This window comes from Paramormyrops kingsleyae, chromosome 14 (assembly GCF_048594095.1).
Source record: "Paramormyrops kingsleyae isolate MSU_618 chromosome 14, PKINGS_0.4, whole genome shotgun sequence".
NCBI lineage: Eukaryota > Metazoa > Chordata > Actinopteri > Osteoglossiformes > Mormyridae > Paramormyrops > Paramormyrops kingsleyae.
Window position 1 is genome coordinate 28,718,595 of NC_132810.1, and position 72,089 is coordinate 28,790,683.

The 72,089-nt window shown below is 40.9% G+C and overlaps 2 long non-coding RNA genes across 2 annotated transcripts; one reads left to right on the forward strand and one right to left on the reverse strand.

Moving 5' to 3' along the window:
- Window positions 1–14,061: 14,061 nt before the first annotated feature.
- LOC140578299 (uncharacterized) lies at window positions 14,062–17,420 on the reverse strand. Its single transcript, XR_011982380.1, has 3 exons — window positions 17,347–17,420; window positions 16,745–16,869; window positions 14,062–14,113 (listed from the first exon to the last, which is right to left on the reverse strand). It is a non-coding gene; the product is annotated as an uncharacterized lncRNA (long non-coding RNA).
- Window positions 17,421–25,674: 8,254 nt separating this feature from the next.
- LOC140578356 (uncharacterized) lies at window positions 25,675–30,516 on the forward strand. The gene is made up of 3 exons (XR_011982492.1): window positions 25,675–26,535; window positions 26,848–27,006; window positions 27,202–30,516. It is a non-coding gene; the product is annotated as an uncharacterized lncRNA (long non-coding RNA).
- The last annotated feature ends 41,573 nt before the right edge of the window (window positions 30,517–72,089 follow it).

Consider the following 72,089-nt stretch of genomic DNA (forward strand, 5'->3'; position numbering starts at 1 on the left):
AGAGATAGAGACAGGCGTGAATTGGTTAAAAGAGGACAAGCCAAAAACACACACTGATGGATCATAAGACAGAGGTGCAATGAGAGCTCTAATACTAGCAACCTGATCTACAAAGAAATGCAGAAATTTCTCACATACATCAGAGGAGGCATTTAAGCAATGAGATGGTGTGGCATTAAGGGCAGCGTTAATAGTGTTAAAGAGAGCACCAGGTTTGCGACAGTTCCTTGAAATAACATCAGAAAAGTATTTTTCCATTTTTACCATATCCTGATACCTAGCCCAGCTATCCTTTAAGATGTCGAGACAACTTTTTTCCACTTTCACTCAGCCCTTCTTGTCTGACTGAACGAGTAATATCATTCAACCAGGGTCTCGATGTGGATTTAGGACGCAGGGTTTTATAGGGAGCAACAGTGTCTAAGATATCATGACAATAAATGGCTTCAGCCAACCACTAACCATGAGTGAAAGAAAAGTTTTTGAGTTATCATTCACCGGCGCGTTCCCAGGTTTCAGTAATACAGAGTGTATCCAGTCGTTGTGAAGTGAAGAAGTCATTTAAGATGAAAGTTTTGTTTGACAGAGATCTAGCATTCACGAGGGCTACTCTGATCATAGCCGGGGTGGTTGCATCTCGGGAAGCCTGTCCGAGGTGCCGGAGGTTCCGCTGGTTCACCAAGCCTTGCCGGAGGTGAGGTGGCCTAGGGCGGAGATGCAGAAACTGCTCCTCCGGGCCGACAACAGGTACCAGCCAGGTGTATTGAGGCTCTGTAAAATGGTGAAGTCTTAGACGGCAGTGATCCGACCCATGACCAGCTAAAAAAAATCACAGGGAGGTCCCCCATGGGATAATGCCAAAGCCGATCTCAGTCAAATCAACAAACTGCTCCGTTTATCATGGCAGCGGCACAGAGGCTTCCTCCGGGAAGAACAAGAAAGTCTAACCAACCTTACATAAGCATTTATGTTAATCTTATAAACTGCAAAGTGTAACTCACTTGACGGTCATGACATTACATAGGCATTCATGCAAATGTTGCAAACTGCAATTAAAAATATAACTCACTTAGGAGAAAAGAAAATATATTAAATTACTGCTGTTAGGATCAAAGTATTCACCACGAGTCAGTGTTGTACCTTAGACATGGTTTGCATGTAAGGAGATATTGCAGTACATCCGTTTCATGCATGTATGTGCATCATATGGGTGACTGTCTGGGAAAAGTTCTGGGTTATTCCACAGAACACAGCAGCAAATACACTCAAACTTGAGTAATTTATCATCGCTAATTCATCATAATTTTGTCCATGGGAGGAAACAAGAGATTCTGGAGGAAGCCCTCCACAGACACAGGAAGAACATGTAAGCTCTGCACACAGAACCAGAGGCATAAGAAAGATAAGAACATAAGAAATTTACAAACGACCAGGAATGCACCCTTAAGTAAAGTGCTACCCAAATTTCCAACTGTTATGTTTTCACCAGATCAGTTAAAGGTAATGTTGGGTTGAAATTGTATATATTATCACTCACGTGTATTCTCAAGGATGCATAACTTGTTCCATGTAGCACCTGTGCAAATGCTCAACAGTAACTTTCTATCACGTGCAGCAGACGAGGCCACCTCTGACGCACGTTCTGTTGTTCCTGTTCCCACTCCCACATTCCCATTGGTTCCATCCCATTCTAAAATGTTGTTCACACCCACAATGTAACCTGATATCAGTATGTTTACCTTATAGTATAAATAAACTCTGTCGAGGGGCCACACCTTTGCAGCTCACACTGAGGTGGGGTTACCCTTGCAGCAAGTAAATCAGCGCGTGTCTCATACTCTGTGGGCCAGCAGCCGGGGGGGGCTGATCACTCTCCCCGACATAAATCTTGGTCCTTCGAGCCGGATTCACAAACCAGTGATCCGTGGGGATCGGGAATCCTGAGGACATCACCGGGGCGCCGAGAGGAGCGACACCTGTCGACAGCCGCTCGTCTAAGACGGGTCGAGAAAGTCCTGGAACGTGAGAATTCGTGACCAGGCCGGGGGTTAGGACTGCGCTCGAAGCCTGGTGATGCCTGACGGACCCCGATCGTTGTGACTGACCCCAGAGGTGAGACGTTTGGTTATATTTCGCCGAAAGGAAATAGTGTAAATTTGGTTATATTTAGCCGAAAGGAAATAATCTAAATTTGGTTATATTTCGCCGAAAGGAAATAATCTAAATTGGTTATATTTCGCCGAAAGAAAATAGTTGAATTAGAATTTAATTGACCTGTTAATTGACAAAGGCTAGAGTTGTCCGTAATCAACCGGGTATGAATGTTTGTGTGAATGTGGAGGACTAAGTGATTTATAGAATCCTAGGCTGATTCTACCAGTCCTGTTGTTTCTTTGCCTGAGAAGAAAGACGTACTGGTGATTGGGAGATCAAGGACGGGTTCCATCCCTGAAAACTGACACCGCTGCACAGATAGTGTGCAGTAGAAGGCCGTGTTAGTGTCCTCTCCCTAATCTCGTGCCAGAGAATTTCTGCTCAGGACCCTTGTAGTAATAACAATAGACAAGTAAAAGGATGGGAAAGGGGCAAAGTAAACAGCCATCCTTAGAGGGAGATGAAAAGTTTATGGAAGGATATAGAAGGAGCAGGGACTATAAGTAATCAAAGGTGGAGAAGAAAGCATGGGTTTGGAGGAAGCCTCCATACGTCAGACATTCTCAAGTTACAAAGTGATTTAAAACTAGAAATGTTGCGCACTAAAAATAGCGGAAACTTGGACAGACGGAAGAAGGAGTACAAGCTGTCAGAAAAATGGTTGGAACAAAGTAAATTAAGAGGAGCAACTAGACAGGAAAAAAAAAGGAAAAAGGAAAGAAAAACTTGCAGCCGTAGCACTAGTTACTCCTGACGAGGAAAGTGCAGCAAAGACCCCACATAGACAGAAAACACCTACCGCTCCTCCGCTGTCGCAGCAGACATCGGAAGCAGCACCAAAAGACAAGCTGATAGCAGCGCCTAGAACGCTGACACCACATTCTGCTCCATTAGCGTCATTGGCACCAGAATCTCCTTTCCATTCAATGGTGACCCGAAGCAGGGATCCTTCACTGTATCCAGTGAAAGACTTAGAGTCATGCAAAACTAAATTCCACCCCAGTAGTGAAGACGGGGCATCAACCCCAGAGTTCCAATGCCCCATGGTGGAAGTCGCGAATCCTGTAGGGGGCAGGACGGAACAGGTCCCGAAACAATGTTAGTGTACAGACCTTGGACAGCTGAGGATAGGTCAGCTGCTTTAAAAGGGATACCCCCTGTTGAGGAAGGTGTAGGAGAATTTTGGGAAGCGGTGTTAGAACTTCAAGGCAGTTTCCACCTAAATGGGAGAGAAATGTTCCAGTGCCTGAGGCAACTGTTTAATCACAAATGGGGCAGAGTTGCAGGAGATTTCACAGGGCATGCGCACGACGGAACACCCCTCCCGCATGATTCATCCGCCCTGAGACACAGCCTAAGGCAGCTAGAAGAAAGAGTCAGAGAAAGATTTTCAAGGAGAGCAGATTACGGTAAAATCTCACAATGCAGTCAGAAAGAAGGGGAAGAGCCAGAAGACTTCCTAGACAGATTGAGACCAGTTTTCAGAAGTAATTCAGGCATTCCCCCAGATAGTGATGAGGCCGGAGTATACCAACAACAATTAAAAAGGGCATTCCTTGCTGGTCTAAACCCTGAACTTAAACGGTATATAGATAAACATTGGGTCCATCAGAATACAGGCTCAGTGCAGCAAGCTATAGAGTATGCCCAGCACGCACAAAAAGCACAAAAACAAAAGGGAGAAGCGACCTTCGCAGCCTCTGGCGATACAATCGCAGTAGTCTATTCAGGCCCCCAGAGCAGGGGAAGTTACAGAGGCCGAGGAGGTAGAGGTCGAGGTCGAGGAAGAGGTGGTAGGCCAGAAAACTCGCCTCAGTATGATAACAAATGCTGGAATTGTGGAAAACCAGGTCATATAGCTAGGCATTGTAGAACTAAACGTGTAAATAACCCAAACTCGACAGAAAATGATCAGTGACACCAAGCTGAGAAACCGCAGGCACCACTTCCCCCACCCCCGCTAGGGCCCCCACTAGATAGGGAGGAGGAGGAGGTTGACCTTCAAGCGGTGTGCCAACTGATAGCGCTTAAACAGCCTGCAGAACTGCCTCGACGGCGGATTATTATAAATGGACAGACATATGATTGTTTATGTGACACGGGAGCCTGTAGAACAGTATTAACTACAACTCCGCCAAAAGCAACGTTCTCTACCTCAACAGTATATGTGAGAACGGCCGGAGGGCAATCTGAGACCCATCAATTAACTAATCCCATAACGGTAAGAGATGAAGAGACAGGGACAGAGTGTGAGGTCCAGGTTCTGGTGAGCCCGTCATGCCCAGTAAACTTACTAGGAAGAGACCTTATGGTCCAGATGGGCATAAGCATTGTTGCCACGACCACAGGCATGAAAGCAATAATAGACAGGCAAGCTCTAGTGGTCCATGGATCGTCAGTTCCGCAGTATTATTGGTCTCTGGACCTAGGCCAAACACCACAAGCTCGGGAGTTGCTAAGGAAAACTAGAGTAAAGCAGGGAGTAGATAAGGTCCAATTTATGCCCGACGATGGCCTTCATGTGACCATGTGGTACAAACCCACCCCTGGCCCCGACTACCGATATGATCGGCAGTTTCACGCTATGGGACCACCCCAGGTCACATTGCAGTATCTGTATGTTAATCCCACAACTGGCTACGCTGCAGCTTCAGTGTTATTGGATCCTAAACAACAAAATTTATTTAGGGAAAAGGTGCCCCATGTGTCATTATCAAAGTCACCCCAGGGTAGATGGCAAGATCTCAGGTATTTTGTGGAAGATGCCTCTCACAGATATGCGTCTTATCAGCCAGACCCAAATTCAGATTGGAAACATGATAGAAGCACAGGGGTTTGGAGGTTCCCCCTCGGATGGAGAATTAAAGTCACACCTGTGACACATTTAGACGAACCTGAATGACAAGATCTATTATCAGCTGAGGCAACGGAGGACACAGGATTGAGCCACATTCCTGAGGGACTGTGGTCCAACTCCCCTACGGATGTAGGATTGATTAAAGGGTTCCCTCCTTACAAAGTGACCCTGAGATCAGATCACCACCCAGTGGTACGTCAGTACCCATTAAAGCCTGAAGCTGAACAAGGCATAGCCCCAGTAGTGCAAGATATGCTGGCATCGGGGATACTGAGGGGGGCGCCAGAGTCCACGTGTAATACCCCTATTTTCCCAGTGCAAAAAGCGAATACGGGTAAATGGAGAATGGTACAGGATCTGAGACTAATCAATGACATCATGCAACATGCAGCACCAGATGTCCCAAACCCCCATCTCCTACTCAATTGACAAAATTGACACCAGACAAAAAATATTTTTCAGTAGTGGATCTGAGCAATGCGTTCTTCTCAGTACCCCTACATCCAGAGTCACAACATTTGTTTGGTTTTACCTATAGGGGACAAAAGTATACATACTGTATACCAGACTCCCACAAGGGTTCTCAGAAAGTCCACATGTGTACACCATGGCCCTCAGGTACTCAATGAGCACATGTCCCACGCCAGCCCATAGTCAAGTGTTACTATACGTGGACGACATACTGATAGCCTCAGACACAGAACAACACTGTAAAGAAGCTACACTAACAGTATTAAGGCATCTGTACGAAACCGGACATAAGGCATCAAAACAGAAATTACAATACTGCCAGACTGAAGTAGTGTATCTAGGACATAGACTCTCCCAGTATGGTCGTTCACTGCTAGAATCCAGAAAAAAGGCAATACAGGAAGCACCCAAACCACACACGAAGCAACAGATGATGTCCTTTTTAGGACTCTGCAACTACTGCAGGGCATGGCTCCCAGATTATGCAGCCTTGGTCCAACCTTTACAATCCCTAATATACGGGAAAGACATGGCCCTAAGGGACAAAATTGAGTGGACCAGAGAAGGGGAAGCAGCATTCACAAACCTTAAACTAATGCTGCAACTAACACCACATTGGCTCTGCCAGACTACAAACAGCCCTTCACCCTGTGTGTTGACGCGAGTCAAGGCTACATGAAAGCCGTATTGACACAGCCTTTCGGGTCTAAAGACAGACCATTGGCATTTTACTCCAAACGCTTAGATGCAGTTGCAGCAGGTTTCCCCCGATGCCTACAGGCCTGTGCAGCGGAAGCTGTAACAATGTCAGCAGAATTAGTGTTATGCCACCCACTCACTTTGAAAGTTCCACACTCAGTTTCATTGATACTGTTACAGACACCACTCCCTTTCCTGACACATGCTAGACACCTCACTCTAGTTTCACTTTTACTTTCACAACCAAATATCACATTGCAGAGATGCGGCCCTTTAAATCCAAGTACTCTTCTTCCATCAGCTATGGATGGTGAACCACACTCATGCAAAGCCACAGTAGAGGAACAAACAAAACCAAGACATGATATTTCTCAAACGCCACTATCCAACTCAGTAACTGTATTTGTTGATGGTTCAGCGTCTAAAGACAGTACCGGGAGAAATAAGGTCGGCTATGCTGTAGTTTTAACTGATAAAGTACTTGAAGCTAATGCACTTCCCCCGACATGTTCAGCCCAAGCAGCAGAATTGTATGCTGTCATCAGAGCTTGTGAATTGCACAAAGACAGATCATTGACAATATACACTGATAGCCAATATGTGTTCGGAGCGGTTCACCATCACTCCAAAGTATGGAAGAACAGGGGATTTAAAACATCGCAGGGCACCTCTCTAGCACATACAAACCTGTTATTACGATTATTAGACGCTGTACAGCTACCATCTGCTATTGCAATATGTAAATATAAAGCCCACCAAACTGACACCACCTTCACTACAGTAGGAAATAGTTTCGCAGATGTAACAGCAAAGGCAGCAGCACAGAAACAACCTACATTGAAAATGACGGATCTCCTACTGATTGATGCAGATATACTATGTGATTCTCAAAAACATGCGCCGCTCTCAGAAGTAAAAGCCTGGCTCAATAGAGGAGCAATCCAGATTAATGATATCTACCACATCAATGATAAGCCCGTACTTCCAAAAAATTTTTACAAAACAGCGGCATTGGTGAGCCACGGGAATACCCATGTCTCAACAGGAGGGATGGTACATATAATACATCAACATTTCTATACTATAAATTTTTCTGATTATGCAAAAAACTTTTGTAGATCATGCCTTATCTGTTGTAAGCATAATTCACAGGGCAACCTGAGACCAAAGAGAGGACAGTTTCCGGTAGCAGAACACCCGTTTCAAATCATTCACATGGACTTTATAGAGCTGTCATGGTCACAGGGAAAAAAGTACTGTTTGGTAATAATTGATACATTCTCAAAGTGGGTCGAAATATACCCAGTAAAACACTGTGATGCGATAACGGTGGCAAAATGTCTGGTAGGCAGTTATTTCCCTACATATGGCATTCCCCAAACCATCAGATCGGATAACGGTACCCATTTTGTAAATCAAACAATGGACCTGTGCTCTCAAGCGCTAGGGTTTAAACTAAAGAATCATTGCACATACTATCCTCAGAGTGCAGGATTAGTGGAAAGAACCAACGGTACCATAAAAACTAGGCTAAGAAAAACAGTGGAAGAGACAGGGAGGCCATGGCCAGAATGCTTATCTCTGGTAAAATTGTGGATGAGAATCACGCCAACCCCAGCAGGTCTTACGCCGTTCGAAATAGTGCATGGTAGGCCTTTTCCTCTAGCTACAGAGATGAGTGACATAACAAAGGCGCACAGGGAAACAACACTTGCGGATTGAATGAGCAAACTGCTGCGCACTCAAGAATTACAAAGACCCAGTAGTCTGCCAGTAAATTCTGCTTCTGTATTACAGGACAACCTAAAACCTGGAGATTGGGTTCTCGTCAAGGTCCTCCTTCGGAAGGACTGGAGCTCTCCCAGGTGGGATGGCCCGTATCAAGTGCTCCTCACGACCCCGACAGCCGTGAAGATAGCGGAGCGACCATCGTGGATACACAGAAGTCACTGCAAGCTCATTAAACCCCTACAGGAGCCAGTACAACCGACGGAGTAGCAGTGGAAGTCCGCTACAAAGGCGCGGTAACCAATAGGGTGCCGACGTCTCAACCCGGTGAAGAAACCAACTGATCTGCACTCACTTTTAGAATGGCTCACTGTAAGCGGTTCCTTGTAACATGGCTTCTGGTCCTCCTGACTGTAGTCAGCGGGTTGCTTTTGTGGACGAGGTCCACATCGGATAACACTCGCCGCGCCCCCAGGTGGACGCACGATGGCTCCCATTTGAGACCTCTTACAACTAACCACTCACATCCCTATATGCAGAATTACTGGTATCGCTACGTACACGACACAGTTACGAAGTCCAATATTTCCAACTGTTACATATGTTCACATATGCCCATACATGCGGAAGGTCCCACAATATATGCTAAGCCCATGAATAAATCCCAGGCTAAATGTGCATCTTCGTTTGGAGGGGTTGGATATCAGCATTCTGGTATCACCATTAATGACACGAATCCCTATGCCCCAGGACTTATTAATGGCACTTGTAATCTTCTGTTTTGGATCGACTTCAATGTCACTAAATCCAATTCTTTATTTCCATCGTTTGTGTTTTATTGAACAATACTTGTTGTACATACATTCCAGATAATGTCCATTCCCCTAATATGACTGAAGCCATGAACTGTCTCAGAGATCTTCGGAAAGCCATGGCCGAGGACTTTCACCCTAGCACATCTTGGTTTGATTGGCTATTTCAAGGGGGATGGCTCGGACTATTCAAATTTGTTGTAATAATGGTTATCACATGTTTGATTTTTCTTTGTATTCTTTCCATTTGCATTATACCATGTTGTAAAGCTGTGATTAGCAGAATGGTTGTTAATTCTTTTGTTGTAGCATACACTGCCCTGAGCCAACAAGAGTTCCTCGCTGATGAAGAACAGGATGACACCGTTGTTTAGTGATGCCGTCCACAGAAAATGTTTAGGCAAGATGTGGATGGCGGATGTCGAATACACGGTTCATGATAAACAGGAGGGACTGTTGGGTTGAAATTGTATATATTATCACTCATGTGTATTCTCAAGGATGCATAACTTGTTCCATGTAGCACCTGTGTAAATGCTCAACAGTAACTTTCTATCACGTGCAGCAGACGAGGCCACCTCTGACGCAAGTTCTGTTGTTCCTGTTCCCACTCCCACATTCCCATTGGTTCCATCCCATTCTAAAATGTTGTTCACACCCACAATGTAACCTGATATCAGTATGTTTACCTTATAGTATAAATAAACTCTGTCGAGGGGCCACACCTTTGCAGCTCACACTGAGGTGGGGTTACCCTTGCAGCAAGTAAATCAGCGCGTGTCTCATACTCTGTGGGCCAGCAGCCGGGGGGGGGGCTGATCACTCTCCCCGACAGGTAAACAGTTAAATATAGCTATAATTTTAGATATCATTACTAATTATAGAGCTCTCCAACATAAGGGACCATAGCAGTGTAAGGAATCCACTTGCAGAGTCTCCGCAGTTTCAGCAAAAAGGTGGTTTATTGAACAGTAAAAAATAAACAGTGTAGACATACACCGGATATTGAAAGGCAGCTCAAATACCAATTAAGGACAGTTCTTCACCCCCCTTTATACCCCAAAAGACCCTCCCAAACAAGATGCTGTGTGTAGGTGTTGTAAATGAATTTACATATAAAGAGCGACCTCCTGGAGTGAGAGGAGGATCCTGAGACAGGGACGGGACAGGACAGGATGGAGATTTCCTGTGAAAGCAAATGGTAGCTCAGCCACTTATCTGGCCACTGTCAGTTGAATTATCTTTCTTAGCACATTGGGGCATCTTTATTACTTTTCCTTACAGCAGGGTGTATAACTATACAGCACATATGCTCACACCGTAAGTGAAGCAGGATAGTATATAGTGTTTAAATGAGCAAATTTTTTTGAAGAAAAGGCTATTTTATTTTATTTGAATGAACATAAAAATAGTCACTATACAGTCACCAGAAAAAATAACACTATAAGTGTCATGCCCCGCTCCGTCCGCTCCTGATGTGTGCCACGCCCACCTCGTTACCTCGTTTTCAGCCCTGAGTGTGATCACCTGTGTCCTGTTAGGTCTAGCTTGTCTTTTGTATCCTTGTCTGAGTCAGTCTTCCCCAGATCTGTCATTGTATTGTCTGTAGATGTCCGTCGTTCGTGAAATAAACCCCATTTACCTGACTTCCTGGCTGCTCTCGCCTGCTTCCCTGCTCGCCTCCAAGCCGAACGTGACAATAAGGACTCCACTGAGTCCTGGCAACTTTTGAGATGTATTTAGACACCTTGGAATATTTGGAATATTGTTGTAAAATAATTAGGGTGCCTACAATCCTAACCAGTTTCTTTATATAAACACATTATGCTATATACGGGAGCATTTGTGCATCCAACCATATATTTTTATACCACTTATCTTGGTGATTATCATGGTGGCAACAAGCTGAGCAGGCCAGCTAATGGTTCCTTTTTCTGTTGTGAACTTGAACTCCTATTGGTCATGCCCAGATGACCATACTGAATGAGAAATTCTAGCATATCTTTGGTCCATTTCAGGGCTTTTTGCAGTGGGATGTGCCCAAAGCAATCCATTAGAAGCTATCCATGAGGCATTTCCATAAGATACTTTAGCCATCTTAATGGTCTGTCTTCATTTGAAAGAATTCTGTTCCAAGGTTCCCTCAGATCATTACATCCATGTGAACTGAACTTAACTGCTTGTACCCTCAACCTTATTATTTTACTCACCACACATATTGGTCATTATTACTTGCACAACTACTGCTGCTGTCCCAATTTGTTGAAATCATGGCCCCCTCCATCATCACTAGGGAGCAAGGTCCTGAAGTAGTTAAACCTTGCTACAATAAGCGCTAACCTGGATGGAGCAGCCTACATTTTTTTGGAAAGCACCATAGCTTCAGACTTTGAGGTACTGATTTTTACCCTAGTTGCTTAACACTCAGTTGCACTCAGTCAGAGGTCACATTCAGACCAAAGTAAACTTAGATAGTTTAACTAGATTTAAGCAGTCTTGAAAACAATGCAAAAATAGTAAAACCTAGCATTTTTATCTTTTTATTTTTGGTTGATCTTAAAAACTCTTGGTGAGAATGTCTTGATATGAGAATATACAGTATATCAACATTCTAAGAGTGTCAGGCTTATTCTAAGAGAACGTTTCAGTTTAAAATAAGTATTTAAAGTCTTAAAATAAGATGGAGGTCCTCTTTCAATCTAGACTATGGTGCTAAAAATAAGATTATAAATGTGAAAAAGAAACAAAAGCAATAAATCAGTTACAACAAATATGCTCTTAACATTGCTTTATTAACTCAAACTGCAAGTAACACAAATGACTGTCCAAAACTGCAATCCAATGCATCACATTACAGCAATTAGAATGCCTATGAAACAAAGCTTAGTAGATGTACAGTATAGGTACATCACTGAGACAGTACTTAATATAAAAAGAAAAGAAAAAAAAGAAAGAAAAAACTGCATTTTTGTTCTGGTTTTAAGTTAAGAGCCTGTAAGAGCTTGAAGAAAATAACTGCGGTGAACGATAACTTGTCAAGACCTAAGTCTGATTTAGAACTTTTTCACTACTCCCCAATGAACTTTTTCCAATCTGAAATGGCTTTCTTGTAGGACGAAGTTGCATCACAGGCATGGATTGCATCTGAAATCACTTCTGTCTGAAGCACAGACAGGACAGTTGCAACACACTTTGGGTACATAAGATGAAATGCATAATAGTATACCATAAGGTAGAGCACACCTTCATGGAGGTCTTCTTTTGGAAAAGTTGTAACAGGTGTAGTACCAATGGCCAGCATGCAGTTGTTCTCAGACACAATCAGAATGGGACAGGAGAGTGGTCTCCCCTTGAGGAAGGAATCTGGGTTTTTTGTTGACTAGAAACACAAACACAAAAATAAATGAGCAGTACATAAACACTCCACTATTCCTGTTGGTCTTGTAGAAGTATAAAAGTTAATGCATGTCTTACCTCAAGGATGTGCATCATTGCTTCACTTGCTTGTCCCATCTTTTTTGGCGGGGCTACAGGTGACGGAAACATCTCTGGAAGAGCCTTCATCATGGCTATGGAGCGTTTCACTATTAAAGAGAACAAACAGTCTTGATTAATTTGTATACAATTCTGCATTTAAAAAAAATGTTATTTTGATAAAAAGTTATAGAAACTGTTATAGATACTGGACTTGTTTTTAGTTGAAAGGAGATTCCTTTGAAGACATCTCATGCATTTTTAAAATAGAATAATTTGATTAAAAAGGAATGAAGAAAGCAAACCAACACTAAACACACCATGATAACAGCCATAACTCTAATAAAGTAGTTACAAATTTATGTATTAAACTCAGACTTTTCAAAATAATCTGTCTTTTACTGATTTCAAATCTGACACTGACAGCAAGCAAGTTAAAGTAAACTATTAGTTGATTTAGCATATTTCAAGTCTTCAACTAGCAAAGGCAGGTAGTTTACCTCCATCCAGTGTCATTGGTGGCTTCAAAACTTTTTTGTAAACACCATAGAATTGAGCTTTGCTGTAGAAGTTCTCCCAACGAGCTTTTAGTTTTGGGATGAATCTGGGGTTTCCTTTGTCAAGAATCCGGCCAAGTTCATCCATCACCTGAAATAATCCCACACACACATTTGTACATACAATTGAAGCAAATAAGACCTAAATATTTATTATGAAATACTTTACTTACATGATCTAGCTCTCTGAAGCATGGATATGCTTTCAGTAGTTTTGACGGTCTGTCCTGATCCTGTCCTGAAGTATCTGAGTTGATGAAGGCTCTCCGAGAATCAAACTCGAGGACAAGTAGCTGAGCAACTGCCTCCTTGTTGGGCTTTGGTCTTTTATAGATCTCTTGGAGAGTACGGTAATGTCTTGCCTGGCTTTGTTGACTATCAGTGTCAGAATGGTCTTCATCTTTTCTGTGGTCAGCCTGACTGAATGGTCTATCTTGGTCAGCTGATCCTCCTTGTCAAAACAGAAACCTGTATAAACCTTCTGATCTACAGACTTTTTAACGTGTATTCTTAATATTTGGTATACTTACCAGCAGGTTATTTTGTGCTCTCTGATGGTGATGTGCTGCTCTCTCCTGTGTCCAACATTACAGTTGAGGCACTGCTGCTCTATCTCAGATAAATGCTGTTCTTCTGAACTTTCTACTAATCAAAGAAACCTGAAAAATTTTTACTCAGCTGTTTTAACATAATAATAATAATAATAATAAATGTTTTTTTGAGAAGAAAATCAGAATTCAAAATTTGTCTTTTTTTTTTTTTGCTGTACTTCAGATCAAATAAATGCAGGCTTCGTGAGCAAAAGAGACTTTAAAGAACATTAAAAATCTTACGGTTTAAAAAACTTCTACATATATTCTATATATATGCACACACACACATATAAAAATCACAAGCCATTAAACACTTACCGAACTATGTTTGCAGTTCACAGAGTCATCTTGAAGCATGAGATAATACTCGACCAGTCGCTTTGCCATTGCAAGGACATCGTTTTTGGATGGATACATATAGTCAGTACTTGATGCTCTCATGATAGACACCATGTTGGTCATCGTGTTCCTGACTAATCGACAACGAAGTTCTTTCGAAAGTCTGCAACCTCTTTCTTGCCCAACGCGCTGCAGATCATAATACTCTTTTCTAACATGTTCTAGTTCACTATCTGTGTAAAGAACATATTCAGGGTTTGGCAACCGCAAGGTTCTTGGAGGATCCAATGTATTATGACCACTGGGCTCTTCAGAAGTGCTGTGGCTTGTAGTCGCTGGGATGTCAGGCAAAGTGTGTGCTTGAGCTGTAGCCAGAACTCTGTCATCCTGCTCCTTGTTATGAATGAGGTATTCTGTCTCCTGTCCCTGCTGAATTCAGATGAAATTTATTACAATTATTATAAACACCAACTTCAAACTTGTTATTAGAACACTCAGGAATTAAATAATATCAACAAAATATTTCTTCTTGACCACTGCACCAATACAGGTCACTCATTTAAATAGCTAATTCGGTTACTTACACTAGAAAACAGTAAACTGTTACTCAGACAACCACTATAAATCATTAAGATGTTTAGTCTGATTGTATAAAATTATGTAAAATTATGTCCATCACCTTTAATTTTTGTACACTAATATTTAATTGAAAAATAATATTATCGTTTGAAAAATTGAGTAAAGCTTTACTATGGAGTTAATTTAGTGCCAAAAGTATCAATCAAAATTTTGAAAACCGCAAGCAAATCATTAAGTATCAGAATGAAAATTTGTATTCCAAATATCAAAAAAGTCAAATAAAATAATTTTATCCTTCTTCTCTAATTTGTTTTGCTTTTGGAATGTTTTTCTTTGCTTTTGGAATTTTTTTTTTTGCTTTTGGAATATTTTTCTTTGCTTTTGGATTTTTTTTTTGCTTTTGGATTTTTTTTTTGCTTTTGGATTTTTTTTTTGCTTTTGACTTTTGGCACTGTTTTAACGGGTGGGCGGGCCTTAGCAGCTTACACGTCTATTGGTCAGCTGGAATTTGGAGTGAACACGCCTTTAACCATCTGAGCACGCCCACTCCATGACGCATCAGAACATCGCAACATAGCGGGAAGCTTCGGAGCCAGTTTACAGCATGGAATTGCATCTTTGTAGTTGTATAATAGTGTACTTTTATTAGGAATCGGTGTATGCAACACATATTTCGCGTTCATAAAATGTCACCAACCCATCCAATTCAGTAACTTTCGCTATTCCACCAACGCGCTGACCAGGGAAGTTTCTAGCTATTGAAAAGATGAGAGGCTAAGTCAAGTTTACCTGGGGCACCGCAGTTAAGTTAGCTTCATATTCGATATTCAGTTTTCAGGCTTTAATAACATTTAACGGAAGTAAGGTGGGGCGTTTTTAATGTCAGAATCTTGATGTCCAGTACACAGACAACGATGCACACCGATTATTTTTGCGCTTCAAACCATTTCGTGATTTGTGCAAAATCGTGTTAATAGCTAATATAATAGGCCCTGTCAGCTATAATGACATGGTGGTTTAGCATTTTGGGCTCATGGTGACTGTTGCACACCCCTTTCTTTCCCAGATTGCTTTACATACGATTTTTAATTAATTTTTGAATGTTCGAAGGTATCCGTATAATGTGCAATGGGATAATACATGAATGGGTTAATAACTTTAAAACTAGATAAGACAGGCACACATCTAGTGAAGTGTGCTTTGATCAGTGGACTACAGGGAACAATGCACACCCCTTGGATTTTCAGATTATTTTTGTCTGTAATAGTTACTAATTATTATATTGCATCCATTTAAAGTGCAATGGAGCAACACACACACTATAAGGGGTTAACAGCTCTGAAACAATTTTAAAATGGGACAGCCATGTCCTATGAAGTGTGCCTTGATCAGTGGACTCTGGAGGACAATGCACACCTCTTGCATTTTCAGACAAGTTATTAATTAGTACGCTGTATCCATATTATATATGGTCGATACCCGATATAATCATGGGCGTCGCCGCCATTAAATCTCAAGGGGACGTGTCCCCCTCACATTCCATAATTATTCGTTTGGACCCCCCCCCCCCCCACATTTAACATAAAATATTAGTTTTATGCCAGTGCGTCCCCCTCCCCCCCTCACATTCAAAATGCTTCTGACGCCCATGGGTATAATAGAGATAACACATATTAATCAATAAATAAGTTGTAAAGTGTGATTAAGGCAGTGCACCGTGGGACAAAGCAAATGTACCGCAGCTGAATTGCTTGATTATGTGTTTCGTCACATTTAATACATTAGCATTAAGCTTTAGTGTGTTGCCTCAATGACATGTAATATGGATACAGCGCACGAATTAATACCTGTTAGAGAGAAAGTTATTCTGAAAATGTAAGGGGTGTGCATTGTCCCCCAGGTTCCCCTGATCAAGGCAAACTTCAGCTGGAAGCTAGAAGCTTTAGCTAGAAACTTCCCTGGTCAGCGCGTTGGTGGAATAGCGAAAGTTACTGAATTGGATGGGTTGGTGACATTTTATGAACGCGAAATATGTGTTGCATACACCGATTCCTAATAAAAGTACACTATTATACAACTACAAAGATGCAATTCCATGCTGTAAACTGGCTCCGGAGCTTCTCGCTATGTTGCGATGTTCTGATGCGTCATGGAGTGGGCGTGCTCAGATGGTTAAAGGCGTGTTCACTCCAAATTCCAGCTGACCAATAGACGTGTAAGCTGCTAAGGCCCGCCCACCCGTTAAAACAGTGCCAAAAGTCAAAAGCAAAAAAAAAATCCAAAAGCAAAGAAAAAAATTCCAAAAGCAAAGAAAAACATTCCAAAAGCAAAACAAATTAGAGAAGAAGAAGGATAAAATTATTTTATTTGACTTTTTTGATATTTGGAATACAAATTTTCATTCTGATACTTAATGATTTGCTTGCGGTTTTCAAAATTTTGATTGATACTTTTGGCACTAAATTAACTCCATACCTTTACCTCCTTGTCTTTATGAAACATCTCCCATATAGTTTTTCGTCGTAAAAAGTGTTCTGGTCCCGGGAAAAGATCACGAATGTCGTCACGTGACAATGTCGGTAACACTGCAGCACTGATGTTTGCGACTAAGATGATGAAAAAACACACACATATTGAACAATCGTGTCGTACAACAGTTTTTATATGCATGTAAAAAAATAAATAAAAATAGAAAAGTATATATATATATATTAGGTATGTTACAATCCACGGGAATCCCGGCCACCATTTTCTACGATCGCCACTGCTGTGCGATACAGGTGCGTCACAGGGTAACCCCAAGGTAAAATGGGCAGTGCGCTGTCTGTGATCGGCTATTTCTGCTAGATTCCTTGTTATGACATACTTAGGATTCCCCTCTTCAGCCTCGAATTCGAATTTTTCAATTTGATCATACGGTTTGTCATTTTTGCTTGCGCCGAAAATTTTCATCAAGTTCAACCTGTTCTAAACCAAAATCTATGCTTTGGACAATAACAACAATTTTCTACAACTTTCTATTGTTTTTTCTGTTAACTGGTGAAGTTTCATCAAAATCAAATGAATCCGAGACAGTTATTTACCGTTCCGAAGATCGCCTGTCTGAATGACTGAGTGTCATGGCGGTCACTGCGTTTTTGCATCTTTAGCCTTGTCCGTCACACTAATTAAAAGGAGAAATAGATATCCCACTTAATTTTTTAGTGTTTTATCTGATTTTCTTTAACTTTCTCTATATGTGTTGAAAGTTTCATTCAGTTATCTCAACCCAAAAGGAAATTATTGAACATTCACTTTTGTTGATCACAGCTTTTGTTTTATTCTAAAGCAAAGACAATACATGGAAATTAGCCATTCCCCGAATATTAAAACTGTCATAACTTCCTTAATACTGAACATAGAGGGGTGGTTTTGGTATCAAAATTTATGTTTCTTTACACTCTCCCTGATGAAAACATTTGCAGGTCTTAATTTTACTGTCTCATTTTTTTGTAACATACCTATATATATATATATATATATATATATATATATTTTATTTTTACAATCACACTAAAGTCTAATTACACACTGAAAAAAAAAACTATTAACATTTACTTAGAAAAATCCTCGTAAGTTTTTGCACAATGAGTTTCTAATTAAAATGTACTACTATAAATCTAGTAAAACTCTCTTGCATTTATCAAGTAAAATCTAAATGGGTTTTGTAAATAAATCTTACACTACAGAATGAATTTTTTTAAAACATGGTTATGTGATATAATGATGTGATTTTTCTTATTTCTTCCTGTGGGTGGTTCATAAAGACACCGAGTAACTATTATGTGTGCTGATCATTTACAATAATAGATTACTTTATTAAATGTTATTTATATTTTATCTGTTGTATCAGTATATTAATTCTTTTTACAATATAATGATTAAGTATTCTATTTGTGTAATAATTACTACATTTCTGAAATGTTATTGGATTAATACGAAAAATAAATATCAAAATGACAATATTTAACAACAACCTTTTTAATTCACAACTTTTTTGTCCAAGTTTTACACTTGAATAGTATGTTTTTTTTTTACACATGAATAGTATGTAAGGATAGTGAAATAATGAAATAAAGAATAATGAATAAGAAAAAGAATAATGAAACAATGATAGTATTATCATACTATTACAAAGTCCATGCCCTACCTAGAGGCATTCTTCTTAAAGTGGGAACCATCACGAAACGTACAATATTGTCCTGTGGTAGAACATACTCCATTATTTAAGATATTTTGGACAATGTCACCGTTTTGTAAAATCTGTGACAATAACTGCAACAATGGTACATATTGATAGGTTTTTCCATCTTTTGAATCAAGTATATATTCGACGGACTGAACAACAGAGAAATGTTTTTTTATATACTCTTTTCTGTGATATGCTGAAGCAAGGGGACCACCATTACAGAATGCAACACTAAGGGGGCTTAGTTGGCAGATATTGTTCATCAAATCTGTGACCAACTTTGGATCCGGACTGCAGTTGTGATTTTTGAATGTGTCCAAGATAATATTTTTGATCACAGGTACTGAAGCAGAAGAATTAATGAACTGAAGCTCCTCAACAATATCATCTATGCACCTACTAGGGATATTATGGATGCAGTCAAGTTTAAGCAACAAGGCACTAAGATGATCAATAATGGCCTTCACCGAATCTCCCTCTACCACTACAGTTTCTGAACAAACATCTTCATTTTCTTCTGACAAAGTTACATCTCCTTCAACTTGTTCTGTGTTAGTTAAAGATGTCTGCAATAATGTACTTTTAAAATCTTGAAGACAGTGAGGAGTATGTTTTCTACTTTTATGAGATGCAAAAGTTGAATAGATATTGGTGCTGTAGTCACAATTTTTAAAAACACAATGAACAGTTTCGTGCCTTTTGAGGTGAGATCCAATGTGTTCAAAATACTGCTTCTCTGTGTGAAATGCAGATACGTTACAGATAAGGCATAAGAAAGCAACAGTTTCCCCTGACTTATTCGTTTGGCAATGCTCTCTGGACAAATGGGCATGAAGTGAATTTAAACTTTTACAATGCACTTGGGCAGTCTGAATACAAGCAAGGTAAAGAGCGACCATGGCCAGTTAATATATGTGTCAATCTGTAATGCTTTAGAAGTGCTAAACGTGTTGTTGCCCTAAAACTGCAAAGTTTGCATAACCACCTCATCTTAAAAGCCTACATTTTCTCCTTTGAGAAATCTACGTTCTCCCTAGACTTCAATGTATGGCTCCCCCTGCAAGACAAAAGTAGAAAAAAATATTATTATTATTATTATTTCATTTGCTTAGAAAACAACAAATGTTTACAGTTTAATGCTTACCTGACTCAAAGTATAAAATCTTTGTGGTCCTAGTCAGGATTATTTTGCACTCCCCTTTTCTGAAAGACACAAGATTTAGACAATTTGAAAATGGCTAATGAGATCATCTTTGTTGTGATTGTGTGACCAATCTGTTAAAACGGTGTAGTTTATATGTGTGGACATAAAAACAAGGCCCATGCACACCATCCTTCCTATATGTGAGTCCTTTCTATGTTGGACTTAATAATACACAATACACTGGTTTGAAACTGAATGTACACGGATTGAAACAACTGAAACTAAGGCATTACAAAAAAAAGCCTATTACTGAAGTGCCCATTTTGTTTAGCTTAGTTACAAGAAAGTTAGACATTCGTAATGAAAGTCATGATGACCGAGCATTGTGTTGATACAAAAAGTGCTTCAAATCAATTTACCGCATGAGGGGCTTAACGGGAACGCGGTCCTCTGTAACGTAACGTTAAGTTTTTAGAAAGGAGAACAAGCTCTTTCCATACGAAAGAACAGACATTCACGTACGGTCTCATAACATTTCTATAAACGTGTAATCTGCCAAATAGCCATATTTGTGTTTTATATATTTCGCTGTTATCTTCACAAGATTTAAATTGGAGCTTCAGTGTTAGACTAGCTAACGTTAGCTACCGTAGTTGCTTGTAACGTTAGCTAGCTAGTTCTGTACACTCTCCTTGACTGAATTCTAGCCTACCATTAATATACAACTGTAAAAAAAAAATAAAAATGAATGCATTATCACATGCCAAACAAAACAAAAAGTAGTTACTTACCTTAGTTCTTACGTTGCATCGCGCCCAAACAGCTCCGACTGAATATCATGGTCTGATTAAGAAAGCACTAACGGAATCCTGGGTTGAAATGGTCCCACTGCGCATGTGCCAATTCAAACTTGAGCTTTTTTGATATTTTGGAGTACATTTTACTCCAGTTTTTATAAAAAGTTGTAGTAAGAAAAAAACAGATTAACACTATAATTAGAGTAACTGTTACAGTTAATATACAATTCATTATTTTATGTGATTAAATCACATATTACTCCACAATTTTACATGAGAAAAATTAGTAAACATTGAGTTCTAATTTTACAAAGTAGGAATTATGCAGTTTTATACAATAACATTTAGTACACCCAAAAGTCATTTTTTTCAGTGCAGTTAATATAAAAATGAAGGCTATATAAAGCATTTTTGGTAAAGACCAAATATGCCTAAGACTTTTTATAAATGCACTTAAATATATTCAAAGTAATGTAACTGTATACATATCTAATTTCGGAAGTTAAGTTAATGTGTACCTTGTAAAGTGGACCGAGCCACTGAATCAAGCTGCTCCATAAATGCCATCTGAATGAAGAAAATATAAAAATAAAAGGAGGTTACTTTTTTTCTTGATTAAGACATCAATTAGCAAAATAAAAGGAATACACACAATATAGGTATGTCGCAAAAAATTTCAAAGTTGTTGGATTTTTACAAAAATAGCACCAGAAGAAAGGGCTTGATAAGACCTTTCCAATGATTCTGTGATGAATGGCAAGAAAGTTATAGGATATTTTGTAATGCCAATTAAGGCTTATTAACATCCACTTAGTAACAGATAAAACAATGGAGAACCATACTTGACTTTGTGACCTGTTTATGGTGTTCAGAAAAATGAGCATAACTCTGTTATTGTTTATCAGATTTTAATAAACTAGGTATCATTAGAAAGCTTAATCCTTGCCTAACAGTCTCAGATACACTGAAAATAAAACAAATAATTATTTAATTTATTTGTCTGTCAATTAATACTCACCGGAGAATGTATGTAGTGAATAATACAAAGAATGTCTTTTCAAAGAGTCCACAGCATCAAATTAAAAAGTACTTTGTGTTATCATTATAATACATTCAATAATAATACATTTGAAAAGCATTGTCCATAGTAAAGTATCAAAAGGTACAGCTAAATATGCAGTATGTGCCCGTAAAGAACTGTCTGATCTCCGGGAGTTGAAGAAAAGAAGTCTTTGAGATGCTGCCTTGCTATGCCAGCCCGTGCTGGTTGTGGAGGATTACGTTTTCTCTTCATGTTAAAGGTAACTGAAAAGACAATATGCAACTATTTCTAGCCTTTCCAACCCATTCAAAATTATCAATCATCTGTGTTACAAAAGCAAGCGATGGGTATCTACTCCATTTTATTACAAGAATATATATTCATAAACACATATAACCTCATTTAAAAGCCTTCACATCATTTTAAAGCTGTAAATTCCATGCTGAAAATCATGCTATTTTCAGCTCTTGCTGCACTGTTCACCACAAAACATGGCCGGCTCTCGTGGCAGATCCAAAAAAGTGAACTGCTGATCGATAAATTTTGCTCAAAATACGCCTAAATACAATAAACTAACTAAGAAATATAATTATCATAGTTTGAAGAATAATTCTGCTTTCCTTTATTGTCCCAACGAAGGTTTTAACGAGTGAAATTTTCGGTAAGATCGGGAGGAAATTTCGAAGTTATCAGAAAGTCAGATTACCGTGTTTTGAATGGAAATCCCCAAATGAAGGTGTGTTTTACGTTATCAGAACGGGTTACCCTAATAGACACAAAAATAACACAACAAAAAGGCAAAAACTATTGGGAGCTCTGGGGAATGGCGTGCTCTGGGGAATGGCGACCAAATTGAAAACGAGGCTGCCTGCCAAAGCCCCCCAATACTATCCAAATGCAGCACCGCAATGCCACCACAACACCACTTCTGGGCCACCAGTTGGAAGCCAGCAGTGTTATGGTGCGTTCGATTATCTCTCTCCAAGTCGGAACTCGGATGAAAACGTCACGATACGTCACGAAAAACATCACTTCCCGTCGGAAACACGCCCCTTTTATGACGTTGAAGTCGGATAAGATTTTGTTGCCCGAGTTGCCCTTGTGACGTAATTTCAACATGGCGACTTGGTTTGTTTGTAGTTTATTTACTGTTCGAAAAAAGAATATCGCTATGAATGTACTAAAATATTTTATAAAGCTTTTAATGTGGTTTGACTAGTTCGTGTTTCTTGTTTGTCTCTCGGAAAAATCTAAATTTGTCCATTTTCTTCATTTGTAAAACTCCAAATCTGCTAAAATATAAAGCAACAACACACAGCAACGTGTTCATGGAGGCAGCCATGTTTGTTCCGAGATGTGGGTAGCTCGAACGGGAGATTGTCGGACGTGATGTCACTGAACTCGGAATTTCCGAGTTCCGAGAGAAAAACGAACGCACCATCATGCTGGAAGTTACGTCAAAGTCACGTCACCGCTGTATTAGGCGCAAGTTTCGTCGCTGCGGTTTCAGAACGGAGTCTTGTACGCAACTACTGTAACCTATGAGAACTGTGTAGAAAGTTATAGTATACTACATTATACTATACTACATTATACTATACTTTATTATATATTATAGAGATAGTGGAAAATGGTATTATATGGATAAATGGTATTATACGGATAGGCGTTACTTTTCTTCAAAACAGTCCTGTGGAAAAGTTTTGAAAGTCAGTTTCGTTCCTTTTTAAGATACAGCATGCATATAAATCTAAATTTTAGTAAACGTAAAAAATGGTAAATAGGCTGCATTTATATAGCGCTTTTTTCTACTCTTATGAGTACCCAAAGCGCTTTACAATTTATGCCTCGCATTCACCCATCCACACACACATTCACACACCGGTGGCGTCTGTGAACGTGTAAACTTTTTTTATCAAATGTAGTTTTAACAGCAAAGACAGGTCCATCTACAGCCCATAATTAGAAGCATAGCTGCTATGCACAAAGGGAAAGACCACAAAATAATATAAAAAACCTATGTCAAAAACGTCTTCCTCTGTAATAAACCTGCGCTCTTTGGAGTACTTTAGAAAATATTTGTCAGTAAACAGTTCCTTAAAATTTCCCTATATCCAAGATTAAAATCTACCTCACGAAGTATTAGCTGTTAATTACAAAAATTGTAAATAGTGGTTTGTCCCCGCCCATAAACTTCCGTCCAGAAACTGGTGGTCTAGAAGTGGTGGCCTAGAAGTGGCGGTGGTGTGGCACTGCAATTGGACATTTCTCCCTATGGCGCAGAACTGGTGATAGTGACATACCTACACAATAACCTGTAGTTACTTAATATTTCTACCGCACAATTTGAACATGCTAATTGTCAGGCCGTTTGACTTTCATGCAAACATCTATGAAATCTAAATCATTTGGTTAACTTAAAACAAAATTACATGCAAAATAATACTACTAATAATAATTAAAATATTTTTCATCTCACATACCTTCGAGGCGCTCAAAATGGTGAAAACCGCGAAAAACTGGTGTGACTGTAACGGTCATACGTTCAAGTGACGTACATTTAAGGACTGATCCATAATACTACATCCGTATGGTTTTGCATATAACCTGTTAAAATGATAACAATATAGCATTTCAAAATATAATTTATTTGAATTTGTTAATATTTCCTCTTAGTACTACTTTCCATAAGTGTTTTACAACTTTAAAAAAAGGAAAATGCTTTATGATTTCACCTCCGTATTTTATGTACGATGGAATATTCCGCCACCTTGATTGGACTAAAAGTTTTAATCACTTCCTTTCTGTTGATTGCTTTCGGTGGGACAGACGTGTACAGAGAATGTGGTAAAAATCGTAAGACTGATTCGCTTTTTCCACGTAAAATGATTTGGCGTTGTGTTATTTGCTGCCTGTTTGTGGCATTGTCATTAAGAGCTTTGCTGAGTCACATTAACACTGTGCATAGTTCCAGCCTGGATTTTCATGTGGTCTGTGGGATTGATGGTTGTTCTCAGGAGTACAGAGTGTACAACTCATTTTACTACCATGTCAAACAGAGGCATTCTTCGCATTTTATCAGTCACAAATCCATGTCAAGTGGAAGCCAAAATGCAGATAAAGCTAAAGGGAACAATTCCCATGCATCTACATCCGCAGATACTGGAATCAAAGCGGTAGGGAGACTTTTCGAAAATGTCGGTGTCCCAATACAGCCAGAATGTGTGCCAAGTGAGCATGATGGGTCTAGCATCCCAGGCACTTCGAACCTCGAGGAAGCTTTTAACTGCAGCTGCGACCCAGCACCAGACATCACCGCTTCCGCCAGGTCTGATGATGGCGCTGCGTTTACACCTTGGACTGAACTAGAGGAAGAAGTCATGCACGTAAGTTAACAAATTTTACTAATAAAATATTTCTTTCATGGGCATATCCGCATAGTCTGTTGTTAGAAAAAAAAATTGTATTGTTAGCAAAAAGATAGTATTAAATCGTTAATAGTATTTACTTCACTACCACTTGCCAAATAAATACATTCAGATACATGGATGTATAAATAATGAATTTTGTCATAATAGTAACACTATAAACGGGATACTTCTAGAACCAAGGCCACAAAAAAAAGTGTATGGGCACTGTTGCACTTTATTGCATTATAGTAGATTTATTAAGTTATATTTAAAATTAAATAAATGGGTAATTCAATCTTGAAATAATTTATTTCATTTCCAGCAAGAAGAAGGTGATGCAAATGATGAGCCTGAAGTTGATCAACTGAGAAAGCAAGCTGCTGCCTTTGTACTGACTTCAAGAGAGAAACACTGCCTTCACCAGGTAGGCCGTAAGGTGAAGCAGCTTTTCGTTTCATTCCGTTCCCATATATGGGGCACTACATTCTTTTTATTCCAATAAAAGGATCAATTGGTATAGAATGAAAAAATAAAAGTTCTCCATGTATAATCCAGCAGTTATTTTTTTACAAGTGTATAAAGTTGGCAATAGTCCCATCCTCACGTAATCATTTTTTAAAGGTGAGAGATGCGGCTTCGCGTCACGTGCTTGCCGCTAGACCAATGAGATGGCATAACGTCGGAACGACATGTAAACATGGTCCAAGATGGCAGCGCCCTTGTTGTCACTGTCGAGTAGCGAAGAGGATGAAATTATTGTCAGACCTCCACCAAAAGTCAGTAAAAGGGTTTATAAATAATGCTATATGCATCTCACGTCCATAAAAAAAGAAGAAACGAAGGATTTTACATGCACATGGTGGGATACATTTAGAAACTGCATCAAACGGTGGCTTGACTTGCAGGGTGAGAGTCAGAAAATAGCAGAAACATACAAACATTGTCTAGAAATCGAGTTTGACCGTGTGCCCGAAGACGCAGGGTTTCACTCCACTTGCTACCGGCGTTTTATTGACAAAAAGCGCTTGGATGTGGCCGAGAAATGAGTTTCACAGCGCCCTGAAGCTGGTGATGATCATAACACAGACCAGTCTGTGTCATCGGGAAATAGTATTTCGTCAATGTATTGCCCAACAAAAAAACTTAGGTCCAGTACCGGACTGCCGATAGCTTGTTCGGGTCCTGTACTTCCTGCTTTGTGCATAATTTGCAAGAAAACGGACAAGTACATCACTGTGGCAGACAAACGCCAGAAGGACAATCTTTCACAAGCGGAGATGCTGTCGGCAGGTATAAAGCACACAAGCATACGTTTGAACTTAAAGTTATATGCCATATGCTGAGAACCATAACTAACTTTCAAATACATCAATATTTACATTACATGTACATTATAATGTTTATAGTGCAGTCAGTTTTTGCATACACATATGCATGAACAGTCAGAACTGTTATGTTTTTTTAAATACATATTTATTACAGGCCAGTTGCTCAAAGCAGCTGAGATGAAGGAAGACACTATCATTCTTGTGCATATTAAAGACAAAGACTGTGTGTCTCTGGAAGTACGATATCACAAGTCCTGTTACAGACAGTACACCAGGTTCTTGACAAAGTCTACTGGAACAAATACACAGACCTCAGAAGAACAGTAAGTTGTTATATTGCATTTAAAAATAATTCATAATTCATTTGAATGATTGCTAATTTGAAAAGAAATTAATCATTAATCTACATGGACCGCTTGTTACAATAATTCAGCATAATAAAATGTCTAGTCATTTGTGAGGGCAAAAGAATATTTAAAATAATTTATTGTAAGTATTTTCTTTCTGAAGAATAAAAAAAAACTCAATTAGTTTGTCAGTTGCTTTTAGTTTGTACATGCACACAATATATGCATTCCAAATATAGAAGCCAGTGTAATAGTTACAGAACATAAAATATTTGATGCTTTTAATAGAAATGAGCCAACCTATGATGTCAGCTACAAGATCTTCTCTGAGAGAATCATCCGCCATCGAATAATTGTAAACCAAGAGGTGATGACAATGACACGGCTAAGACGAATGTTTTTAAATCTTGTAAAAAGCCATGAAGATCTTGATGCTTCAAACTACAGGTAATTTAAATACCATAAGTTTATTTTGCAGATTTGGAATAAACATTTACGCAAACTTTTTTTCTCAGAAAAATTTAATAAATAATAATATTCACATAATCCTATTTTATCATAATAATCTGACAATGTTTTTTGTGTGTGAGATTTATATTTTGTGATTGTGATCATAATTTATTGTATTTTTTTTTATTTCAGGCAGGATAAATTGAAGAGGAGGCTGTCCCGTGATTTCCCCCAGCTGGTGTTTCACTCTCCCAACAAGCGCAACATCAGTTAATTGGTTTTTTTTTGAGACACTGAACTGAACTGGCATATGTTTTTGTAAAGGCCATTGATGCTGAAAGATGCACGGTTCCAAGCTGGACAGGTTTCCATACATTTATTCAAGGTGACAACACTCTGCAAAAGTCAGCACTGTATTATCTTCCTGTCATTGAGGCTTCACCGACAGAGATGTCAACAGTAAACACGATTCTGAAGAGAAGTGTCCATATTGCTGATCAGCTAGAATTGGATCATATAGTGTTAGTCTTTGATCAAGCTATATATGCCAAAGCTCAGCAAATACGCTGTAAAAATGATGAATTCACTCAGCGTGTAGTGATTAGATTAGGTGAGTTTCACACATGCATGTCCTACCTGGGCATTCTGGGAAAAAGGTTCGGAGATGCAGGACTGCAAGACATACTAATTGAGTCAGACGTTGTTGCTCCAGGATCTATCAATGGAGTGATGAGTAGTCATCACTATAACCGCAGCATGGGGGCACACAAACTTCTGTATGAGAGTCTGCAGCACATCAGATTTCTCAGTTTCTTAGACTCTTTGCCACCAGAAGACCGAGATGAGTGTATGGCTGTCATCACATGTGCATTCCAGAACAGGACAATGGATATTTTGTATGAAAATGAGAAATTTGACAAAATGTGTTTTCAATATGTAGATTTTGTGGAAAGAAGAAGTGTTGAAAACCCGACGTTTGCCTTCTGGAGTTCATACACCGACATGGTACAGATTCTACACCTGTTTATTAGAGCAACACGTGAATCAGACTGGCAGCTTCACCTGTCAACAGTGCGCTTGATGATGGCATGGTTTTTTGCTTATGACCATGTAAATTATACTAGGTATTTACCTTCATACTGGCTGGAAATGGTCAATTTGCCCTTCACACATCCTTCTTGCCACAGAGAGATCAGTGTTAAAGGCCAGTGGACTGTTCAGCGTCAAAGTGTACATGGATTTGCCTCGATTGCTTGTGACCAGGCTATTGAGCAAACATGCAACAGAGATTCCAAGACAAAGGGAGGTTTGACAGGATTAACACAGAATCGAGATGCAGTACATCGCTGGATATTGTCTCAACATGAAAGGGCTGCCATAGCAAGACAGTGTGAGGCAATGGCTGGTAAATCTCCTGACATAAGGAAACGAAAAGACCTTGACAGCACACGCACTCATGGTGATGAAAAAGCTGTGACCAGAATAATTTCTACCATAGATTCCATGCTGAATCCTTTTGACTCACACCAAGATGGCATTGTGTGTCTTAGCTCTGGAATAGTTGCAGCTGAAGAAATTATGACGTATTTGCTCACAGCTTCAGAAAAGGGGGAAAGTGCTGTTCAGGAATTTATGGACCAAAGACTGCTATTACCATCAGTTGACGTATTTGCCCCCATCAAAAAACTAAAACTAAAGACATTCAGTGATCAAGCCAAGACAAAGAAGAAATCTGCAGCAGGCAAGGAAGTAATTCTACGTGCAGACAAGAAGCTTTTCTCCAGACTGCTCGTCATAGGTCAAAGAAGAAAGATAGACTTGAGGGAAATTCTCTCCTACTCCTTGGGAACTGTGTCATATCCTTTATCAAGTGCTGATGGTTCTCTTGCAAAAACAAACAAATCAGCTCTCATGGATGTTCTGGAAACCAAAGGTGGAGACTGTTTAGTTGACAGAGTACCAGTAAATGGAGCTATACTTTTTGATGGCATGGCAGTCATTCAAGCCATTCAGTCCATATCAAGTACCTTCCGGGAGCTTGCTGACACTATACTACAGTACTTAGTCAAGCTTGCTCTCAAGCACAACTGTACACGGATAGATTTTGTGATAGACAAGTATCCAGAAATTAGTATTAAAAATGTAGAACGATCACGCAGAGCTGTTGGTGGCACACAACAGGTAAAAATTTATGGACGGGATCAAAAGACACCAACACAATGGAAGAAGTTTCTGTCGGATGGGACAAACAAAGAAGCACTGGCAGAATTCCTCTATGTAATGTGGCGAGACGCTGATCTTACCATTTTAGGTAAGGACTTACATTTATACATAACACATGGAGACCTGTGTCACTGCATGGCTGTAACAGAGGGTTTACAAACTGTCAGTGCTGTTGAAAATCTGACATGTGATCATGAGGAATGTGACACCAGGTTGTTTTTTCATGCAAAACATGCTGCACAGGAACACCAAACTGTAGTCATCAAGAGCCCTGATGCTGATGTGGCAGTGATTGCATTAAGTCTGCAGCCAGATTTACCATGCAGATTGTATTTTTTCACTGGGGTTGGCATCAAAACGAGGATCATTGACTTATGTAAGGTGTCATCAGCTCTCGGCAACAGTGTATGTTTGGCACTTATTGGGATCCATACCTTCTCAGGCTGTGACTCTACAAGTGCCTTTTATGGCAAGGGGAAAAAAAAGTCATTTTCTGTTGCTTCCGAGAAAGAGGAATACCTGACTGCATTTAGAAATCTGGGTAGCAGTTTTAATTTGGACCAGTCTACCTTTGAAGTGCTTTGCAAATATGTCTGTCACCTATATGGCCAATCATGTGCTAAAAGTCTGAACGATGCACGATACAAAGCATTCTGCATGGCATCATCAGCTTTGCCAGAACGATCCATGCCTCCGACAAGTGATGCTTTGTACCAACACTGCAAAAGGGCAAACTACCAAGCAGCCATAATGAGACATTCTCTGAAAGGTAAAATGTGTGCCCCTTCACCTGTTGGCAATGGATGGCACCTCGAGGATGGGGAGTTAACAGTGACGTGGATGACTAGAAATCCAGCCCCTGATAGTGTGTTGCAGGTTGTCCACTGCAGTTGCAAGCAAGGCAAATGTGAGACTGGAAGATGTTCCTGTATGTCTGCAAATCTGTCCTGTACAGATTTATGCCGCTGTCTCAATTGCACAAATGTTTTCCAGGAAACAGAGGAAAGAGCTACATGTGAAGATGGTTCTGATGATAGTGATAAGGATAGTAGTGATGAGTAAAGGTGATCTGTGTCACAGGTTACTTGGATTTGAGCTGTAATGAAGCTGCTGTAAAATGTTTAATATTTGTTGTTATTGAAAAATTAGTGCAGCATTCCAGCATTTCAAGTCATTTTAGCCAACTTGGACCAAAAACTGTTTTTATCTTTAATTTTGTGTGATTCCTAAGTGCCTACTGAACATTTTGATGAATAAAACATAACAAAAATGTTTAAGTTTCAATTTGTTCTTCAGTTTTATTTGGTGCCAATCAGTGAAGTTGAAGTGCGTTATAAAAAAAAATTGCATTATTTCATGGTCTTCCTTCAAAATTGAGTTGATTAATGCACCAATACTTGTCTCAGATATGTAGCTACATGTATAAATGTGGATTTGACATATATTTTGTTTTGATTAAATGCGTATTAATAGGCCAAACTAGCAGCATGAGATTTTCGTTTTTTGTAAATTCCTAATTATACACATTTTTGCATCCTGACAAAAAACTGCAGTATTTTTTGTGGAGAACTTTTAACATAGAATCCATAAGACTGTTGTCTATCCAGAAATTCATTAAAAAAGTAGTGCCCAGACGTGGGAACGAAAAGTGATTTCTAGCCACTTTTTCTAGGTTCACCTTATGGCCTAAGGTGAGAGTTTATTGATGTAAAATTATTAGGGGTGTAACGATATGCCCAAGTCACGATACAGTACATATCTCGATACTGGGTTCACGATACAATATGTATCACGATATTTTGAACAAAATTTAAAAATGAAACTGAAATTCAAATAACAGATTTATTTCAAAAACATTAACAAATTTCAATAACTTTCTTTGTTGTACATACAATACACATTTCAAGGTTTAATAAAAAACCTTCTGTATTCAAAATAACAACTGAATATGTCTTTCTGTCACTGAAAAAACCGAAGCTGTCACCTCCGACAGGTTTTTTCAATGTTTTTTTTTAATTACCATAAGTCTTGAACCGTTTGCGCAATAGAAAAAATTCCAAGGGTTTCTGAAAGCAGAGAAGCTGCGCTTTACAGTGATATTAGTGTCGTTACGGTAGTCCACCGCACGGCAGCCCCGGGAATCTGAATGTTGGTTGCCGGAGGAGAAAGTGAGTGAGTGAGACGGAGCTCTGCAGAATAGTGATTTTATTGGACAGTTTAGGTGAAAAAATGGGACAAAGGCACATACTCATAGCAGGTTTTATGACACTTTTACAGCTAAAACAACCAAATATGTCCAGGCGACCTGTTTAGAATTATAGGGTTTAAAGGGTTAAACTGCCGTCATATCGTAAATGTATCGGCAACACTCTACGATACATATCGTAACATTTTAGCATCGTGAATTATCGTACTGCGATATATCGTTACACACCTAAAAATTATGGTGATAAACCATAGTCTTACCTACTGTTTCCTAATTGTGTATGACTTTCTTTTAAGTTATTTCTTAACTCTCTGGGGTCGAGTTTGTCGTCGGCGTCTATTTCAGTTCATATCTCGCTGAAATCTTAATGTAGAATCATGAAAAAAACGCTGGCTAAATCCGTAATCTGTCTTCTTTTCAAAACGTCCATTGTCGAAGTATTAAAGTATTTTTAATTAGGTTAAATCGGTAAAAAAGTAAACCATGTCATCTTACTTTGTTTTACCTGCATCGGGGGCGTGTAGTACCGCTCTCACCCGAAGATCGCTATTCACATTCTAAATAGCCGCATTAGCGCGTATTCAAATCGCATTCGCATGGTAATTTGATTAACAGCGCAATGGTGAAACGCGGTTGGGGACGTGGCCAGGTGACAATGGCTCATTCATACACATGAAAGTTGCTACATATTCAATTAAAGGAGCCAGAAATAGTGACATGAGTTAGGTTTTTCTTATTTATTTATCCAAATGAATGTTGCATCTACACCATTTAGTCATCTTCGGTGTAGAAAATGTGAATCATGTGATATCTGTAAAATGGCTTGAGCTAAGTGGCAACAAGTACTCGTGTCAGAAGTCAGTGATCGTAACCGATGTAATTGGAGGTGTTCCTGTGTTTGGGCTCATAAAAGACATATACATTGCAAATTCTTTATTGTATTGCTTTGAATGTCAGGGCCCGTATCCCTAAAGAATCTTTGTGCAAAAAGTGGCTCCTAGCGGCCAAATTCTAAGAAAATTCTCAGAGTCATGACCTTTTCTTAGAATTTCCCCTAAAAGTGACACGACAATCCCAGTTAATATAAAAGCTATTCCTCAAGATTCCTAGCGCTTAAAAGGGCTCCTAAGGCGAGATCTGCTAAGAGCAGGGAAGAGGACTTTTAGTGGCTTAGGAGTTCCCCTAAGCAGCTGCACAAAATGGCCAACAGAAGAGGCAGGAGAGATGTCCTGCAAACACTGGATGACAGGGAATTATTGAGACGCTACAGATTGGATCGTGCAGGAATCATGTTTGTGGTGGATCTCCTTAGAGATGCAATTACTTCACCAACTCGACGCCACAACGCTATTACACCGGAGACGAAAGTAATCACAACCCTGAGGTATTTGGCAACCGGGAAAATGCAACAATGCAGCAGTGATGACTTGGGTCTGTCCCAATCCTCCGTCAGCAGAGTCATCACCCAAACACTGACAGCTTTGTCACAACCTAATATTGTGACACAATTTGTTTCATTCCCGCTGGATGCCCGCACTTTACACACAAATAAAAGGGCATTTATGGACATTGCAGGAGAGATGTCCTGCAAACACTGGATGACAGGGAATTATTGAGACGCTACAGATTGGATCGTGCAGGAATCATGTTTGTGGTGGATCTCCTTAGAGATGCAATTACTTCACCAACTCGACGCCACAACGCTATTACACCGGAGACGAAAGTAATCACAACCCTGAGGTATTTGGCAACCGGGAAAATGCAACAATGCAGCAGTGATGACTTGGGTCTGTCCCAATCCTCCGTCAGCAGAGTCATCACCCAAACACTGACAGCTTTGTCACAACCTAATATTGTGACACAATTTGTTTCATTCCCGCTGGATGCCCGCACTTTACACACAAATAAAAGGGCATTTATGGACATTGCAGGATTCCCTGGCGTTGTGGGTGTAATTGATGGAACACATGTGAGAATAATTGCGCCATCAGAGGACGAGGCTGTCTTTGTTAACAGGAGGAATTTCCACAGCATCAATGTGCAAATAGTGTTCAATGCGGCCTGTAAGATTTTGGACATTGTGGCTAAATGGCCAGGCTCCACACATGATGCGAGAATGCTCTCCGAGAGTGGCATCAGACAGCTTTTTGAGAGACACTATGTGCCAGCTAATTGCCACTTGTTAGGAGACAGTGGCTACCCATGCAAACCATGGCTCCTTACACCTTACCTCCAGCCACGCCAAGGGCCCCAACTAAACTATAACAGGTAAGCCAAACAATACAAAAATCATGGAAATGAAATGCAAGCAATATGTTAGAGCATCCAAGTAGTGCAATATTTCCATCAAATAATTAAAGGTCTCTGTATTCTATTGTAGGGCCCACAAGACAACAAGAGCGGTGGTGGAGCGTGGCATAGGCCAGCTTAAGAGGCGCTTTCATGTTCTCCACGGAGAGGTGCGGCTGAGGCCTGAAAAAGTCAGCAAAGTCATCATAGCCTGTGCAATATTACACAATATTTGCAAGGTTAGACAGATTGCAGAACCTCTGGAGGATGGCGATGAGGATGAGGATGAAGACAATGATGAGGATGGTGGTGAAGAAGATATTTACATTCCACAGGGGAACCTAGCCCAGAGTGGACTGCCTTACAGGGCAAACTTCACAAATTTACATTTCAGGCAAGCTGTAGCCCCATGTCTTTTGAGAACTTGTGATGGTATTAAGAACTACCACAGTTTTACTGCACATCACCTGCAATTGTTAAATGCAAGACACAGAACACAATCTGTAAATGGTTTATGTTTTAGGTGTTCAATTTTAAGGCGGTAGTACTCCTCCTGAAGGGAAAGGACTTTTTTTTGTTGTTCAAACACATCAATTGTGAGTTGCAATCTTCTCTCCTGCAGGGATGCTGACGGACCAGGTGCTGCGGATGGGAATGGTGTTTGATCCGCCGGGCTATCCTGAGTAGCAGCTGCAGATGGTTCAGGTGGCAATCTTATCGGCAAACTTGATGGGCCCGGTTCTTGTGATGGCTCCATGCTACAGAAATACATAGGCCTAGTTTAATTATTGTTTTGATTAAATTAATTTAATACAATGAGCATGGATAACACATGAAATGGCTTCTGCAATGAATAAACACTGTAGATATGAATAACCCTGTGTCCTACCTTTGCTGCACTTCAAGGGCCTGCATCATTGATGTGTCAATGCCTGTTGGCAGCCCGGTGACACTGACCTCAGAGTGTCCCAGGACTTGAAAGACAGTGTCGGCCACCTGGGACAGCCGCTTTGCAGGTGGTCCACCCCCTAGAAAGAAACAGTCAATGAACACAGTACTTAGGCATGTAAATTAACTTTGCCAGCAGGAGCAAGTTGCCAGATTATGTGGTAGGCTATACTATTTTGCTCACCTGTGAGTGAGGATTCCCGCTTGTGTGCTGCAATCTCATCTTTTGCCTTGGACTGCAGCACATACCACCTTTTCTCACAATCGTCGCCTGTCCACACCACCAGTGGAAACGAGCCATTGATTGTTTGGGATATTGTGTTCCAGGCGCGCCTCTTGCCTTGGCTAGTGACAGTTGGGCCAAATTTTCCTCGTAACATACCTTTATGTTAGTTCACCAACTGGGCCAGCAACAAACCTTGCTCCTCAGTCCAGTTCGGCTTGCGAGTCCCTTTTTTCTCCATTTTCTGTGTTTGTAGGATATTTGTTAACAAGCCTTTATGAATAGACCAGCCAGCAATCACAGACATTGATAAAAGCTGAGCCGTGTTACCCTCGTTAAGACCACACTGGACTTGTAACGTTGTAATTTCTACTTCATTAAGGACAGCCCCTTGAGATAGGCCATCTTGTTGTCAATGGGGTCCATATGGGAGTGAAAGTACAAAATATGCCAGCTAGGATATTAATATGAGCAAATAAGACACGAATCGTTATTTGAACAGGGTGTAATGAGCTTAAGTTTTCACATATTTTAGATTCTAATGTTAGGCTATAACCCCTACAGCTTACTATTCATTTTCCAGATATTTTCTTGAATGTGAAATATTATTTACAATTACAGTCTGCATAAGATTAGAGTGTATAATTCTGTTATTGATTTGAGGGTACATCCTTTGCTCATTATCACCAAAAGCTAATTTCCATCAAACTTGTAGGATCAACCAATCACGGCTTTTGAAATGATGACTCATACCTAGCAACGGGGTCAACCACACCTCACTAAGATAGGATTTTCCATCCATTCCTTGCTCAGAGTTCACTGAAAATGTTCTGGAATTACTTCTAAGCTAAAACTCCTGGCAAGGAATTTTTAGGTTAAGTTAGGAGCTATCTGAGAGGATTCTCAGAATCTTTAGGGATACGGGCCCAGGTTTATAATACAGTGGGTTTCAGTTGTGATTTTGCATCTTATGAAATTGAGGTTCCAAGCCTTGCTCAAGCCACTGAGATGGTGGATGCAGATAAAATTGTGGATTATACATCATATTATGCAGTCAGTTGTAAGAACCGTACCTACATTCCTCTCAAGTATTATCTGGGCAATGTGTGTGAGATTTACAAGCGCACCAATGACGATTAATTTACAGAAAAACAAAGAAAAGTGGAGCCATTAAACATAAACATGTGGTTTAAGCATCTTGTTTTATTTATTTTACATTGTAGTCCCCATTTCACTAAATGACTGCATGGATCTAATAGAAAATGCTAAGGATCCAAACTCTAATTCAATGTACGTACATTTGGCTTCTGTTGTAAAGGAAAAAAAATAATGGCACGTTCAATTTTTGAGATTTATACTGGACGCTGTTTTGTGTACAAGAGGTTATCAATAGAAATGTACATTGTCAGCATCAAATAAAGTGTTATGCTTCTCTGATTTGCAGTTTTTGTTCTCATTTGGTTCAAAAGTGAAGTAATGTAAAATAAAAAATATATATATTTTAATTACTTAATAAAAATAATAATTAAAATTGTGTCAGGAGTCCTAAATAGTGTTATCTTAAAATAAGAAACATTGTGTTCTTAAAATAGGAAAATTTGACTTGAAATGTCTTGTTTCAGGATAGAGCATGTTAAAATATAATGCTCACTTTAAAAAGTTACTTAATTCATTGAAAAAAATCATTATAATTAGCATTTTTTCTTAGTAAGAAAATTCAAGTCTTATTTTCTCGAAATAAGCAAAATATTCTTTTACATTTAATTCTAGGCTAGTTTATTTATCTTGGAAGAAGAAAAACAAGATTTATTGGCTAATTTTAAGATTTTTTGGCTTGTCAAGATTTCATTTTTTGCAGTGAAGTTCCTCAAAGTACTCCCTGTCCACTCACCAGTCTCTCAGGAAATGGTCATTGTTTGCTTGTCGAACACATTTAGCTTAATATTAATCATAGTATCATGGAATTCATGATCCCTGGACATACTCCATCCTTAAAATGTGGCCACATTTTAAATATCAGACATAATTTTCAAATCTTTTACATGTTAATGAATCTAGTTTAATTCATGTGGATAAAAGTAGTTCAACAGAAACAGGTACCTGTTTTTCTACAGTACCGTTGGTGCTGTAGATGCAATTCTTCCAGACCTGACAGTAGCAGCATATATGCATACAATTGTTCTAGTCCCCCTCTGAAGCTCCATACATCCATCCATCCATCCATATTCTGTAATCGGCTGTTTTATTCAGGGTCTTGGGTGTGTGGAGCCTATCCCGGAGGCTACGAGTGTGACATATACGAAATATACTGCTTATTACTTTTGAATCACTTGTACTAGATTTATAAACATGGTTTAGATCAAATGCTGACAGTCACAAAATATTAACAGATCACAAACTGATTTCTAAACCAATTTTTTATAGGCTATGGATAAAAATTACTTTTTACTGTAAAGTTTTTCAAAGATACTGACCTACATTGAATTTGTTTTTAAGCTCATTGCGACTGGTGAAGCGATCGCTTTGTCATATTTGATTTTCCCACGGCCCATCTTGAAAACTGTAAATAAATATCTAAATAAATGCCTTCCGTGTTTAACTGTTCTTTTTTTCTTATGCTTTCATTAATATCCTACTTTTAGAAAGTAATTTTGTGTATGTGTGAAATGCTGTCCTTGTTATTTTGTGTAATATGAATAGCTTTTGATTTAATTTATTGTTATGGTATTTATAATTTTCTTTTTTTTCATATCTCAGCCAGGTACTGCAATTGTTGGTTTTCTTGTGATTTTTGTATTTTAAGCACAACATTGTTTCTTTTAAATAGTTGGAGGCTACATCATGGTATATGCAGGAATCCTAAAGTTGAATTTACTACCTTTTTTACTACCTCCCCAATATTTTTTACTACCAACACAACATCGATCAGCGGCCTTTTTTTTTTTTTTTTTAGCTTAAACATAACCCACCAACTTCGTATAACAACTTCGTTTGTGACTGTGTGTGACATAACACACTTCGTATAACAAATGACAACAACCATAAACGTGAATAAAAATCAATAAAAGTGTGTCATGTCACACACAGTCACAAACAGACTCAAGAAATGAAATACAGTACTTTCTTAAAAGCAATTCATTATCTGTCAACTCCAAATGAGAATGTCCAAATGAGTCAATGAGCCATAAAATGGTAATGGGTGGTAACCACTGGCATTTATTGGTTGATGAAACTTCAGATAGATATCAGTTTAAATGTGTCCCAAAATCAATTTGGTGTGCAGAACAGACGTACCATTAGCAGTACATAACCATAATTCTATGTGCAGAACAGATATGCACTATAACACTATTAAATGTAGAATGTAGAAGTTGTAACAATTTTACCTGTATTCATCAGCTGATAACTTCAGAGAGAGAGGGGGGGTGGGGGGAAGAAGGGGTTGAGATTGAGGGGGAGAGATGTGGGAATGGAGACAGCAGAGAAAAAGAGTGATAGTGGAAGAGAGAGAGAGACATACATACATGTGAAGAGGTCCTCCTCTTCCTCCCAAAGACATAAGGGAAGCAAGAGATGAATGGACAGGAAGGGAGAAAATCAGTGGAGTACAAGAGGAGAATAAGAGAAAATTGTGAAACTGAGACAGAGGAGAGACAGTCACAAAAGTCTCAGTTGTGAGGACTTCTCTTCAATCCTTTCCTCCAATTGGCGGAGCTCTTCTTTTTTCTCTTTGTGTCTTCTGCGAAGTGTGTTGGACTTTGTGATAAGTTCAGCCATTTTGGACCCAGCCTTTCCCTCAGCTTGCTCGGCCAACTTGTCTGCGTCATTTTGAAGCGACTCACAGACTCTGCTTAGTACCTCATGCTGGGTTCTGAGGTCCAAAAGCTCCTCCTCTACTGCTTTCCTCTTCAGAGCAAGTGCGGCACTCTCCTTCTTTCTTCTCTCATTCTCCAGGTACAGTCTATATTGAGATCTGGCAGATGAGGCAGAGGCAAGGAGCTCCTTCGTCAGAGGCACCTTTAAAAAACCCCCACAACTGCTGATCCTGTCACAGACCAATCTGAGGCATTCCAGTGTGTCATCCTGGAGGTTCCACGTTTCCACTTCCTTGTTGATGGAAAAACCTCTCTCAACCGTGGCTTGGCCATGCGATAGAAGGAGGAGACTCTGGCAAAACCGTGATAACTCAGGGTAAGGTGTGCTGAGATTTGTGTACAGAAACACATCAAGGCGCTCCTTCACTGGCTTGAAGGACAGGAAACGCTCACCCCTTCCTTCAACTGAGGTCAAGGAGGTAAACTGCTGTATGATAACATCACCTGAAATATTGATAAAGAAATGAAGATATAATCATTTATGACATTTAAATACAATGCAGTATGCTTAACTGCCCATTACAAAGTAGAATATCACAGCTTCTCAAACAGTCAATGTGCACACAGTCATTTATAACAGCAAAACAGACAACGCTCTGAAGGGTAAATAAGGTAGAATAACATCAATGACATCCCTTAAACATGGCCTTCATTTGAATGACCTGTCCTCTTCTACTGTCCCTACGCATACATTTTCTTACCAGCTGGAATTCCACCTGTCAATTTCTTGCCCTGAAGAAACGTCTGCACTATGCTCTTCATGTTCTTGATGCACCACTCTGGCTCTTCATAGATTTTTGTGTGATCAAGACATGCCACATTCCGAACCATGGGAAACTTCAGGGGGGATTTGTCCTGCAACTTCCCGACTACCTTAACAAGGCACTTCAAACATTCCCGTCGGAATGTTAGTACAGAGAGCTCCCCTATTTTGCTTCCTGGCTTGCTCTGCAGGACCTAACAAATAATTTATTAATGTTATTAATGTTCATGTGACTTAATGTTCTTAATGGAAGTGAGACTAGGACAAGTTTACCTTGATGGCAGATTCAGCACCCAGGCCGAGGTCCACGCTTTTGATAGAGACCCAGTTCTTCTCATCAGATACCTGAATTTTGATGAGCTGCAGGGGGCTTCGGTCCTGTAAAAGTTCCCGTTTCATGAATCGCCGCAGTAAACCCTTAACAATACAAGAAATAACTGTTAGTAATCAACTATAGCAGTTTAATCATATTCAAATGAGTCAATAAATTTCAACAATAACTAATCATTACCATTAGGAGTTCTGTCAGGTCTTTAGCTAAAAAAGGCAGTACAGGCTCATCTGTTTGGTATTTCGTCAGGAATGGGCCAAAGCTTCTTGCAACCGACAAGAAGAACTGGAGCTTTGCTATGATGAAATCATCAGACTGTGCTGACAAAATTGTGTCATATGACGCTGTGTTGGGGTTTGGCACCTTTTTCTTCTCAACAGCATCAACGTATTTTGAAAGCATGGGCCAGATGTCGACAGCTCTTTCAGCCACAGGGACATTCTCCACCCATCTGTGGCCACAGAAAGGTCGGGGAAAGGTAGAGGATCCTGTGACACTGGTGAAATCTTCTCTACGTGCAGGAACATTGTGGAAGATGTAGTGCAAGGCTCGCAACAGCTTGTCTACCTGCCATGTGGTGAATCCAGCCTTCATGGCATTATGAAGGGTGTGCAAGCCACAACTGCCAACACTGATGAGTTGTGCATCCCCATTAAGCTCTGAATGTTCACTCTGAAGGAGCTCCAACATTTTCAAATTGACATTTGGGCCATCCATACTGACAGACAGCAGGTGTCTCAAGTTGAGCTGTGTAACACATTCCTGTCACAAAAGAAACTTTTATTAAAATAACTATTTTCACTGAGTTTTTAATTATTCATAAAACTCTGCTAGACAGTTTGTAGCCTAGCCCATGTCCCCGTAAGTATCTGCAAATATGACTTTTCTTTATAATATTCATATTTCAGATATAACACAAAATATTTAATCTGTAAATTATAGACCTTTCCACCAAAAACACACAGTCCCAGAAGTAAGGTGTGGAATCCAAGATCTTGTTAAATGAGTTGAATTAGGACTGAATAATGAGTGTAAGAAATAATTATTTATAGGAACTTTACTGTCCCGTAGATGGCACTCCTACATTAAATTTCATGCATGGTTTGCAAGCTAGTGGTAACATGAACAGACATGAGATATGGAAATCAGGCCTTGGACCCAAGGGTCAGAGAGCCCCAGCCCCCCACCCATCCACCCACCAACTCCAAACCAAACCAACTTTTCATTCTCTGACCAAATTAAATGTGATTTTTAATGTTGATATTAATTGAAAACCATAAAATGTACAATAGCCTACGATAAGAAGTCAACTTACTTTGATGCTTTGCAGCAAGTCTTCAGCCCTTCCGTGTCCAAGGAACTGTGACCCAAAGTATGAGGAAGCCACACGGTCATCCTTCCAAAACCGAACGTGGATATCCAGTTGTTTTTTTTTCACTGCCTGGTTCAGAGACTCATCGAACATGAGTACAAATGGCCCTGCGTCATTTACGCTTTTTATGAGTAGCTTCTTAAAATGTGGCGCAATGCCAAATCGAATCATGTACAGTAGGAAGTCTTATCCTTGCCACAAGCGAAGCTTTTCGCGATGTCAGAGTCACTGAACATAGTAGCGAATAATTCCCCAACCCCTTCATTGGAATTATAAGAATGATGGTTTGCCGCGGTATTCAAGCACCACAGGATTTCAGCTCTGAGAGCTGACGTTGGTACCTGTAAAGTCTGCTGTCTATCCACTGCAGCCATAGTGGTGCTACTAATCGTGGTAGGCCTACTGGTTTGCTGCGAAGGCTGTGTGGGGTTTATGCTTGTCTGTGCATGGCTGAACATCAAAATAGGGAGCTGCTCCCCCCCCACCCGCATCCTCTGCTGGTGAATGGACGATGCACTGTGTGATTTCACCGCGGTAACGCCGTTCCATGTTAAATTTATTGTTTTTTTGCACACACTGCAGAATGCTTCTCTGTCATTGCCCATGACCGGCTTAAGCCAATCTTTAAACAACGGGTCATCGAGCCAAGTCTGTGAAAACCTGCATTTCCCCATTTTCCTCGTATTTTCCCGGAGCCGAGTGTCACCTAGCTAGTGTCGGGGACTCTGCTAACGTCATACACACGTTAGATTGGATCAATCCCACAAGCTCCAATCTGATAGGCTATCAACACTCAGGTCCTATACTGTATATACCGTATATATATATATATATATACGGTATATACGGTATATTTATATATATATATATATTTTTATTCATGAGATGAAGTTAAACACGCAAACAGAAATATTCAGAACAAATGGAATATATTGAGGTGGAGAAGAAAAATTTACTACCAGGTCAAATTTCGTTTGTTACCTTTTACTACCTTTCAAGGGCCTTAATTTGGACTTTTTTTTTTTACTACCTTTTACTAACTTTTACTACTGCGCGGACACCCTGTACATGCCGCTGATCTTTTTTGCAATGTAAACAATCGCTTCTTTTTATTTATTACTTGAAGACTATATGTGTCACACCAGCGACCACGAGCGACCACGCCCCCCTTCGCTACGCCATGCCTACCTTCATTATTTAAACCCCGCACGACCGTCCTTCGGTGTGAGGTATTGTAGAATGCAATGTCCGAGCGATTTTCTCCCTTGTCTTTGTTTCAGCTCCGATCCGCCCGACTCTCCCTGCTCCCGCTTCCTGCGCTTCCCGATCCGTCCCACTCCCATCCGATCCAGCCCTTATCTTCCCTCGTGTCCACTCCCGGTGTCTCCTGTCAGCGTCTTCGAACAGACTTCCCGGTTCTACGATCTCACCGCACCCGACCCAACTACGATTACGGATATCCCCTTGGCTTTGGTTTTTCGGACTGGACGGATCCTGGCTTTGACGCTGCTTGTACTTTGGACTTCTCTTTGGTTTGCCCTAATTAAAGGCTTTCGAACCCTGCCCGAGAATTCTGTCGTGACAATTATGTCACTGTTGTTCAAATGTTTTTTATAAAGGGCTGTATGTTGAAATACATGGGATTTATTGTTTTGTTTTTTATTGTTGTACTGAATTGGGTATCGAGAATCGTGGCATTAGTATTAGTATTGGCACTGGTATTGGCATTAAGTACTACTAAATTTCTAGTACTGTACGTAACATCCCTAGTAGTAACACCACTAGCCCGCTCGCCTATGATCTGGGGGAGTGGGGAACATCATCTGGGGCCATCCACTGGGCAAGTCCAGGGCATCTGCTGCCGGGCCTCAAAGACAAGCAATTGTGACTGAGAGTGTGTGTATGTGTGTATGCATGGTTCTGTGTGTCTGCATGTTTGTCCTGGAACAGAGGAGCACGTGGATGATGGGGCGGTGCGGGGCGGTAGTAAGGGGATTTGGGGGAGGGAGGGTGTGGGGACTGGGGAGGGAGGGTGTGGGGGGGGTCTGGTTTTGGGGGGGGGTCTGGGCTTGGGGTAGCCAGGGGCGGGGGTGCCAGGTGGCTCTCAGGGCGTCTCCCTGGTGGGGGTTCTTGGGGGGGTGCAGGTCTGCCTGGGCTCCGGGCTCTATCCGTGCCTGCGCGGCCGACCCCCGGGGGGGAACCAGCGCGCTGCTGCCTGTGGCCGTGGGGCTCCTGGCTCATGCTCGCCGGTGGGAGATAAATATGTCAAAACCCCAAGAAAAAAGTGCTACGGCGGTGAGAGCTAACAACACCAGGCCTGATCACGCTAACATTACCCCGCTTACCGCCGAACCTGGGGAATTAATTAATGCGATAAAGGAGCTGAAAATGGGAAGGACAATGAAAGCTTAAGACACGAAATTAATCATCTGTGTCAAGAAATCAACAGCAAACTCGACAACCTATTATTATCAATTTCCAGGAGTTTACAACTAAGGAAATGATACTGAGAGAGGTTTGGAAGAAAAAGAAATTACAGGTGGGCTCCAGATCGCTATACTTTGATCATGACTATGCGTCGGAGATCATAAGGAAGTGCAAGGAATATAACGTCATTAAGAAGATTTTAAAGGAGAAGGCGATTTGTTTCCAAACACCATACACTAACATGCGGATTCACTGGGACACCGGCACCGCAATATACACCAGTGCACAAGAGGCGCTAAGGGAGCTGAGAAGACGCGGGTTTCAGGTGGAAGAATCCGCGGCACCCGAGGGAGAGAGCAAGGAGAGGCGACTTCGGGACCTACTGGGATGGCGACAGGCTAGCGGTAACCACGACAGTGGCTTGGCGACGGGTAAGAGAGCAAGGGTGAAACTACTAGAGTTTCAGAGGAATCACGCTGAATTGACATTAATGGGAATTTAAACACCATGATCTGGTGAGACTATTTACTCTTCTCTGGCCTCGTTTTGATAACTAAATGTTCGGGAGAGTCGATTTATCCGCATATCGGAATACGTTGGACTAACAGGATGAGAACGCGTGTGGCTTCAGGCTCGGCAGTCATCCTCATTACCGGGTCCTCTCCTTACGAGAGGCATTACCCTCGGCCCATCAACGGGGCCATGTTTGAGGTGGAGCACAAATCTCCCCTTTGTTTGGAAGTCTGTTTATGTATATATGTTGTAGTTTTTTTTTGGGGGGATTACTACCTTGAATATTTGCTGGGTTGTGTTTGGCAGGATCATTGGACTTGAAATTTGCTTCTTTAAACGTGAATGGCCTGAGTAACCCAGTTAAAAGGGGTAAGGTGTTGGCAAAGCTTAAAAATGATAAAATACAGGTCTCATTCTTACAGGAGACACACATGTCGAAACAAGAACACAATAAATTTAAACGATTCGGTTATTTAAACTCTTTTTTTCGTTCTTGTAAAAATAGTCGGAAGAGAGGGTGGCTATTCTAATTGCTCATTCTCTTCATTTTGAATTAATCAAGGACACACGAGACAAAGAGGGCAGGTTTGTATTAGTGAAAGGAAGGATCGGTAATGTTCTTGTCACCTTTGTTAACGTATATGTCCCGCCAGAGAGTGATCGAAAATTCCTCAAGCTTTAATATAGATAAAGGAAGGGTAAGGGAGTGTTTAATAGCGACATTAGATACACTGCCCGGCCAAAAAAAAGTCGCCATTTGAATTTTTCATTGGACCGCCTTTAGCTTTGATTATGGCGCACAATTGTCATGGCATTGTTTCCACAGGCTTAAGCAACATCTCACCCTTTATTTTAATCCATATTTGCATTAATTTCTCACCGAGATCTTGTATTGACAAATGAGTTGAACCACTCCATAAAGCCTCCTTCAGCACATCCCAAAGACCTTCAATGAGGTTAAGGTCACAACTCTGTGGTGACCAAGTCATGCGTGAAAATGATTCCTCATGCTTCCTGAACCACTCTTTGACAATTCGAACCCAATGAATTTTAGCATTCTTGTACTGGAATATGCCCATGCCAACAGGGAAGAAAAAAAACCATTGATGATGGATGGAGGTGTAACCTGGCCATTCAGTAGATTCAGGTACTCAGCTGACTTCACTTTATTGCTGCATAACGTAGCTGAGCTGTAATAATGATCCAGTCATTGGCTCTTAAGTATTTGCTGATATAAATTCAAATGGCGACTTTTTTTTTGTCGGGGCAATGTGTATATCAGATCTTAATGTAATCTATCTAACTATACATTTAAACAACAGACCTAAGAATAGGTCTGTTGGGACTAAATATAAGTATCTTGAATAACGATTCTGTGGTGAAGGAGATTAGGGAAGAAATAAGAGACTGTATCAGAGATAACAACGAGTGTCAAGTGAACCCAACCTCACTCCAGACCTCACTCCAGGCTCACACGTGACTGTACTGGGATTCCACCTGGTGAGAGCGGACCGAGATGAGAAGGAGACCGGCAAGAAGAAAGGTGGTGAGATTGTGATGTATGCGAACGAGAGATGGTGTAAACCGGGGCACATCAGTGTCAAGGAGCAATGCTGTACACGGGATGTGGAGCTATTGGCGGTCAGCATCAGACCATATTACCTGCCGCAGGAATTCTCGCAAGTCATCACGATAACTGTTTACATTCCGCCGCCGGCAGATGCGGCAGCAGCATGTGAGACAATTCACACAGTTGTGTCCCAGCTACAGACATCACACCCCCAAGCCTTCCTTTTCATCTCTGGGGATTTTAATCATGTTTCCTTGTCCTCAACTCTCCCTACTTTCACCCAGTATGTGGACTGCTGCACCAGGGAACACAAAACACTGGACTTACTGTATGCAAATACTAAGGACGCATACAGAGCATCACCCCTCCCCCCACTGGGTCGTTCAGATCATAGCCTGGTCCATTTGGTTCCCTCATACATACCTTTAGTGTGCAAACGACCCCCCACTACAAGGTATGTGAGAGGATGTTCTGAAGAGGCGAGTATGGCACTGAAAGATTGCTTCCAAACTACAGACTGGGAGGTGCTATGCAGCCCACACGGGGAGGATATTGACAGTCTAACAGCCTGCATAACGGATTATATCAACTTCTGAATGGATAACACTGTACCGACCAGGAACGTACGGTGTTACTCCAACAACAAACCATGGCTGACTCCAGACCTGAGGACTCTGCTGGAGCAAAAAAGGAGGGCTTTCAGATCCGGAGATCGACAGGAAATTAGGAGAGCCCAGAGGGAGCTAAGGAGAGAGATAAGGAGGGGAAAAGACAGCTACAAGAGGAAGCTGGAGGAGCAGCTCCAGCAGAGCAACACCAGAGGTGTGTGGAGGGGACTAAATACCATCACCGGACGGAGCACGGCGAGTGGAGGGAGTCCAGAGTCTGGCGACCAGGATTGGGCTAATAGATTGAACCAGTTCTTTAACAGGTTTGACTCAGAAGCCCTCCCCCCCCTATTCACCAGAGCTCATCACACCTCCTTAACACCTCCCTGCAACCCCCCACAGTAGTCACAGCACCGGGGATATTGGCGGCACCCCATCTGCCCCCTTTGTCCCCCAACGACTCTACTGCCCCTCCCCCTCATGCCGTTCATCAGGAGTCAACCACCCACAACCTACACTGCGGCCTTTCCATCACAACTGACCAGGTGCGGAGACAGCTGATGAAGATGAAAACCAGGAAAGCCACGGGTCCAGATGGAATCAGCTCCAGACTGTTGAGGGACTGTGCAGGTCAACTGTGCCAGGTCATCACATAAGAACATAAGAAATTTACAAACGAGAGGAGGCCATTCGGCCCATCAAGCTCGTTTGGGGAGAACTTAACTAATAGCTCAGAGTTGATAAAATCTTATCTAGCTCTGATTTAAAGGAACCCATGGTTTTAGCTTCCACTACACTAGCAGGAAGACTGTTCCATACTCTAACTACACGCTGTGTAAAGAAGTGCTTCTTCAAATTTGTCTTAAAATGTTCTCCCACTAATTTCCACTTATGGCCACGAGTTCTAGTATTTAGACTAATATTGAAATAGTCATTTGGCTGAACAGCATCCAGACCTGTTAGAATCTTATAGACCTGAATCATATCCCCCCTTAGTCTCCTTTGCTCAAGGCTAAACAGATTCAGTTCCGCTAACCTCTCCTCATAAGACATTCCTCTAAGACCAGGAATCATTCTCGTAGCTCTTCGTTGCACCTTTTCTAAGGCAGCAATGTCCTTCTTGAGGTATGGTGACCAAACCTGCACACAGTATTCTAGGTGATCGTACCTTCTCTGTCCTAGCCCCTAAACTGTGGAATGCCTTACCTCTGACTGTCAAAATGGCCCCTTCACTGTCTGTTTTCAAATCCCGTCTTTTTTATTCACTGACTTTTAGCTCGCTGTGTTTACTCCAGGTTTTACTTTCTCTTATAATGTCATTGTTTACTGACTGTTTTTATTGGTTTATTTTATCTTCTTTTAGTTTTATGTTGATACTGTGTTGTTTGCTTTTTGTTCAGCACTTTGGGAACTCCTGTTGTTTAAAAAGTGCTTTATAAATGAATCTGATTTGATTTTGATTATTTTGACTGGCAGGATCATAAAAATTGTCATCTGTTATTAGCTGTAATTTTAAAAAATTTTTTATAAGACCTTCATTTTCATCCATTCATTTTTTCATAATTAATGTACAGAACAAATTATGCATTTATAAGGGAATGGAGAGAACAGGTGGGCAACGACACCGATTGTGTAGTAACATTTGATGTTAACACCACACGAAGCAGATGAATGATTCTTGATAAAAAATTTTTTTACCAGTAATAGTGGAACGCTAGCTGACGCTGGCTGATAAATGTTAAGGAACCTAGCTCCTGGTTCTCTACCAGGAACTTTTGTATTCCTGGCCACTTTCTTGTGTTGTTTTTCCATCGCACAACAGAAACTGTGACCTTTATGCCAAATAAGCATGGGAGCCATCAATTGTATGAAATCAACAATGCATACGATTCTTATTTAGTTTCTAACATCTATAAGATCTATCCATCCATTTACTTCCGCTTATCCGAGGTCGGGTCGTGGGGGCAGCAGTCTCAGCAGGGAAACCCAGACTTCCCTCTCCCCGGCCACTTCCTCCAGCTCCTCTGGGGGAATCCCGAGGCGTTCCCAGGCCAGCCGAGAGACATAGTCCCTCCAGTGTGTCCTGGGTTTTCCCCGGGGCCTCCTCCCAGTGGGACATGCCCGGAACACCTCACCAGGAAGGCGTCCAGGAGGCATCCTAAGCAGATGCCCGAGCCACCTCATCTGGCTCCTCTCAATGCGGAGGAGCAGCGGCTCTACTTTGTGTCCCTCCCGAATGACCGAGCTCCTCACCCTATCTCTAAGGGAAAGCCCAGCCACCCTGCGGAGAAAACTCATTTCGGCCGCTTGTACTCGCAATCTCATTCTTTCAGTCTCTACCCACAACTCGTGACCATAGGTGAGTGTAGGAACGTAGATCGATCGGTAAATCGAGAGCTTTGCTTTTTGGCTCAGCTCTTTCTTCACCACGACAGACCGATGCAGCGACCGCATCACTGCTGACGCCACACCAATCCGCCTGTCCATCTCCCGCTCTATCCTTCCCTCACTCGTGAACAAGACCCCAAGATACTTAAACTCCTCCACTTGGGGAAGGACCTCCTCCCCGTCCCAAAGAGAGCACTCCACCCTTTTCAGTTGAGGACCATGGAGAGCCGAAGGTCACGGTCTGATGAGGCCAACAGAACCACATCATCTGCAAAAAGCAGAGATCCAATCCTGAGGTCACCAAACCGGACACTCTCAACACCCTGGCTGCGCCTAGAAATTCTGTCCATAAAAACTATGAAAAGAATCGGTGACAAAGGGCAGCCCTGGCGGAGTCCAACCCTCACTGGAAACAAGTCCAACTTATTGCCGCCCATGCGGACCAAGCTCTGGCACTCGTCATACAGGGACCGAACAGCCCTTAAAAGGAAGCCCGGCACCCAATACTCCCAGAGCACCCCCCACAGGACTCCCTGAGGGACACAGTCGAATGCCTTCTCCAAGTCCACGAAACACATGTAGACCGGTTGGGCAAACTCCCATGAACCCTCCAGAACCCTGCGGAGAGTATAGAGCTGGTCCACTGTTCCACGGCCGGGGCGAAAACCACACTGCTCCTCCTGAATCTGAGGTTCGACAATCCAGCGGAACCTCCTCTCCAGATCCCCCGAATAGACCTTACCAGGGAGGCTGAGGAGTGTGATCCCCCTATAGTTGGACACCACCCCGGTCTGCCAGTCCAGAGGCACTGCCCCCGATGTCCACGCGATGCTGCAGATGCGTGTCAGCCAGGACAGCCGCACAGCATCCAGAGCCTTAAGGAACTCCGGGCAGACCTCATCCACCCCCGGGGCCCGGCCACTGAGGAGCTTTTTAACCACCTCAGCGACCTCCGCCCCAGAGATAGGGGAGTCCACACTCAAGTCCCCATACTCTGCTTCCACATTGGAAGGTGTGTCAGTGGGATTGAGGAGGTCTTCGAAGTACTCCCTCCACCGACCCAAAAATGTCCCGAGTTGAGGTCAGCAGCCCGGTAGGACTCCTTCTTCAGCTTGACGGCATCCCTCACCACTGGTGTCCACCAGCGGGTTTGGGGATTGCCAACGCGACAGGCACCGACCACCATACGGCCACAGCTCCGGTCAGGCGCCTCCACAATGGAGGCGCAGAACATGGCCCATTCGGCCTCAATGTCGCCCGCCTCCCCCGGGACATGGGAGAAGTTCTGCCGGAGGTAGGACTTGAAACTCCTCCTGACAGGGGATTCCGCCAGACGTTCCCAGCAGACCCTCACTATACGCTTGGGCCTGCCAGGCCTGGCCGGCTTCCTCCCCCACCAGCGGAGCCAACCCACCACCAGGTTGACAGCTCCACCCCTTCTCTTCACCCGAGTGTCCAAGACATGCGGCTGTAAGTCCAATGACACGACTACAAAGTCGATCATCGAACTGCGGCCTAGGGTGTCCTGGTGCCAAGTGCACATATGAACACTGTTATGGACAATCCATGACGAGCACAGAAGTCCAACAACAAATCACCGCTCAGGTTCAGATCGGGGGGGGCGTTCCTCCCAATCACGCCACTCCAGGTCTCACTGTCATTGCCCACGTGGGCATTGAAGTCCCCCAGTAGAACAAGAGAGTTCCCAGGAGGAGTGCTCTCCAACACCCCTTCCAAGGACTCCAAAAAGGGATTATTCCTACCCTGAATATAGTGCTATTTGAAAAGGTACCCAAAAAGCACCCATTTTAACATTAAAACCTGACATATGCAATTCTGCAGTTATAAGTATTATTTTATTACTTATTTTGATTAAAAACATATTTGATATCTACAAGCATCTAAAGCTGAAATTTATTTGATGTATTTTAATAGAATAATAACTGAGAAGAAGTGGGCCAAAAAGAAAAGAATATTAAAATAAAACGTAGAATGAAATATTAAAAGATTAAGTAATCAGAATTTTTAATACCTGGTATTATTTCATACAGAATACAATATGCATTTTTAATTTTTTTAAAAGATTTTTAAAAGATTACCGGGTATTACTGCTGAGATATTACTGTACATGTCGCATTTGAAAAAAAGACACTAATCCTGTATGTCTAGCCAGAGAGTATGGGATCGGTTTGAGCACCTTATCCCAACTCTGGGGGGACTTGAAATGGCCTTAAAGTAAGTTAGCATTTAACCAGCCGAACCATTTTAACTATAACTAGCAACTTCTGTACTTTTCCATTCTTCTAAGTTGTACATTTTATTGTAGTTTGACCATATTCTTTTCTTGGCAAAGCATTTTGTTAGCTTTTTATAGCTTATAGAGTTTGAGATGTGCTGCAATATCAAAATACCTGAGTAAGCTGGTTACTGTGAAATCCCCTTATATTAATTAATAAATGAACTGAAATTGTCACAATAAACACTGAACAGTGCACCTGTCTGCTTGTTTCCTTACTACATCATTAGAAATGCAACCCACATAAGAATATTCCCCTTTATAGTTAGATTTACAGTATATCTGATTCATATTTCATTTTCTATATGCAGCTTTTTTAATTTTTTTAATTTTTATTTAAATATATACATTTCTGTATATTTAAATAGTTTACATTTTTAGTAATACGCCCAGTAATTTTATTCATACATATTTTATCATATTTTGTTGTCTAGAAAATAGAATATTCATTAGTCTAGTTTCTCTCCATTTGGCATCTGATTTTTTATTCATCCCTCATAAAATAGTATTAACATAAATTTTTCCATTCTTAGGATCCACTCTTCCTTTTTTAAAATTCAGCAATTCTAAAATTATTCAAAAAATGCCAAAGTGTGTAACAAGAGGTGCATGAAGTGATGGAGTCATGTTTTCTCAATTCACAAAAAAGTGTTTTTTTTTTTTTGTAAGGGAAACAATGGTTTGTTTTCCTTTGACAAATTTAGAGATCATTATAAAGAACTTGTAAGCAAACACATTTCCATTCTTTTTCTGCAGTCATGTAACTACAGGACTCCTCACACGTGTTTGTTTTTTTTGTCACAGCTAACAATTTATCTTAATGAGCAATATGGATTGAATTAACCCATAAGATAATGATACCTTTCCTTCATAACTTCATTCAGTTTCACAAATGTGTGGGCCAGGAAAAGAAGACTTCGGCTACAGTCCAAATAAAGTCTCCCACTGTGAAATTCTCCATCCCATTCTCACATGATTCAGGGCTTAATACAGCAACCTCTAATTCAATAAATAATTCAAATAAGAATTATGAAAACAAGCTATGGTGTATTGTCAATGTTTAAAAATAATCAGCTTACCTTAGCAGCCACATGAAGTCTATAGGTGATTCATATATGGAAATATGTCAAGCATGAAAGAAAAATAATTCAGTGGTCTCAAACAGAGAGGCTTCCTAGTTCATATGCCAAATCAGTTGATACAGTGTTGTCTGATGAGACTACAACATAATGCAGGAATCCAGTTTAAATTATCAGATTTTGGATGCACAGTTCAAAGCAGGTACAATGCAGCTTTTACCATGTTCTAAAGCTGCTATTGCAGAGCTTCCACATCAGCTGCTGCTGGAGCTATGCATTACCTTGGTTTCTATTGCTTACTTGGTTTCTATATCTGAAAACCCTGTGTGGCCTCCTGCTGATCCTGATCTGGATGTGTGAGTTGGCTCTTGAGATTGGGCTGTTCTTGCAAATCAAGTTAAACTGAAACCAAAAAAAACTACTCAATCTAAAAAATATATTTTTCTAATGTGACAGCTATAATATAAAGTGTTTTGCTTTCCCTTCAAGAGACTCACGTGCCTTGTAGAGGAATCTTTACCTCCCTAATACCTCAATCAGCTTACCTTAAAGCAAAACAATGTGACCCCTTTCCTCTTCTCTAAGTGGAACATAGTTTTTTTGCTACCTAAGAAGCACGTGGCCTATTACCCTGCCTGAAGCAGCACATCAGTAATAAAACACACATTCACCATCTGAGATGATTATTCACTACCTCAGCCATACTCCTTCCCCCACTTTCCAGGCTGTTTGCCATGTCACACTGTCAGCCAGCCTGGATGCAGGTATGTGTTAGTTTCTCTCTCTATCAGCAAATTCATCTCCAAACATTCATGCTCTTTACTAACCCATAGCCGTGGCATTTATTCTAATTAACTATTACCATGACCAACTACAGCTACACCTCAGTAAAATGCTATCCTGTCATTCACCCTCATATAAATGTCTCCATCCAGCCTGTGAAATACTCATAACCTCTATAGAATACAAATATGTGCAGTTGCTGATGTACTAAAATGTAGAAGTATGCCAGAATGATTAATAATTATAGTGTAATTTAACAATGGCTACTGAGAAGGAGCCCCCCCCTTAATAGTTAGTACGTAAGAAATAAAAGACTTACACTGCGGTGTTGTGCTTGGCAAAATAGAAGGTACACAATGAGAGGCTCTACTAGGAGGTGTTGCCAGGTTACAAGAAATGGAGGCGACAACAGTAATTCCAGAGGAATCAAAGAACGACACAGTCAATTGAATCCAATAGATAACTGAATGTCTGGTTGTTTAGGAGCAGAGTATTATTTGGTGGATTTTTAACATAATTATGTAGATTATCAATTAATCTTTTGTTTTGTGGATTAAAATTTTTAATGGTATATTATTATTATTGTTTAATATGTATTAGCATACGCATCCAACACCTATATATATTTTTTATACAGTAAGTGGTCCAGTACTAATTGTGCAACTTGTCTGACAACCACAGAAGTATTTTTAGAAAATATGTCTGAGGTAATGTACATGTATGCATTAATGCTGCTGTTTGTGAGGTGTATCTAAAGTTGCTATCCAAGTACATGTAAAAGTCTTTTATTGATATACTGTCGGAATAAGCATATTTGTGCTAGGGTACAGTCATCTTTATAAAATTTAACCTGTTAGCCACAGTGAGTTTAATGTCCATTTTGGAAAAAATAGCATAACAGGTCTAAGGGACATTTTGGTTAAAGTTGAAATTTATGGGTTTTGAATTGAAATTCAGTGTGGCATTATATGATCTTAATGTCAGTCTATTGTGAAATAAATGAACCTCAAAAACTCAGACTGTAGACCACTTTAAAGGATGGATATTTCTATATTTATACTGCTCAATTGGAAAGAAAATGGCTGCTATTTCACTGTGATTTAAATTGGCCAGTAGTAAATGTACAAACATAAGACTGTTTAAATGATAGGTGTAGATGTTCAGTATGCACATTATGAATAAAAACTGTGTTTTCTATTTCAGTAAGGTTTGCCTCAAACTGTTTTAGGGATGCTTATATGATTGATATATTGGACTCTAGACTCTTGTTTAAAATATTACAAGAAATTTATCCTAAAAGAAACTGGCTAAAAATATTATCCCGTGAAACCTGTAAGATTTTACTAGGGAATATAATGATGCAATTAAGTTTTAATATTAAGATTCTAATTTTGGCATCATTTACTGGATCTCTAAACTAGCTCCTTCTTACTGGGTACCGTTTGACAGTAGGATATGGTACCGAAGCAGCATTTGAGATTATATGTGATTTCTGTTCTCCCCTAAACTGAGTCTAAAGCAGCTCTAAACTTCTTTGACTTCTGTTGCTCAACAGCCTCCCCCAACAACCAACACAATTCTTCCATCCAAACAGAGCTAGAATTATACAAGCTAATTTAGTCAATTAAACACAGGTGTGATGCTAATTCCTCTCTCCCACACTGAGCTCCCGGCAGCAAAAATAGCATAATTACACATCCGTCCTCCATTACCTTCTTCTCCCATACATCAGTGCCTGTCTTTCCAGGCACCTTTTCAAATCCCTAAATCTATGCTAAACTGCAGCTTGTCTTGATAACTTTTTGTCTCTTTGTTTCTTGTTGCAGTAAAAACACAGCCTGTAACAAATTCAGACATTTCCTCTTCCATCTTGTTTCAAAGTTGCCAGATGCCAAACTGAAAAACATAAGTACAGCAGGCAGAAGATGCAATTTTCAATGCAAATTTAGTTAACCACTGAAACTCCCAAAGACATTTTGAGGACTGCAGACTAAATACTGAATTATTAAGGAAGAGTCAATATAAAGTTGTGTTTTTTTTTTCAATAAAAACTCAAACAATTTTTGATTTTGTGGGCCTGTTCAGGGTTGAACAGGTATATTGTCTGCTATTAGGCATTATTTAGTGAATATAAGTATTATTTCATAAATAATAAAATGCTTTTATTTTTATAGGCTTATCAATGACGATGATCAATATACATGTAAGATTTGTTTACGTATTTTTCACAACTGACTTTTGCATTTAACTGGTATAGGCATGTAGATCATTTGTCTTTCATTTGGATAGCTTCCCGTGATGTCCAATCCAAGCAGATGAAAATTATTGTCTTGAGGGCACATCACTTTTTTCAGGATTTGCTAGCCACAAATTAGCAAACTTTGTCTTCAGTATAGCTAAGCAAGTACTTATACATGCATAACAGCCCCTCCCCCTTATTGTCGGAGGAAATACACTTTTCATGTTATTTTGCTATTATCATGTGTTATTACGTGTACCTAATATAAGGCTAGAAGCCAGAACACGTTTATTCTTCTTCTCTTATAAAAAATAGGCATGATTATTAGGCGGTGGGAACTGTGAACTAACCTCTGAAATGGAAAGCTATGTGAGATTTTCCCTTGAAGGAAGTCAAATTAAATGATACATTCCCTAGTTAGTAGTTGCTTTCAATATTCAGAATGCTGTGGGGAATAGAGGATTGATTCTCACCCAGAGAGGATGGCTTCTTGATGCACATTTGTAACAGCTTGTGATATCTCATCTCATGTGGGTTGAAGAAATTGCTGTCTACACAAGCCAAATAATTCTGTCTCTTTGACCCCAAGGACAGGCAAGTCTAATTATCAGCTACAGTGCTCTACTCACTGGGGTCTCCATGTCGGCACTCCGGCCTTGAGTTGTCACCCCCTTGGTGTCCCTCAATGAAAATTGAGTTGTCTACAGAGTGATAAAATGTGCCTGTTAATCTGAAATGTGGCAAATCCCAGAATCTAGAACGCCTGAACACCATTGGAAAAACGAAACACAAGGGGGTTGTTTGCTAGTGTCTTTGACTTTTTCTTCTGAATAAATCCAAATCAGACATTTAAAATGCTGAGCATTTGCTGTAAATATCATGTTAACACAGTTACAACAACAACAACAATAATAATAATAATAATAATAATAATAATAAATGGCTACATATCTCCCCCAGCCCATTCTTGAGGAGGAAGATGGATGAATTTATTAAGAGGTAAGATGGAGGGCTGTGATGAATCTGACTGAACCATCCAAATAAAACAGTGATCTGGGGATAAACATAATTTTCTTAATCAGCAAACATTCTTAAAACTGAAATGATCTTGGGTTTCACAGTGATAGAATGATTTATTGATGCATTTATTATAGTCATATATAATATATGAACATTAAGAGCATTTGATGCTTTTGCAATGAACTGCAGTTTCTCATCCTCAGCTAGCTAGAAAAGAGAGGAGGTCAGGGGTCAAAGTTACTGTCTGATCACTTCACAGTGGCTCATATGATAAGTTGAGTATAATTGACGTGTTATCGTAGAAGAAGGCTGACTTTTTAAATAAGAAAATAAGTAAATAAATAGAAAGCATAACTGTTAAAGATAAGATAAAACACACCAGATCTTGCTTTCAGCAGCGTTCATTTTTAATTTAACCTTTTCATAGTTTCTTCTGATTTAATTTGCTTCCGTTATTGCTAGTTTGATTGTCTCAATGGTTTACAAAAATGAATTTACCTGAAAAAGAGGACGATTATCAGTCTCTTATAATAGCAATGATTAGTGTGGATGCTACAAAATAACTTATGGTGTTAAGGCATGTACAATTAAGGCTGTACAGTGTACATCTATTATACTTACACAAAGCTGCATTGTTGACACAAATGCATTTTAAACTTTTTTCATTTGTTCCCCTATTTTCAAACTCTGGTACAGACATTTAAGTATTTTTTAATAATTAACTTATCAATATTTTATTCACTATAAATATATTTATTCCATTTATGTGTTGGAAACATTTTTAGCCATTTTACCATATAGCATTTGCAGTTATAGTAAGTTCTATACCTCCTTTCCTTTCTTTTTAACTGCACAAATGTGACTTTTTATGTAACCATAATGAGTCCTCTCTATAATGAATTAATGAACAAGCTGTATAGATGCATGCATGAATTTTCCAATGTGCTGTTCAGTAAAATCTAATTTGAGAGAAAGTGGCAACCCAGCTGTTCTTTTGATAGAGATTAACCAAAACATGGATTCTTTCAACTAAACATGCATAGTCCATCTTCATCTACACATGAATGGACCTTTTGTTGTAGGCAGGGATGTAATTAAAAAACAGTGTGCGGAGGTAGGGGTAATTTACAGTCAGTTTCTTGAAACTCTGAAAGCAGGTACTGAAGAATGATTGCAGCATACACAGGGCCTTCGGCAGTTCATGTCACCGCTTTGTTTCCCCTTCCAGCCTCTGCTGTGCAGATGAGCTTAGACAAAAAAAAGAGAAAAAAACATATTTATTATGCAAACAAAAAAGATGAATATTCCACACATTAGTATGCAATGGGTAAATCAGTTGTGTAAGTGTTTCATAGCAACCACTCTTGGAAGGGCAGGAGGAGGATCTTTGCTGTGAATGGAGATACAGATGCAGACCGGTAGCAGAGATTTAGACAGACTAATACAGTTATATGAGTAATGCCAAAGCAGGAATACTGTGGCTGGGGACAGTCCAGGCAGATAACTTGTACTAATAAATATTTAAGCATCATAAAATTGAAAAAGATTTTTCAGTATATTATACAAGTAAAATATATGGAATTTTCTTTTTTAAATGTCTGGAGGTAGGGGTAATTTACAGTCAGTTTCTTGAAACTCTGAAAGCAGATACTGAAGAATGATTGCAGCATCCATTCTGTGTCATACGTGGTGGTTCAACCAGGGCTGTATTAAGAGTAAGTGCTCCTGGGCAACAGTACACATGACATCACATCAGAAAGAAACCGAGATGATTTGTGGCCTTAGAAATTCAGAAATGCATCTAACAAACAGGAAAACGTCACATAAGCATTTCAGTGAGTGCTATAGAAGATCATTATCATTTACCCTGATCAAGATGGCCAGGAGCATTTAACAGGCAGAATATAGGACAAGGCTAGTGCACACCTAGGATAGGATGCCAGTGAATCTCCGGACACATATACACTAATGTCTGTGGACTGCAGGAGAACAAGGGGTAGCGTGTGGCAGTTTGTGGCTAAGTGAACTAAGCCTCTGTACCTGAGATCGGAAGGTGACCCATTCGAACCTGGCCTTGGTGGAATATGCACGTCTCTGGGCCCATGAGTAAAGCCCTTAACCCTCAGCTCCATGGGCATTACTGCTGGTGGCTGCCCTTCACTGCCGTGCTTGCTCACATCTACATATGTGTCTGTGTGTCATGTAGAGCAAGATGGGGTAGGGAGAACAGAAACAATTGTTGTTAATGAATATTCAAACAGAAGTACTTCTTGAATTAAAACAAACCCAACAGTACAATATTGAGTATCAAAAACTAAACTAAAATTAAAATGCCAAGCTCTAAAACTAACTGAAAATTTAAAAAAAAACAACAAAGATTTGAGGTTTCCATTTATTTAGTTTAAAAGCCTGTCTATAGGCTAGCAGCCTATATAAGCCTATCAAATGTCCCTCCTTGAAATAATTGATGTGAATGTAGCTTATGATCTCAAATTTACTAAATTACATATGCTCTTGCAAGATTAAATAATGTTTCAGATGAATAGATTAGATTAGGGATGGGCAATACTACTGAAGATTACTAAAACTTAAATATCGGTATATATTACCATCTCAGGATACATGTAGGTACACACTCACACACTATGCAATAGAGAGATGCCAATTAGCCTAGCTGCACATCACTGGACTGCCGGAGGAAGCCTATGTGACACAGGGGGGGCATGCTAACTCCGCACAGACCACAAAAGCCATTAAACTACCTTGCAATTCTCTTTCTATTCATAAAACGTAGTTATATCCAGGAAACGCCTCAAACTGTTTTCCTGGTTTATTTCAGGGCCAGTTGCCATTCTACGAAATGTTCATAAATCCATCCATCCACATTTTAACTGCTCATTCTGGTCAGGGTCTAGGGGAACTGAAGACTATTCCAGTCAGAAATGTTGATAAATAGATGGGATAATTATGTTTAAAGTTGTGCTAATATCATTGAAATAACAGTTGACTGTTTACGTCATTGCTATAAATGCTATCACTGTGAACCACAGATCTCAAACTGGGATTTCATAGTAGTTTGAGTGGTGTAAAAACATTTGCAAAATATTCCAGTATCAAAACCTAAATTATTCAACAGTTAGTTCTGACCATGAAATTTGATTGGATAAAAGGCGTTCTGTGAGTGCTGTTATCAGAATATAACCGCACTCGGACATTTCACATCAGCTGTACCAATCCGCTTCACATCTAAAAACCGTTTCATGTGCCTCATTTCCACCCACACAGAGCTCGTGCTGGGTTGGATCTTGCCCGGTGCCTTTTGAGAACCTGCCTGCATTTCCACCAGTTTCAAAAATGAGCTTAGGTGGAAGTGAGAGTAAAGTAAAGGTTCATATGTATTCCGTTTTGTTGGATTTATCTGTTTTGGATTTTAATGTTTTATGAGCTGCCGAATGGAACAAAAAGTTTTCAGAGTATGACTCGTTGCACTCTGTCTCTGTTGCTTGTATCCAGTTTCGTCTCTGTAAAGGTTCCCCCTCTGTGTGCGTGAGTGAGTTTATTTTTTATTCTCGCTTGTTGTTTTACCGCTGTCCTTTTAAGGATTGTGCAATAAAAGAGTCTGCTAATAACTGAACTTTGCTGTCTGCTTCATCATCTCTTTGCCACTCAAGCGCCAAAATATTGTGATGCTATGTTGACCGATGTGTTGTGGCAGTGATGGATTTAAAGTTGCTCTTTATATGCAGTGCTTAAAAGGACTACATGGTAAGCAATAATACAAAGAGGCACAAACGGCCCACAAATGCGGGGAGGTCACACACATGGTTTACACAAGACTTACACATGCTAGGGTAATTATACAACACTAGAATACCTCAGGATTACACATATCACATAGGTACATGCGACAGTTTGGTAATTACACTAACAAATACATAAAAGGGCTATTTCCAAGACATACACAGGGCTATATACAAGGCTTGTGAGCATGCTGGGATATCAACTGAATCCTGCCGATGCTACTGTACACTGCCCCCCCAAAAGGTCAGTGGTCCAGGCGATCACCACTCCCCATCCCCACCTCTGTACTGAGACAAATCCCAAGGTCTGGTGGTAGCCGGCGGTGTGTCACCTCCAATGACGGGGGGGTTGTCAGCCCCCGATGTTCACGAGTGCTGGCAGGCCCCCCAGCCGCTGAACCTTTTTGCGTGCCTTCTGGTACCCCTTCCAGAGGGTTCTCCTGGCCAGGGAACACCAATCCCAATGACTCCCACAACCAGGCCCTCTTCTCCGGAGACCAGTGCACAGGGCAACTGGAGACCGCCAGTGGTACAGCCTCCTCCTGGCCCCAGCCCATCTTTCTCCCCCATTTAGGGGGGGTCCCAATGTTGTGTGGTAGGCTGGTCCTGCCATGGGGCTTCCTGCTTGCAGGGTCAGGCAGCCCTGCACAGCCGCTACTGCTCCACATCTCAGGTGGCCTCTCACAGGCATGCCAAAAGGGCCTTCTCCTCCAGCCAATTGTGGAGGCCCTCCGTTAGCTGGACCTCCAGAGTGTGGCATGTCTCCTATGCAGTGCGACTTCCGCCATCTGCAGCTCGTGGCACTCCTGAGCCAGCCAGGCTGCCAACCCACAACATGCCTCCTCCTGGCCGAGCAGCGCCATTTTGTGGCCACACAATGCCACCTCCGCTGCTTCGGCCAGGCTCCTCTTGCGGTCGCACTCTCACTTCCAGCTGGCCAGCTTGCTGCACAGCTGCTCCAGCTCCCGCCGCTCCTGCTCTGTGGACCATACATAGCTGCTCCCAGTCCTGTTGGTCTCACTCCCGCTGCTCGTTCAGTTGTAGGGGTTCCCGAGCTAGCCGGGCCTTGTAGCTGTGGCACGCCTCCTCACAACTGAGGAGAGCAACCTCATTTTGCTCCCTCTGCTCACAGCTGGGATCGCGCCGCGGCTTGTCGCAGTTGGCAAGTGGCAAGCACTTGATGACTGGTGAGCGGCTAGAGTCTACCGAGGTGCCTGCCTTTCTTTTTTGCTGGCATTGTCCCTGGCAAAGGTCCAGCAGCCTGGCAGGAGTGGCTTGAGGTCGTGCCGCACATGTCAGGGGCACTCCAGGAGGACAGTGCAGTACCTTTGTCACTGTGCCACTCCTAGCTCATCCACTGGTGGGCTTGGGGGAGGCTTCCAGGCAGCAGCATAGTCAATGATGAGCACCCACTCCAGCAGTGCCAGTGGGACCGCTTCTGGCATCCCACTTCTGACACCAGTGTGATGCTTGGCTGACCGAGGCATCGTGGCAGTGACGGCGAATAATGAGAGGACACGGTTTCAAATGAAGTTGCTCTTTATATGCAGTCCTTACAAGGACCATGCAGTAAGCAACAATACACAGAGGAAAACACGGCACTCAAATGAAGGGAGGCCACACACCAGACGGGAAAGCTCACACACAGAGTAATTATACAATACCACAGCATGTCAGGATTACACATATGACACAGGTAATGGTACACAAGACATTCAGGAGCACAAGTAATAACACTAACAAATACATAAAAGGGCTATTTAAAGGGCATACACAGAACTACATACAAGGCTTGTGAGCATACTGGGATATTAAAATCCCGCCAAACCTACAATATTTTATTTATTAGATCTGCGGCATGGTTTTAATTTACAATGCAAAGTTATTCTGCTAATAAGCTGCACTGGTGAAATTAGACAAAACTATATCAGTTATGGACTGAATTTTCCAGGTATGCAGAAAGTTTGGATGCGATAGCCCATCCCACTTTTGCTAATATTACAGGAACTTTTTTAAATTTTTTTTGTGGAGGCCCGTAAATGTTAAAATAAATAAACAATATACACTCACCTAAAGGATTATTAGGAACACCTGTTCAATTTCTCATTAATGCAATTATCTAATCAACCAATCACATGGCAGTTGCTTCAATGCATTTAGGGGTGTGGTCCTGGTCAAGACAATCTCCTGAACTCCAAACTGAATGTCAGAATGGGAAAGAAAGGTGATTTAAGCAATTTTGAGCGTGGCATGGTTGTTGGTGCCAGACGGGCTGGTCTGAGTATTTCACAATCTGCTCACTTACTGGGATTTTCACGCACAACCATTTCTAGGGTTTACAAAGAATGGTGTGCAAAGGGAAAAACATCCAGTATGCGGCAGTCCTGTGGGCGAAAATGCCTTGTTGATGCTAGAGGTCAGAGGAGAATGGGCCGACTGATTCAAGCTGATAGAAGAGCAACTTTGACTGAAATAACCACTCGTTACAACCGAGGTATGCAGCAAAGCATTTGTGAAGCCACAACACGCACAACCTTGAGGCGGATGGGCTACAACAGCAGAAGACCCCACCGGGTACCACTCATCTCCACTACAAATAGGAAAAAGAGGCTACAATTTGCACGAGCTCACCAAAATTGGACAATTGAAGACTGGAAAAATGTTGCCTGGTCTGATGAGTCTCGATTTCTGTTGAGACATTCAAATGGTAGAGTCAGAATTTGGCGTAAACAGAATGAGAACATGGATCCATCATGCCTTGTTACCACTGTGCAGGCTGGTGGTGGTGGTGTAATGGTGTGGGGGATGTTTTCTTGGCACACTTTAGGCCCCTTAGTGCCACTTGGGCATTGTTTAAATGCCACGGCATACCTGAGCATTGTTTCTGACCATGTCCATCCCTTTATGACCACCATGTACCCATCCTCTGATGGCTACTTCCAGCAGGATAATGCACCATGTCACAAAGCTCGAATCATTTCAAATTGGTTTCTTGAACATGACAATGAGTTCACTGTACTAAAATGGCCCCCACAGTCACCAGATCTCAACCCAATAGAGCATCTTTGGGATGTGGTGGAACGGGAGCTTCATGCCCTTGATATGAACCCCACAAATCTCCATCAACTGCAAGATGCTATCCTATCAATATGGGCCAACATTTCTAAAGAATGCTTTCAGCACCTTGTTGAATCAATGGCACGTAGAATTAAGGCAGTTCTGAAGGCGAAAGGGGGTCAAACACCGTATTAGTATGGTGTTCCTAATAATCCTTTAGGTGAGTGTATGCTGTATCTTATTACTGATACCTTATAAATGCTACTCAATGAACTGTTGTATATCAAAGTAATAACATACAAGAAGGAGTGCAGTTGTACTCCAGTAAATCATGGCTGTGATTATCTTCACTGTGCTCCCTTCACTGTCCTACAAACGAATCATAGCCGTGATATATTGGCGTACAACTGCACTCCTTCTCATATGTTATTGCTTAAATATATCATTCTTATTAACTAAACCAAAAATAGCTATATTTTTAGGTCAGCTGGCTAGTTTTTTGTCCTATTCATGATATTGTCTGTCATACATTCACAGAAATTCATTATAATCAGTATTTTTTATAAAATGTTTTAAAATGAATAAAGCTAAAATTCCATTAAATTTTTACATTTTAATACTTTGGTGAAAAGATTTTTTAAAATATTGTACTCAATTCTGTGATATCACAGTCAACAATTTACATGAATGCAAATCATTAGAGATGTTAATATTTGTATCCAATGACTAATTTATCTCAATACTACTCAAATCTGTAAACTAGTACCAATAACTTGGTAGCCACTAGTAGCAAAACAGGAATAAGATGGATGTATTTTTACTGGTTAGTGATTTTTACTTCTTTTATGGTAAAACTTGTTCATAGAGTTTGTGGTAAAACACAGATATACTTTTGACAGAATGTAATTAAGTTTCCTTCTCTCATTTTCCTTGTGTTGTGTATTGAAAATATATTTAAAACCAAATCAAATAATTAATGTAAATGCATTCCATGTATAGTGCATCACCCCATTATTCCATGTTAGCTGAATATGCCTGAAAAAATATTATACAACTTAGTATGAGAAAGCATAGCAATTAACAAAGCAGGTTCTGCTGCAACAATTAATCGAGTGTTAAGAGTAAACAGAGGAGTTGAGTTTAAACGAAAAGTGTTAAGAGTATTTTTGCAGCAGCAGATGTTTGACAGGCACGCAAAGCACATTCATCTGATTCCATTATATCCAGTCAAAGTAACCAGTTACTGCTCCTAGATACTGGGCAGAACAGTTTTAAAACATCAGTGAATTATTGTTTCACAAAATGATATCCATAAACTGCCTAATAGCAGATTTTATTCTTATGTGGATAAATGTGGTTGACTTGCTGGCCCTTTTTACCATGACATTAGAACATTTGGGTAAAAATTAAACAATCAAACAAATAGCTTTTATCGAAGTGATAGAATGATACAGTCGCCTTCCCCTGTGGTTTGCAGAAAGTTTTCAGTGCTTAACTTTTGTAAACCATTGTCACATACTCCATTGTAATAGTTTTTAATTAATTAATTAATTAATTAATTAATTAATATAATATAATATAATATAATTGGTATATTGTGCATGTGATCTGTTTTATTTCCAGGAAATTTTGAAAAGTTTTGTGTGTGTGTGTGGGTATATATATATATATATATATATATATATATATATATATATATATATATGCACACGCACACACACACAAAAGCACATATATACTGCAGAATTATTATATATACAAGGATATCTATTGAAACATCCAAATCAAACATAATTATCACAGACTCTGTTTGAATTAATCATACGCAATTAATGAAGATGAACTATGAACTGGAATTGTTCATGCTGGCATATAGTGAGGCGATGTACTTAAGTAAGTGACAGGACATGGCTTCTAACACTGTGTTATGTGGGTTTTCAAGGCTGTCAGATAGAACTGCAAAAAATGTGTCACAGATGTCCCTAAAGCTGTAGAACTGAGTGAAAAAGGACTGGCTTATCATGCTTGGTCTATTAAAAGAAAATGATCTGTATGTGGTGGAACATTCTGAATTTCCACTCGACAGATGGTGTTATGGTAGAAAGCAAATTGAGAAATGCTTTAATTTAAGCTTTACAAAATACACTTTAAAAATGAAATAAACAAATGCTTGATCCTTGCACACAACACAAATCTAGGTTTTATTTAGTACATATGTAAGGCTCCTCTAGTTTACAAAGATGAAAAAAGGAGCTTGTGATATGTTAAAAATCCTTGAGAAGTTATTTACATTATTTTACCATTTACTGACTTCATTATATATTCATAATTGATATTTATTCATTTTACATATCACATGATTAATTATATAACGTCTATAACAATTGATTCTTTATAAGGAATACATTAGTGCAGTGTGTGTGCTTTATGTTGTATTTCTCCTTCTAGATATCTTCCCATTTAGAGACTGGCCACACAAGGGGCTTAGATCAACACTTTCATAATGGAATGTTTTTTTCTGCTACCTTTCCTTTTATTGTTTTTTATTGTCCATTTTGTGGCTTGTCTTATTTTCATTGAATTCAAGTGAATTCCTCTGAATTATTCATCAGTTTTTAGGAGAATACTAAACCACATCTACATGTGGGATGAGCTTCAATTTGCCTTCAAATACGGGCCACAGCAGACCTTCAGTTCCGTGCTCCTAATCTAACTTGACATAAATAGCTCTAAGCTGTAGTCACAGAGCTAGAATCAGGGCGGCAAAGAAGGCAATTGTTTTCATGATTTTAATTGTCTCATTCAGGTAGGCAAAACAGTACTGCCTATTTCAGGAATGAAGGATTTTCTTGAATTGAATTGCTATTGTTAAGTAAAAAAACTTTACTGTAGTTTTTTACCCTGCAGATTTTACAATAAAATTCCATATTAAGCAATAAAATTAACTCTTTCAATTGAGCATTATTATTAATAGTTAAGAGTACTACTCATCAATTTTCAATTCACTTCCCCTTTCCTCCTGGTGCGTTTTGTGTCCTAACAATACTAATTAAATTAAAAAAGATAAGAATTAAGTGATACTAAAACTGAGTGATACTGCTAATAGTAGTGCAACTTCTCAGCATACTAATGTTGCTGGCAGTACTACTTGTAGCCGATGTTGAGATCAGTTTTGTGAGAATGTTTGGGATCATACACTACGGAGCAAACTTAACAGGTTGGTACGGGCTGATGGAGGGTTTGTCACTCTTGGATGTCCAATGTGAAGCCATCAGATCGGTAGAGGAGGCCCAGACTGGTCATGGTCAGGGTTCATTTGCTTAGTCATAAGCCTCAGGCTCCTCCAGCCTGCCTCTGATGGTCAGCCTATTTGCCTTAGATGGGATAGACCTGGGCATATAGCCTGGTACTGTCAGGCTGCCCCTTCCTTGAGTAGCGGTAGGTCAGCTTCCCATCCATCTCTGGACAGCTCCACTAATCAGTCGGGAAACTAGAGACTCCTAGTGTGTGGAGTGTTACGCGACGCTGTTTCTCTAGCTCCGCCCACGGCCAGGTCCACTCAGCTCGGCCTTTGCTCCGCCTCCCCGTCCGGACCCCGCCCACGACTCCCCGCAAGACCGGCCGTCACTTCCATCCGGCGAAGGTGAAAAGCCAGACAGCAAGGACCTTCGGGAGCTCTGCTCATTTTTTTGATTATTATTGGTTTGCTTTCTTTGATCTGACTATTGTGTATGACGGTTTCGGTTTATTGGTTTACGATTATTTGCTTTGCCCTTTCCTGTACCTCTGCCTTGGTTTGTTTGCTTTTTGGTTTCGATTCCCTGCCCGGTTTTTGGTTTACGTCTTTGCGCGCCCCTCGGATTCTGATGCTTGGCTCTGTGTATGTTCTGTGTGTGTGTTAGGTGCGTAGGGAGTGGTTGCCATATTTATTTTGGGGATTTTTGTGTATGCTGTTGTAGGATCACACATGCACATATCACAGGGCCTAAATTCCAGGTGGCCTGAGACAAGGCCGAGCCTGGTACGAGAGGCACCAAAGGGGGGTTACACACACAAACACACACACACAGATAACCAGGGAGGCTAGCACTCCAACTTTTATTGCCCAAAGATTTAGGGACCTACAGACAAGCAGAGTGGACTTCACGGACAGGGGTCCCTCGACTTGGCACCCAACCCCCTCCACATACACTCTGCCTTACATCTCACTCACCCAACAGACGAACACCCTAAAGGAAATTTCATTTAAGTTTGGCTTTTGTATACCCTGTATATTGATTTACTCACGACTACTAGTCTCAATATACAGATACGTTATGTTTGTATGTGTGCTAACTTTTAGAGAGTCTTCTGTGTTAGAAACCCCCCCTTCTCTTCCAACATTCCTTTGTGGTCCTTATCTGATCTTGGTGGACAGTCACCAAGTTTCTTTGTTTCTACCATGCTATGTTAAAAGAACTGAATTAAGGTGTATCTTATTCATTCTGGAGAAGATGAATTGGCACAAGCCACACCAAACAAAATATGTTGTTTCCAGATGTGCAACTTATATTGATATTACCACAAACTAACGGCCACGCCTATCTATGGATAAGATGTGCTGTTTGTAATAGGAATATTCGATGTAATATCCGCACAAAGTGTAACATCTGTTGAGGTGCAACCCAAAACCCCTGTATCCTATACTGATATGAATCCGTCACATAGATACAATAATTAATTGTTTAATCAATTAATGCAGATGGTATGAGGTATGTACCTGTGAAGCTGGTATGGCATGTTTGGTATCAAACTGATTGTTAATCACCCCTGATTCCAAATCTGGTCAGTGATTACCATAAAAGTGGATGTATCAAAAGTTATAACAGCTTAATGAAAATCATCAGTAAAGGTAGAATCTGGCGGGCCATAAATCCCAAAAGGACTGATACAGACCCCCTTCCGAAAGCCCGCCAAATGGATGGCCAGCCATTGGGCCAGGAGTCGAATTCCTGGTCATCCCTATTCATGGACTTTACAGCATAAAAATCCTGGCACCTCAGAACAAAGGGGAGCAGAACAACCGCCAACCAGAGCAGAACAACCGCCAGCCGGCGCAGAGAAAACCATCCGCCCGAAGGAGAACATCAGCCCGGGAGAAGAGAAGCCCACAAGAACCCTCCGGTGAAGGCCCAGCTGAACAGAGAACAGCACCCAAGACAAAGCTTCACCAGGAGAGAGAATCTAAAGGGACTCCACTCCACTGCTCCAAATGCCGCGCCTTCCTGAGTGCCATCAGCTCAGCAGCTCTGCCATCAACTGCCAAGACCCCCCCCCCCCCCACTCTTCAACCAAGTAAACCAACTTCCTTTCATTCTAACAACTTAAGCTGTTCTGTTTAACCTGCTATAAGACTTTAGGGTCGTGTTTCCACAAACAGTGCTTGCTTTGCAGAACAGTATTTCCCATTTCAGGTTACTCATTTAAATCAGGTCATTGCATTTTCATAATTACATTGTTTGTTTTATTCCGTTATTTCGTGTTTGTTGTTTGTGTTAGGTGTAATGTCTGTCTTATGTCAGTTGTAGTGTTAGCTAGGAATAAATGCATGTCTTTTACACAACTTTAGCCTCCGTCATTGTGTGTCTCATAATAAGTTCCTGCCATTGTGCGATCTTGCTACACGCTCTGAACCTCAAACTCGCCTGAAACATCGCGAGACACTCTCTCATTGGCCGTGAGGGGAGCTTCGCTACCAATCGTGTACATTACCTGGTGATGCAGCTCGCTGGACGAGCCTTCTAACCCAGGTTACTAAGCGATACTGGTAATTAGTGAATCCCATTTAAGTCTCACATTAACAGACTCACAGGGATACCACAATTGAGTTTGGAGGAGCCGACCATTCGGCATAACAATTGATTAATAATCAGCATTAAATAATAATTAATTAAGCTTTAATTAATTCAAACATATTGGTGGAGAATATTAAAATTTATTTGAGCTATTAATTCCTACATTAATGGTGGAAGAACGCGGGCACAAGGTTCAAACTTTTTGTGAGCACACAATTTAAACTTTTTATGACCGAACGTGCAGTTGAATAAGCGCTACTGTGAACAGGTTGCAAAGTTGAGGATTAATTGCACTCACGGCAGTCCGAAGGCATTTAAGCGGGATTATACGGGCTTATTATTTTTATTTCTATTATTAGTTATTTTCTTTTGTTTTATTTTCGGTTATTTTATTTTAGGTTTCATTCGTTTTAAACTGCAGTAAATTTAAACCCTATATCTGACGAGATTCTCAGGTATAGCGCGTTGTTTCCAGGACGATTCGGACGAGTTTCTCCGTTTCTATAAATCCTGGCAGAGATCTCTCTCTCTATTAGCGAACAGGAATTCTTGTTAAGAGGATCTAACCTGAATTCTGTTGCGTTTGTACTCCCTGAGATAAGACCGATAGCTTAGCTACCTATCAGGATCTTTCTCGTATGTGTGTGCCTGCTTTAGACAAAGCAAGTTTAACACCACTTTGCGCTGTGAGCCAAGTGTGTGTGTTATTTAGAATTTGGGAGTCTCCAGTGCTTGAGACCCGCCGTGGTTAAGCACCATTTGCGACGAGATATAGTGCACTCGCTATTTAGATCTGTCGCCGTAACGCGAGCGCTGTCTCGCTTCAGCAATTGTTTTAAGGGGTTTTAAACTGCGCAAGACACAGAAGTTAGCCGCAAGCGGCGTGTGCATACGTTAAAAGTGTATGTCACTCATCTAGCGTCGGCAATCGCCTAGCAACCGTCTTGGTTACGAGTGCAGTCAGCGAACGCCACTCTAACCACTTAAAGGTCAGAGCCCTGAAGGCCTGCCTGACGCCATTTGTTTTTTTCTCCTGGGTCACCAGTGACCCCACCCCTTAGGCTCACGTATCTGGGACCCCCCCCACAAAGGGAGCAACGTCCCATTGAGCCTCTAGTGGTCAGTCATAGAACTACCACTCCATTTCGAAATTGCGCCTCTAGTGGTCAGGCATTGAAATACCACTCCATTTCGAAATTGAGCCTCTAGTGGTCAGGCATAGAACTACCACTCCATTTCGAAATTGCACCTCTAGTGGTCAGGCATTGGACTACCACTCCATTTCGAAATTGCGCCTCTAGTGGTCAGACATTGCACTACCACTCCATTTCGAAATTGCGCCTCTAGTGGTCAGGCATTGGACTACCACTCCATTTCGAAATTGCACCTCTAGTGGTCAAGCATAGAACTACCACTCCATTTCGAAATTGCGTCTCTAGTGGTCAGCCATAGTAGCGTAACAACATCTGAGTTGGGTCTCTAGTGGTCAACACCGGTAATACCAACACACATAATTGGACACACAGGTTCTTGCCTGAAAGCAGGAATCAACTTCACAGACCAAATCGATTAGATCACAACACATTAACATCTAATTAGGTTATTGCTGCATAACTAATTGATGTTTACAATTAAACAATAAGAAACAATTAATTTGGTTTGATTTCTGTTTTACCTTTTTGATTTATTTTAGGTTTTATTTCATTTTATGCTTTCATTCACTCTCTCTCCCCCAACAAGGAGACTTGCATAGAAGTTCAACCATTATTAATAACAGTAAACCAGTTACACATCAGGGAGGCATTGAGGTTTTGGATGTGATCAGTTGAGCTTTTCCTGTGCTGAGTGCTTACCATTCGCTCTCTGTTGGTTGAGCTTACCTGTAGCTCTGCTGTCACTGCTTACGATCGTACAGTTTGTCAGAACCGAAGGGGAGTTCTCAGCAATTGGACGCCCAAAAGCGCGCCAGCCCGGCTGCACCCGCTGACTCATTAAGGGCAAGGTTGGCAGGTATCTCGGGAGGTCATTACCAGTTTGAGCAGGACCTCGTCTAGGGCGAAGTTCAGGAGAACAGCCCTAGCTTGGACTCTCAATCGGTTGGGTGACACCCGAGTGCCGTTGCGCCGTCTCTTGTTCGAGTCAGGGCCAAAAGTGCGCCCGATAAGCTGAGCCCCACCTGGGTTGTTTCAGTTGTGCGTACAGAACACCCCCTTCCAAGTTGACATTGCTGGGGATCGGGGGAGTGGGGGCTGGACTTGGGCCTGCTTGGCTGAGATTGAGCTTGTGGGACGTGCCCTACTCAGGAGGGACACCTGACAGCATTCAAACCTCTCTCACTGCATGACTAGCTTAACACCACAACACCTCATATAGGGACAAATAAAGCAGAACCTGCTAGCGGTCCCCCTTCTGGTCAAAGCGGAGTTGTACGACCGAGCCCAACCCAGGGGTAATCTGATCTGCAACAGCAAGCTACGTTTGAATGCAGTCCCATTGGTTTGAAGCTGTTATTTCTCATTTCCTGTTCCCAACTTCTTCTGTGGTCTTCTGACTCTGTCAGTAGCCACAGATCTGCAATTTCCAGGATAAGGCTTTATCCTTTCCCCCTCACTAGGGCATCTCTCAGGCCCTAGAGTAACTCACACTGTTCTAACCTGCAACAACTTCTCCCAGGGAACAATTTTGGTTTGTTTATTTTGTCGTGGGTAACTATTCCCGTGGTTCACTACACCCTTCCAGTTACCCATTGACAGGCCCCAGTTCTACTTTATTTTATTTTGTTGGTTTAATTGGTTCGCCCAGATTTAGGTGTTAGGCCTCCCACCTAGGCAACACCCAGCCTGAGTAACAGATTTCTGCGGCCACCCTCCTGTTGACCGAGTCACAATGACCCACATGGAAAGCCCACTGGACCAGTGGAAAGATTTTGGTATCTGGTCTGAAGATGTGACTCCCAACTTTCCGCCCGGTCATGTCGATCTCACATGGTCCAAAGAAGCTGACCAAATTGAGGACGACATTGCCGAACTTATGGACATGCCACCCACTCAGAAATGCGGGAGTAAAGAGCTAACCAAAATACTCGGCTCCCTCGCACACAAACTACTAGCCAGGCTGAAGATGAATGAAGAGGGAACGTCCCGTCTCCAGCAAAGGGTGCAAGCACTCCAACAGCAGGAGAAAAACACCCAACGACTACTGGCAGAGGCACAGAGAGATGCCGCCCAGGCCCAACA